At 42.5% G+C, this 72,089-nt stretch overlaps 1 protein-coding gene across 1 annotated transcript; it reads right to left on the bottom strand.

Moving 5' to 3' along the window:
* Nucleotides 1-33,839: 33,839 nt before the first annotated feature.
* On the bottom strand, nt 33,840-64,432 carry SLCO4C1 (solute carrier organic anion transporter family member 4C1; the record flags this gene model as incomplete). Its single annotated transcript, XM_084278225.1, has 13 exons — nt 33,840-34,336; nt 35,429-35,566; nt 37,360-37,424; nt 39,446-39,633; nt 42,149-42,302; nt 46,096-46,291; nt 47,925-48,069; nt 48,349-48,464; nt 49,859-49,980; nt 50,939-51,035; nt 53,382-53,576; nt 58,802-59,065; nt 64,207-64,432. 13 exons carry the CDS (start codon nt 64,430-64,432, stop codon nt 34,212-34,214), a joined length of 2,031 nt encoding a protein of 676 aa, XP_084134351.1. The 3' UTR covers nt 33,840-34,211.
* Between the last annotated feature and the right edge of the window lie 7,657 nt (nt 64,433-72,089).

The following is a 72,089-nucleotide window of genomic DNA, read 5'->3' as shown; positions in this document are numbered from 1 at the left end:
GTGTCTGACCAAAACCGCCCGACATAATCACTGTTTACATGAAAGAAAAAGACAAAACGTCTCAAACATTGTTTGCCACCTTTTTTCTAGATATAGTACCAAATGGTGCACCAATCAATATCCTAAGCTCTTGTCTTTAAGACAATACCTCACAGCATACATTACATGTTTTAAAGACAATACTGGTTTATACAGTCAGCTTTAAAAGGTTGCCCTTTTAAAGGGGATGACAGCAAAATATAGGCCATTGGATAGTAATTTCAGCATCCAGTTAAGTATGCATGTTATATAATAAGAAAATAAACATGAACAAGATGTGAGAAAAGAAGGCTAAGAGGGAATCTTATTAATGTTTATAAATATCTCAAGTGTGGGACACAGGGGGAATTGGCCAGCCTCTTTTCAGTGGTCTGTGGAGACAGGACAAGGGGCAATGGCTGCAAGTCGGAGCACAGGAAGTTCCACACCAACACGTGGAAGAACTTTTTCACAGATCACTGGGACAGGCTGCCCAGGGGGCTTGTGGAGTCTCCATCTCTGGAGATATTCAAGACCCATCTGGACACCTACCTGTGCAACATGTCCTAGGGAACCTGCTTTGGCGGGGGGGGTTGGACCTGATGATCTCTGAAGGTCCCTTCCAACCCCTAGGATTCTGTCATTCTGTGAAACCCCCTTGTAAACAGGAGGCTTTTGTTCAAGACAAAGCATGACATTGGAACCTCTATTTTCTGGGCAATATTCCTGCAGGTTAAAAATAAAGATGAGTGTCACAGAAATTAAATATATTTTGTACTAAGGATTTTGGTAATTTTTGGACATTGCTCTCCTTTATGTCGTTTATATATTGTGGTGCACTGACACAGTACGAATACAAGAAAAAGGCATCTCAGACCTACAAAGGAAAGTTACCAAAAGAGGTCCAAGACTCAAGTGAGAATATTATTTAAACAAATTTAGCTCATGAAAAGCACATTGACAGTGTCAAGCACTGAAATGTCATGACTATTATATTAGTTAAAAATTCATTAAGCTGTGTACCATTAGAGTCAATTCCTTATTCCTTCCAAAACATCTTATGCAATTGCATGTAAGGCATTTCGTGTCTTTTTATTTAATTCCCCACCTTTGACAACAAGGATAGTAGTGCTACTTGACTCACAATATTCTACAAAACCATTATAAAAGTTTTATAAAACCTATTGTGCTAATGGAAGCATAAAACTACCCAAGTGAGAAATACCCATAGATGCATACATAGAGTTATACAGCTTCATGAAAGGAAGAGAAAAATATTAAACATTTAAATGGTCAAGGGAAAAACATGCAATGAAGTCTACAAACATCTTAAGACCTTGAAATCAACAATATTAAATTTATACATTAATTTCGTGTCTTTGATCAAAAAACACGAAAAAAAATAGTGTTGATCTTCACTGATAAGTTTACTCCTAGCAAGAAAAAAAGCTCATATATGGAATTTTTGTTACTGAAGGAAGATGCGTAAGCACAAGATGTATTAAACACAATCTAACCACACTGATTTTTAGAAACACTTGAGATATATTTTACAGATTTTTATGGTGTATACGGTAGATTTGATTTCTCAGACAGAAATGTTACTAACATAATGCAATCTTCCTGACTTACAGTATGCATTTTGGGCCTGGAGAATTTCCTTATACACAGACTTCTGGGCCTGAACTCGGTCTTGTGAATGTCAGTGTGCCTCTGAGCAGGTGCAGAGCCTGCCAGTACAGAGGAGCCTAATGGTAATGATTTGAATCACACCTGCATATGCTGTAGTATAGAGCCTTACTTCAGCCCAAGATGAAACCACATTTGATTATGACAACAGTATGAAATAGGCTTTCAAGCTCCACCAGACACCTGCTGTGCTTGTTGGCGATGCAAAGCACTCATTCATTAACGAATATGTGAAGACTTAAAAATTCAATGCTGACAATCTCAGGATTGCCACTTTTTTTTTTTTTTTAAACCGAAAAAACTCTGCCATTATTTTAATAATTCCAACATGACAACAGACAGCATATTGTCTTAACAAACCAGCATTTGATTTAACTAAAGTGGAAATTTATTCCTGAATGGAACAATTTATCATAATTTTGTCAATATCATCCCAGAGCAGTCACAGTTAACGATGCACGTTAGACCTTGCAGACTATCTGTGGAAACTGCATTGTGGTTACTGTGGCTCTGCTCTCTTACTGGTATCAGTCACCTACTCTCTGTAGTTCTGTCTTGCTCTTTTCAGTGCTGTGAATAGGAAAAAGCAGATCTTGAAATAAATGTAAACACACACGCCCCCCTCCCCCTGCCCCCCGTATTAATCCTGAGGACTGCTCTTTTGATCGTGATGGGAACAGGTCTTTATTAACAGCAGCAACAGTGACACCCAACGGTCACTCACAAATTACACTTGAGACGGTGCTGAGGGAACGTTGAGGTGCGTATTGTTTCTCACTGGAAGTGAATAGCTTGAAGTAGTAGTTCAAAGTGAATTCCACCCGTATGCATTCCTCATCATGAAGTGGACATGAAACAGGGCAAAACTCGAGCCACTAAGTGGTGAGGGAGTCATCAGAGCTTCCCCATAGAGGGGAATATATACCCCCCTTTCCCGCGTATCATAGAGCACTGCGTGATATTTGAGGGCACTGCATCCAAACCATAATACTCTGTAAAACATAGACATTTCAATGTATCATTATAGCTGTGTGAAGTGTGTGTGTGTGTGTGTGTGTGTGTGTATGTGAGAAGCAGGAAGGGTGTTGTTTTGTTTCACTTTTTCTTGACTACTTGCAGGGATCTAATTTCCTGTTACATGCTGTTGCATAAAGTGAACACACAGAAGTATAAAGCACGCCAGCAGTCCTCACTTAGTACCACATAGAAGCTGACACAGAGCCAGTAGAATCAGTTTTGTTATACATGAGAGAACCTCAGTTGCTCTGCTAACCTGCAGATCTTCAGTCCTCAGTCATTATGAAGATATGAAAAGCTATCACCACCTGGCTGGATGAGGGAAAGGCTGTTGACATATTCTACCTGAACCTCAGCAAAGCCTTTGACACAGTCTCCCACGGCATTCTCCTGGAGAAGCTGGCAGCCCATGGCTTGGACAGGTACACTCTTCACTGGGCTAAGAACTGGCTGAATGGCCAGGCCCAGAGAGTGGTGGTGAACAGAGTTAAATCCGACTGGTGACAGATCACAAGTGGTGCTCCCAGGGGTCGGTAGTAGAGCCCATCCTCTTTAATATCTTTATTGATGATTTGCATGAGGGAATTGAGTGCACCCTCACTAAGTCTGCAGACAACACCAAGTTGGGGGGAAGTGTTGATCTGCTGGAGGGTAGGAAGGCCCTCCAGAACAACCTGGACAGGTTGAACAGATGGGGAGAAGCCAGTGGGATGAAGTCCAACACAGCCAAGGGTCAGGTCCTGCACTTTGGTCGTAACAACCCCAGGCAACGCTCCAGACTTGGGGCAGAGTGGCTGGAAAGCTGCAGAGAGGAAAAGGACCGGGGGGTGTTGGTTGACATGCACCTGAACATGAGCCACTGGTGTGTCCAGGTGGCCAAGAAGGCCAATGGCATCCTGGCTTGTATCAGGAATAGCACAGTCAGCAGGACCAGGGAGGAGATCATCCCCTTGTGTTCAGCTCTGGTGAGGCTGCACCTCGAATACTGTGTTCAGTTTTGGACCCCTCACCACAAGACATCGAGGCCCTGGAGGGTGTCCAGAGAAGGGCAATGGAAATGGTGAAGGGGCTAGAACACAAGTCTGATGAGGACTGGCTGAGGTAACTGAGACTGTTTAGCCTGGAGAAGAGGAGGCTTAGGGGAGACCTTACTGCTCTCTACAAGTACCTGAAAGCAGGCTGTGGTGAGCTGAGGGTCAGCCTCTGCTTGCAGGTAAGTAGTGACAGAACAAGAGGGAATGGCTGCAAGTTGAACCAGGGGAGATTCAGGTTAGAAATTAGGAGGAATTTCTTCTCAGAGAGAGTGGTCAGGCACGAGAATGGGTTGCTCAGGGAGGTGGTGGGGTCACTGTCCCTCTAGGTCTTCAAGGAAAGATTGGATGTGGTATCTAGGGACATGGTTTAGTTAGTAAGATAGGTGGTAGGGGGATGGTTGGAGGTCTTGGAGGTCTTTTCCAACCTTAATGATTCTGTGATTCTATGATTCTTCCCTTCCAGAAGTTTATATTGAATGAGGCAGGGAATCTGGTGCATGAATTCAGCCATGCAATCCATTACTTAATCATATGAAGAAGTTATTGTGGTTCTGCTACTGTTTTTGAAGAGCCCTATACCCACAACTGTGACCTGCTAGCCATAACATTTGTAACCTATAGACTTCTACCATGAATGGTGCAATCATTACCTTTTAGATGGCAGTAAGGTCTTTAAAATCCATAAAATGTAATTATTGGTGGTACAGGCTAACTAGTTGTATGTTACTGGGCATGCATTATAGCCAACCGCTGCTAAGCTGTGATATACGCTGATGTTGTAAAGTTTATAAAGGAGTTCAGTAAAGTCATAAGTAGAAGCAGAATAATGAGTCTATACTGAAATAACCTAAATTAACTGTTTGGAGCAAAGCTATCTGTCAGCAGTGCATCTTTCAGTGATGTCTATGAGAGTTGGCTTTATTATTGCATTTCTTTTTTTACTGCCAGGGTATAGGATACAAAATAGTTTACAGAGCCACAATTTCTTTCAGTTATCTGAACTAGCTTCACTGGAGATTATCCTGTGCTTTGAACTAATGCATCGGACTGTTACGATTAGCTGTTTAAAAGCGTATGAGGTGTGTTCATAAATGTCTGGGTTGGCTTATGAAAAAAAATTAAGACCAAGATTCAGTAGTTCTTATTTTAATTAGAAAATCTTTGGATTATTTGAAGTTGAAAAATGAAACATCTACTAACAAAACACTGTTTAGATTCTGCTTAAGCTCTCTTACTTACTTCCCAGAAGATGTTTCAGCAGCAATTAATCTCGAGGGCAGTTCAATGTTTTTAATTTAGGGGTCAGTGTGATCCCTGGGTATTACCGATATGTCTGTTGGGTTTTGAAACACATACATGAGAGTCATTACACATGGATGAAAGATCATCATACCTGTTATCATTTCAGGAGGAAGTATTTCAACATTCACTGCTGGCTGTGAAGCTCAACATTTTTACTTCTTTAAAGAATTCCAGAAGATCCTACTACAAAAAAGAGGAAGATTCAGAAGCTGGTAAGGAAGAGTGTAGGAATTATCTAAATATAAGATAACGGTTCATAGCATTTAATTATTTATTAACATTTTATAATACATGCAAAACAAGCTCCAACCCCCTGCCACAGACAGGGACACCAACCTCCAGGCCTGGATCTACACAAGGTTGCCCAGGGCCCCATCCAACCTGGCCTTGAACACCTCCAGGGACGGGGCATCCACCACCTCTCTGGGCAGCCTGTTCCAGCACCTCACCACTCTCTCTGTAAAAAACTTCCCCCTAATATCTAATCTAAACCTTCCTTCCTTTAGCTTTAATCCATTCCCCCTAGTCCTGACATTGTCTAGCCTTTAAAAAAGTTGAATCCCCTCCTGTCTATAAGCTCCCTTCCTGTACACATATTAGACACCTCTGATATTCATAGTTAAATAAAGCATTGTGATAGGAGTATAAACCCTGTTTCTGGAAAGTTATACACAAACATATAAACTATGTATCATTAACTTTTTAAAAATTAGTTTACTTCTGTGCATTAGTATGATTTCAGCCCATTCAGAGTCAGTTAATCTAAAAAAGTCACTCCCTCAGTAATGTCTGTGAGAAATATTTCAGCACGTACGTTACAGACAAGCCATTCAGTGTGAATAGTCACTCTTCATTGGTTTTGCCTGAACATGATAATTTCATGGTAAGATTTTTCCATATTAGAGATCCAAAGCAAACTGCTTTTCTTCCTACAATAGATAAGCAGTGGCTGCTGCTACTATTGACTGAAGAGTAGAAGTTCAGGCTGCCTTGCACATCTTTTCCTAAATATATGATAGCAAAGACTTAGTTCCAATTATTTAGGAGTGCAAAGGGAATTTTATTTCCACTTTTGAGCTAGTATTCCTGCCATTACATTCATACTTCTAGAGATGTCCATGGGTTACTGATTCTTTCCAGAACAGCAACACAACATGGGGCAATAGACTTTTGTCAAAACTTTGTGTCGTGATTTTGTTTAATTATAATTTAATATATTGTAATTGTTTTAATATATTCTACATCTTTCCATACCACAGAAGTCAGTGGGCAGGGAAACACTGCTCCCTTTGAACTTGCAAGTCAAAAATAAAGTAGTAATAATATCTTCCAAAACTCTGTCCCATAGCTTGTCCTAACCACAGGAACCCTAATATCCTGCTTTATCCAGTGGCTGAAATTCTGTCAATCATCAAGGAAACAGTACATTTGGACAGTAAATATGCCATACCAGCAAGAGCTGCTTTGCAAGATGTATTTATATATTAACACTTATGTTCACATATACACAAACAGAAGGTGCAAGTTGTCAGTCATAAAAAACTGTGCATCAAGTAATGACATTCTGCATCACTAACTTCCCCTAAAATATTATTTATTACTTTCTCATACAACGTATCAACTGTCCTCGATGCACCGTATTCTCAAAAAGTCAGGCCCTCTGAACAAATATGCATTCCAGTGCTGCAGTCATAATCTACTTAACGAAACACAAATGAAAGTAGATAAAAATTACCCTAAGAAAAAAAAAAAGGAAAAAGCTACTTGTATTTTATTAATAATTTTATTCCAAAATCTCAGGAATTCTTCCTTAAAATGTCATTGATAGCAAAACATGCATGTTTGGAGGAAGCTAAAATTTAAATTTCAAAATGCACAGTTCTGTACAAAATGTATCCTTTAAATTAATGCATGAAGTGTAAAAAAGCCAAGCTCCAAGAACATATCCATACATATCTGAACATATTTGAACTTTACACAGTCACATTGCAGAAAATAAAAACCAGTTTACAGCACAACACCGAGTATCACAACCTGAGCTTATATAGAGTACACAACTGGTATCTTTAATGGAAATAGTTCTGGCAATATCATTTTAGTACTTAATTATTAAATTTCATGCTATGCAACAAAATTAAGCACCAACTCTGCTGGATAAACTGTTCTGTATTACTTAGCTAAAGTGGTAGCTAACAATAGAATTGAGTTCAAGCAATATGAAAAGCAATAATTAACTTTATATTCCTTAAAGTACTGCTTATAATACTACTCTCTGCAGTTAATAAAACATACAGTAATCTCTGTCAGTTACATAGCAGTTACTCCAAAAAACCTAAAGTATACGAACAAATTTCACAGGCACAAGACAGTCACTTTTAACAGAAATCCTAGTAGCTACCCATACTCAAATGATCAATTCCTCATCTTCAAATGATTAATTCTTAAAATGATGGAGAAAATGAAACCTAAGTCTGTTTTTACCAAATGTACTTTTAAATTTTTCATTATCTGTGGAGTACAAACATGGGGTTTGATATGAACACATTCAGTAACATTGAAGTGTCTCAAGAGCAGTTAAGCATTATCCCAAATAAGCTTTATTTCCTGCATCTATATAATACACTGCCATGGAGTACTCAGTGAGACTGTTCAGTCCACAAAGGATGTGCAGAAAAAACAACTTTAAAATATCTATAAACGCACACATATCTGAGATTTCTGGTTGATAGCAAGCTAAATATGAGTCAAAAGTGTAAACCCTGGCAGTCAAAATGGCCAACCATGTCCTGGAGTGCCTACTATTAGTGTCCAGATCAGGGAGACCACGATGGTCTCAAAGGCAAGATTTATGGTGAGGTGGCACTTGGTTTGTTCAGCTGAAGAGAGGAGAGGAGAAGGATGAAGGCTGACCTCATCACAGTCTCTACCTTCCTCAAGGTGGGCAGCAGAGGAGGATGTGCTGATGACCCCCAACAGGACATGAGGAAAAGGGATGAAGCCATGTCAAGCGAAGTTCAAATTGGACATTAGGAAAAGGTTCTTCAGTGAGAGTGTAGTTGGTCACTGGAACAGGCTCCCCAGGGAAGTGGTCATGGCACCAAACCTCTCAGAGTTGAAGGAGTGTCTGGATGATAGTCTTAGTCATATACTTCAGTTTTAGGTAGTCCTGCAAGAAACAAGGAGTTGCACTTACTGATCCCTTCCGACTTGAGATATTCTATTATACTATATGGAGCCTAATGTTGAAAATATTTTATATAAATCAGTGACAAAAGAGTCCAGACCTATCAGAACGCTCCATGAGAGTAAAAATCTTCAAGAGATATAACAATAAAAATAACAGACATTAAAAAAAAAGATATTTGGAAGAGAGATGAAATAGCACAACTAGATTGAAGAAAAAGGTATTTAGAGACACATATGAAATAATGAATTTTTAAAAAAAGAGGATGAGCTGAAATATTGAGTTATCTGTCATATCATGAGAAGAAAGCAATGTTCCCTGAAACTGTAAAGTGGTAACTTGAAAATTCATAGCCACAACATAACAGAGGAACCAGTCAGTGAGATTCAAAATAAACTAGGTACTATATACCATTAACAACTTAGGGTGTTTTGACCCTGGCTGGAAGGAAGGAGGGCATTCCTCATACCCTTCCTCTGCTGCACTGTGGGGTCCCACCCATGGGAGACAGTCCTCCATGAACTTCTCCAACATGAGTCCTTTCTCACGGGGCTTCAGCTCTTCACCAGCTGCCCCAGTGTGGGTCACTGCTATGTGGAGCAGTCATAGATCATAGAATGTGTCTCAGTCTCTCAGGCCCAGACTGCTCCAGACTGGGCCTCCACCAAGTCAACCCTCTCCCTTCCCCCAGCAAACCTGCTCCAGTGCGGATTTCTCTCTTTGTCTCTCTCATCTCTGTGCCTCTGTCTCTCTCTGTGAGCTGCAAGTGCTGGCAGAGGCTTGCTCCAACAAGGGTCACAGAATCTTCTGTATGTCTCCACCTGCTGCAGTGTGGGGCCTCTCCACAGGCTGCAGGTGGGGTCCTGCCCTTTTCCATGGGCTGCTGGGGCACCTTTCTGTCCCAGACACGAGGTGCCTCTTCCTCCCGCAACCCACCCTGCCCCCTACCCACCTCTTCTCTTCCCCCCCCTCCCCCCTGCCTTCCCCTCCACGCCCTCCATTTCCCTGGCCTTGGTGCCTGCACAGTTTCTCACATCTCACTCCCTTCTCTGATGGCAAAAAAGCAGCTGCTTGTTTTTTTTTTCTCCTAAATGTGATTCCCAGAGGTGCTGTGACCATCGCTGATGGGCTCGGCCTTGGTCAGCAATGACTCTGCGTGACTGGTGTTTGCTCTGAGGGGACCTGTAGAGAACTTCTGGCTGCTTCTTGCAGAAGCCAACCCTGCAGCCACACCTTCTCCACCAGAACCCAGCCACGCAAAACTATGACACAGCAACAGAAAATACTTTTTAGTATTGACTCCTTCAGTTTTTAAAATTTTGGTGCTGTCTTTGTTGACGGGTTAAGTGGTATCGATTAAAAAGTTAACACCAGGGCAATAACATCACATTGGCAGAACTGTGGCATGGGCCTTGAAAAACAAAGCCTCAAGCACTGCTAGGTTAATAGATAATGTGATGGGCCTTTAGGCCATAAACCGTGGCACGTGGCAAGATTGTAATAAACAAAGTTCCATGCCCCCTGCTGGGGCCAGGCTCCAGAAGAAGCCTTTGCTTTAGATAACACATGCCTGCTGTCTGGAGAGTTTCAGAAGTTGTATTAGCATGATTAGGTTAAGTCACTGGCGTGACAGTAGATGGCTGACCAACCAGATGCAGCCCCGCGAGCGCGTGTGTACGAAAGGACCAATCTGTTTAAAGCACGCTGCCTTCTGAGCATATTTAAAGGAATAACTTTATACCATAAATCGACTTTTGCTTGCATCAAGCTGTGTCCTGTCTCTCTGTCGCGGCACAGAACAAGTTCAGAGAAAAAACCCACATGCATTTGAGAAGATGTGAAGACACATTTGGATTGTAATAGTAAAATTTTTAACAGCAGGCACTTACTAAGAAATACTCTTCTCAGTGGCTAATGATCCAAGATGCAGGTGAGAACCATTAATTCCTCCTAATTAGTCATTAATCCTCCCAATCATTTAATAACTTGAAAAGAGCAAGATTCCAATTGTGATTAAGAATTACTCATTTAGTTCTTTGGATACTAAGTCACCTTCTTCACACCCAAACCTTAAAACACAAGGAATTTAGCTTTTCTGTTTCTGCAATTGAAGTTTAAAGAAAGGATAATCACCATCCACAAAAAATCATCACTAAGATCCCAACATTTGCAGCTCACCAAAATAAACCTCCTGTCTGATATATCCAGGGCAGGTATGATTGCTCCAAAATATCCAATCACGAACTATTAAAAACATTAAAGGGTAGGAAAAAAAATTGCTAGTGGTTAGGTTCAGGTTATTTAGTAAAGAAAAATGGATGTATGCATACAGACTACCTCCCATGGAACAGTAAAACGTGTTTTCTGTAGGAGATTAGGCGAAAAAAAACTCCATTGAATGTCACCACGGCGTTAACATATAATCTTGGAGAGATCATTTACAGCATTATCATTGGTCCAGAGGCTTGAAAGGACTTCTGGAGGTCATCTGGCCCAACTTCCTATTCCAAACTCTAGTTTAAAAGTTATAATGATTTGCTCAGGCCCTTACCCAGTGAATTTTTTAAAACCTTCAATGGTTCACAGCCTCTCCTGAATACCTGTCCAGAGTCATTGCCTCCTCTCATCATAAAGATTTTTTTATTCCTTAGACTGTGCATTTCAGCTGCCCCCTTATAGAAAAACAGAAAACACTTCCACTCACTGTTACTCCTGTTTCAGTAGAAGGTTTTTTAAGCATAAATGAATGTGTGGGGTGGGTGTGATTGCAGTGCTGTGTAACAAACTTGCACTAACTCCATCACATACCATCAGAAGGTCATCCCTTTATCCTTCTTCTCACTCACCCCTCTGTCCCACCACCTTTGTCCCTGGAACAGTCACTTCTTGCAAGGATAAAATTTTGTTTGGGAAATTGTGTCAGACAGGTGACCCCATTAAAACCAGTCATCTGAGAGGCAGGTAAACTTTTAGGGAATGTGACAATTGCATCCTGAGTAACTGCAGAACTCCATCCCTGCCCTACATGTCCTTCAATTCTGGACTGAACCTCCTTGTGCACACAAAGTGCTCTAACCTCATTCATGGTGTCTCTGTACTACTGCAGTATAATAAATATAATTTTGTATAATGTTTTAAAAGTAGCATGCAGATTTACTTTACATAGTACAATGACAGCAGTCCTAAATATTCTCATTACTTCCAGACAGTAATTGGAAGGAGAAAGTAGGCTACATTTCTAAGATTTTGGTCATTCTCTGCACCATAAAGTACAAGTTTCACTTTGATTTTGAACAGGGACAGACCAAAAGTTAGGATAAACCCTGAAGATTTAGGTGACTATGAAAAGAGTTTCTTATCTACTGTCTCCAAACAAATTTGTTTTGTTTGCAGTTCTGACCAAGCCATTCTGAACAAAAGTAACCTTGTCATTTGCACATACATTCTCCTTTTCTGCCTTCTGACATACAGCTGTTCACTTCAGTGTCCAAATCAAGTTTATGTTAGTGTATACTGTTAATGACTTGCAAAGTAACTGAGAAAAAAAGAAACATAATACATTTGCAAAATGTCTTCTATTTATATATGCCAATATAATTCTGACTGTAGACTGTTTATATTAGGAATGAACCATTTGAATTTCAGGTAAGCCAATGGGCATGCTGCATAGGCTGTTAGAAAAACCTTGCTTTGTCTTGCTGAATTCAGTGCATCTGATCTGGAAGTCTCAACAGAAAAGAAATATGGAGCCCCAAGGTGTAATTTTCATAAAATACTTTTCTAAACATGCTTTAGATGGGTTTTTTTAGACATGATGTTGTTTCTCTTTTTATTGCTTGTTTTATTGTATGCCTTATATTTTCTTCTAACTTTGTTTCCAGGAAGGAAGGAAGGAAGGGAAGGAGGGAGGATACCACTTCAGTGTTTGCTGCTCAGAGATTGGAATTACCAGGATTGTAGAGACCTAAAATGCTCTGTGTGTACAGAGCCATGCAATCCTGTTAGCAATGTGCTGAGCCTGAGCTACGAAGTGTTTTCTTTCATCAGAGCTTAGTAACTTGAGTTCAACATCACATTAAAGTCCCATGTCTTTTCGTCAGATCAGGAGTAGAACTAATTTCCAACTGCTTGCAGTGCACCATGACAATGCATTCAATGCAGCCTTTGTTAGAACAATTAGCTGGAAGGTAGGAGATACATAGTACAGCTCCAATTAACACAGAAATATAATTTGTTCAAATACAATTAATGAGACTTACCCAAAAGCATGTCTTCAAGAATCTGGAGAAGCTTGCAAATAGAAACTGGGGTGTCTCTAGACTTTGTCCATTTCTGAGACAGTGATTACTCAAGGATTTCTGGAATCTACAACTTGGACTTCTGTCCCAAACACAACTTTCTTCCTGCAGGTCCCAACTCTGGCTCAGTGTCTTTAGCCTTCTGCAGACATTGCACTCCTCTCAGAGTGAATGTGTGTGGCTGCTCACATACGCTGAACAGCTTTCTGAAATGGGAAAAGGATTTCTGAATTGCACCAACAATTAAAGTCATTATATCAATACAGAAGTGGCTTTCATGTTTTTATTTTTTATTCTAAAGTAAAGCAGAAGTGAATGCATCCATCAATGAGCTTTCCTGTAGATGGGATATGCACAACTGAGATGAAGTTATGGAATGAATTGGACTCATCACTGTGACTCAAGACAAAGAGGGACCTCTATGGCTGCTCCTTGGTGATGCTGACAGATAATATTTCCACAAATGGAGCATGAGATGACTGGTCAAGGTGCACTGAAGAATGAAGGAAAGAATCCCCAACCAAAAAACAGATCTCTTTTCTCTAACTGTCCTATGGTCTGGAAGCACATTATCACCAACTGTAAAATGCAGATACTATGAACTGGTCTGCAGTCAAAGGTAACAATTTACCACTCACAGGATAGCATTTTTCAGATTTGATTGCTTCTTAGTCTGTAAAGAAACCAAACCCAATCTTCTAAGAAGTCTGAATAGGGCTAAGATACTCTGTCAGAATTAGCAGGAAAAATTAAACCAAAGACTCTGAGGCTTATGCTGTAGAAGAGAAAAGGTGTTTTGTGCAGACAGGTAATTCTTAAAATACCAGGTTCTGTCACAGGGTTGAATTGGAAGTGTTAAAAAAAAAAACCATCCTTTTCCCTTTGCAGAAAGAACAATAAGATTTTATGGTTAATGGCATATTGTGCTGCATCAGATGCTGACAGTTAGAATTTTATTTTCATTTTAATTTTCTGCTACCTGTATGCTGATCTCAGCAAATGAATTTTCTGCTTGAAGAAATAAAATCCCATTAGGATCATATTTTTAAGAAAGCAGCAACTGCTCAGACTTGTGCCACATAGTCACTATAGTGTAGTTAATACAATCATTTAGAAGCATATGGGGGGGCTGGGAAGGAGAGAAACTCAGTGCCCCATTTTATTTCTCTTACTTACTCTCCTAATATCCTTTCCAAAAAGAAATTACTCTGAGTGAGTACAACAAGAACAACTTGATGTGGCTCCCTGTGACAACAACAAAGAAATATTTGAAATGCCAAATAGAAGAATCACAAAGGCTTCGCTTTCTAATGCAAGTTGAAGAATCCCATGAGGATGTCTACACTGAAGACCTATTTAGCTAAAGCTGCCTGAAGAAGCATAAAAGCTGAAATGTTGAATAAACTAGTCCATGAAGGAGCGTCTACCTTCAGTGTTTAAAATGGATCTCAGATACCTCTACATTTTATTGCAATTGCATATATATATATATATATATAGTCCCTTTAGGTATCTCATTAAGTGGCATTATTTTTCAGATGGCTGGGGACAGAAAACTTTCAGCAGAGGTTCCCCTAAACACTCTGAAAAGTCTCCATAATGAAACACATGTCTCCTTCTAGCAATGCTCATGTCAAAATACATAATCTGGCCCCCTAATAATGTTCTCTTACCACTTACAAGTGATGTTATGCAGTAAACTAAAAGGACATTATTTTCAGGCAAATATGAATAGAACTAATCAGCACATCTCTTAACAGTTTCTCTTCTTTACATCAGAAAATAATGAATGGTCCCCATTTCTAATTCCATATGGGATGTGTGAGATATTCCTATGTTATAAAACAAATTTTAAAATGGAAATGGAAGGAAAATATTTTTTCTTTGGAAAAGTTAAAAGATAAAACTAGTAACCATCATCTGCTTTATTCTTTTCAGTATGAAAGGACAACATAGTGGATGCAGCAGGCAATCCATGCATACTACTATGGAGTTTGTAGGAATGAAATAACATTCGAAGGAAAATCTAATCAAAGAATACAGTTGCATAAATATGATACTATAGCCCATTCACTAGGTGTATAAAAAGACATGTATAAAACTTGTTCCATGGAGCACACAGAGACTGCATTAGCCCCTGCTGAGCCCAGGTCAGCTGTCTCTGCTGATGATTTAAGCCCCACAGTATCTGCAGAGACTATATATAAACAAAGTACACAAACCAGCAAATGGGAAAAATAACTAGATGTCAGTCTAGTTTAGTTTGTTAATTCTTCAGGAAGATGCAGACTTAATCATTGTGCCCCTACCAACTTTAATCCTGCCAATTATGTACACAAGGGATGTCATGTTGAATTGCTCTGTTTCAGTACCAAATGGCATCTTAAGGCAGTGCACGAAACGCGAAGCTTCCACAAACACTGAAACGGTATAGAAAGATCCAGAAGGCACACACATATGTAGTTATATGTATGTGCAAGATACTATGTAGAATATCCATACTGCACAAGTGTTTTCTAGATTTATGCCTGCAGCAACTTCATCTCTTCCTTCTAAGGCATTGCCTGAAATTGACTTCACGGCAAAATAATCTTCAAAAACAAAGAGTGTATAATAATGTATTCTAGCAGACTAGGAAACACCATCTAGTTGAACATAAAAACACCTAACTGAAATGTGTATTCCCTGTTTATTCTATTATATTTTCATGGGAATATATCTCTTCATCAATTAGCATTCTATTCTTGAACAGCTTCAAGGCCACTAAGACCTTTCATTGAGTAATAATGTGCTAAAACTTACATGCATTCCTGACTCTCTATTATTTTTGTAGCTTTTGTATGTAGCTAACACATGCGTGTTTTACCTACCATGTTCAGAACCGATGTTCTACTAGACCAAATTCTATCGAGTCCACATTGATTTATATCGAATCATAGAATGTCCTGAGGGTGTCGTGTGCTGCAAAACGGAGAGGGGCCGTGGTCACCGCAGCAGCGCGGTGCGGAGCGGGACAATCCCCTCCCTGGTCAGGCTGTCGATGCACTGCGGGATGCAGTGTGCTGCTTATGGGAGGTATCTAACTACTTTTGTTAAAACCCACTTTGCAGTTGTTCCAGCTGAGCAGACCAAGTTAGATACCCAAGTTAGCCACTGGTTTATACAAGTGGTTTATATTAGTAAGGTCCCTAGAGTTGAGTTTTTATTGGGGCCGCTGTGTCTCACCGGTGTGCTACGTGTTACTTCCTGGTGCTGCCTAGGCCAAAACCAAGTATTTCCAAGGAGCTCGAGGTGATGTGTGACTTGTGCTGAAGTCATAGTGAAGCCTTGAAAAGCCGAAAACAAAACTCACTAGCCTTGGTGACTATTAAGCAGGTACCCTTTATTGCAGCGCAATAAAGCAGGGGATCGCTCCTCTGAATGTGTACCCCGATTAAAGCCAAATTTCTCACATTTATACAGATTAACTATACATATTCATTATAATTTCTAAGAAAAGGCAAATTATGCAAATTGTTTCCATTAAGTCATTTACATTAATTCCTCCCAGATAGAGCATGCTCAGTGGCACTCAGGGGGGCTTCTGGTGGTCTTCAGGGATGAAGGCTGAGCGTCTTCCTTTCTCTCAGCACATGCTCTTTATGGTTTTCTCCATAGTTTCTAAAACATATTCCTGTGTTAAAAACACATTCCTGCACAAACTAATTAGTAACCCTTTTTTTGCTGAAAGTAAGACATACTGTGTCTCTTAGTTGGTCATTAGTCTCTGTATTTATGACCTCCCTATCTTCACTTCTTTATCTTCAAGGCTGTTCCACTGTTAGGGTGAAATTCCGTAGCTGCTCTCACAAAACAGGTCAAATGGCTACAGGAATATTCTACTAAAATCTAAAACACTCAAATACTTTCCTAGTCTCAAAACATGCAAATACTGTCTATTCTCAAAACATGCAAATTCTTCTTATATTAAAACTATATTAATTAACTGTCTCTTAAGCTACATCTATATCAATCCACTCAGCATTATTACTTATCATTGAACCATTGCATTTGTTGGTTTGGGTTATTTTTCTTTTTTGGTTGGGTTTTTTGGTTTATGATAGAATAATATGTATGATTCATTTGCTACCCTCACCCTTGACAAACACATTTATGATTCTAAGATGGCTGTTGCTGCCTCAAGGTTACCTAGCATGATGCACAGCTAAAACTATTTCAAAGGCTTGAACCTCCAAAATACTAGTTGTACCATTTAATGGGAACATAGCTGGCTTAGACTATTAAAACCTGATACAGCATTACAGACTTGCAATGCAAATCATTCAAATGGTGAGAAAGAAAGGCTATTCAGGCATCAGCTTAAAGTGACTTGTGAATTAGGACTGTTATTCTTGCATTGTCATTGGGAGTGAAGGATGTGCAGTTTTCAAGAAAAAGAAAAAAACCCCAAACACTACAGTGGCTAGGGCACTTCTCCAGAGTGTGGGATGGCATTCAGGTCAGTCCATTGCTACAGCCTCTAAGTTCTTACTGCTCAGCACAACCTGTAATCCACAAGCCTGTTGGGAGCGCACTGCTTCCGATCTGCTCGTGTGGCCATCAACTGCAGATTTCAAACTGGGGTCACCAGCAAGCAACAGGTCTCCAGAGATTTCCGGAGACTGGTGTCTCCAGTACCTGCAGAAGGGAATTTCCTCTGCAGTCCCATGACCCTTCTCTTTCCTGCAAACATAAAATTGTGCTTCAGGTGGTCCTGATGAATTCTGCTGCCCACCCTCCCTGATGACCAGGGCACTATGCCAGTGCTGAAGCTGCAGGTCTGCCGGTGGAGCAAGAACAGGCTTCCAAAGCCTCCCCTCACCCTGATGACCAGTTGCTTTCACCTTGTCCATATGACAAGAGGGAAGGGCCGCAGGTTGCACCAGGGGAGGTTCAGGTTAGAAATCAGGAGGCATTTCTTCTCAGAGAGAGCGGTCAGGCATTGGAACGGGTTGCCCAGGGAGGGGGTGGAGTCACTGTCCCTCAGGGTGTTCCAGGGAAGGTTGGATGAGGCACTTGGGGACATGGTTTGGTTAGCAGCACAGGCGGTAGGAGGGCGGTTGGACCAGATGCCCTTGGAGGTCTTTACCACCCTTAGGATTCTGTGACGAGTGTGAACACGGTGTCTGTCTGTCCTTGCTGCCTGGCCACGTGCGGCTCTGGAGTGTGCAGATACTCTGCTACGACCCCGGCAGCCCCCTGGCCCCCCGGGGCGGCACAGCGCCCTCGCCAGCCCCCACGGGTGCTTCCCGGCCGCCGCCCGCCCGCCGGCTGCACGGCCCGAGGCGGCAAAAACGGCGCCAGGCGCCGCGGGCGGGCGGTGCCGCAGCGGCCCCTGCGGCTGCGGCGGGGGAGTGCGCGGGCTCCCTCTGCGCGAGCCTCGCGGGCGCGAGAACCGTCGGTTCACAGAACGGACCGTCCGGTGGAAGATTCAAAGACGATTTTGCACCGTGTGAAGTCTGTCAGCATAACAAAGTAAAGTGTGTCTGCTTGTAAAGTGACTGTGAGCCTGATAGCGCATCCTCTGCGGCTGCAGCAGGTTTCCCTGAGGCCCTGGGGCTCCAGGGGCCCGTGGCCGTGCCCCCCAGCAGGCTGGTGCCGTTACAGTGGGGTGCGAGACACATTGGGAGAAGGGGAGAAGGCCACAACCAGAGACGGGGTCAGGAAGAAGACAGAAAACTAGGGTTTATTTCTATTCCTTCCACTGGAAGATGAAGCCCTGCTATGGTCCCTGGGAGCGCGGCCTCTTGTGGGGCTGGGGAGAGGCCTGTGGGAAGGAGGCCCTCCTCTTCCGAGAGCGACAGTGTTTGGGCCCCTTGGGGAACCATTCCCTGCCCAGGGCAGGGGGAGCGGAGGCACTGCGTCTTCGGCCCAGGCCTGAGGGACCTGCTGCGGCCGCAGCCTCTGATGTGCTGGCTTCCTCCTGCTGGGATCTGGCCAAGAGTCTGGAGAAGGCTGCGTGCGGGGTGGGCGTCCTCTGCCGGGCGCTGGTGGGGCTGGCCGCAGGGTTGTTCTCCTCCTCGTCCTCCTCCTCCTGCTCCTCCTCCTCCTCTTCCTCTTCATCTGTAAGGAATTGCAGCAGCCTTCGGGCCTCCTCACTGCAGAGACGTCCGATGGTGTCAATGAGGCCATGGACCAGTATTGCTGCATGTTCCTCCAGCACAGGCTGCAGAATCTGGACCATGACCTCCGCATCAGGCCCACAGACGCAGAGGACATGCAGGATCCTGCTCTGTGCACTCTTTGCCAGCCACCACTGTGCCCCACAGATTGCCTCCAGCTCCTGGTGCAGCCAGGGCAGCACAGGATCCAGAAGACGTCGCCATCTTTGGAAGAGTCCTGCCCAGACCTCGGGCAGGAGACCACCGACAGCCTCTGGCCCTGCAGCCACACGCTCAGCTGGAGACAGCATCGCCTGTGGAATAGGTGGGAGGGAAGCCACAGGGTAAGGAGGACTGTTTTCAGCCAGGTGGCCAGGAGCACTTCCTGAGGGGCTGCTGGCATCTGGCGCCTCTTCTTTGGGAGAGAAGAAAAACACAATCTCATCCTCATCTTCCCGCACTGAAAACGTTATCTCCTCAATTGGTGTTCCACAGCATGGGCACACTGGTGTCTTCCGTGCCCACCGCACCATGCAGCCCAGGACGAACGGGTGGCCACAGGGCATCGCATAGGCAGTGTCATCTTCAGCACTGGAGCAGATGGAGCAGGTCCACTTGCTCTCCGTGGCCATGTCTGTGCTCTCAGGTAGCTCTGGGCTCTCAGGTAGCTCTGGGCTCTCCAGTGGCTCTGGGCTCTCCGGCAGCTCTGGGCTCTCCGGCGGCTCTGGGCTCTCTGGTGGGTTGCGGGGAGCCAAGGATGAGAAAAAGTTCCCCATTGCAGACGCTGGTGCCACCAAAGGGTGTCGGGCACTGCAAAATGGAGAGGGGCCACGGTCACTTGCTGTGCCACCCAGAGCAACGCAGGAAGAGATGCCCAGCCCCCTCAAGAAGGACACCCTCCCGGCTCCCCAAGCCCCGGCTCCCACCCCACAGCCACACCTGGGGAACCTTTCCCCACATGGCTCACCTGCCCTGCTGCAAGCTCACCCCACGGTGCCCGGCTGCCTGAACCAGGCAGGGCCGGGGAAACACAGAAGATTCGGTTCCGGGACAAACACCAAGAGCTGCCGGTGGCAGCCCTCAAAGCACCTCCCAGCACCTCACAGTCACTGTGCTCAGCAGTGAGCCAAACTCGAGACAGTGTGGGTCAGCCTCTGCCAGCACCCAGCTTTCAGCAGTGAGGGAGGTGATGTCACAGTGCTTTGCCTGGTGACGTCAGAGCCCACCGACCAGTTAGAATCAGAGAATCTCCTGAGGTGGGAGGGACCCGTAAGGATCATTGAGTCCAACTCCTGGCTCCACACAGAGCCAGCCACCATCCAGGTGCCTCTTGAACTCAGTCAAGCTTGGGGCTGTGACCCCTTCCCTGGGGAGCCTGTTCCAGTGCCCGACCACCCTGTCAGTAAAGAACCTCCTCCTAACATCCAACCGAAACCTGCCCGGTCTCAGCTTCACGCTGTTCCCTCCAGTTCTATCTCTGGTCACCAAAGAGAGGAGCTGGAGGCCTGCCCCTTCGCTCCCCCTCGTCAGGAAGCCGTAGACCGCCAAGAGGTCTCTACCCCCCAGCCTCCTCTTCTCCAGGCTGAAGGAGCCAAGGGATTTCAGCCTCTCCTCGCATGACTCCCCCTCCAGACCCTTCACCATCCTTGTTGCCCTCCTCTGGACGCTCTCCAATGTTTCCGCGTCCCTCCTGTGCTGAGGCGCCCAAAACTGCACACGGCACTCAAGGCGAGGCCGCAGCAGCACAGTGCAGAGCGCGACAATCCCCTCCCTGTACAGGCTGGCAACGCCCTGCTTGATGCACCCCAGGATAGAGTTGGCCGTCCCGGCTGCCTGGGCACACTGCTGGCTCACGTTTGACTCGCTGTCGCCCGAGACCCCCAAATCCCCCTCAGCATGGCTGGCCTCCAGCGTCTCAGCCCCCAGTCTGTATGTGCAGCCAGGGCTGCCCCTTCCCAGGTGCCAAATCCGGCACCTGCCCTTGTTAAGCTTCATGCGGTTGGGGATTGCCCAGCTCTCTGATGTGCCCAGGTCTTTCTTCAAGGCTTTTCCACCCTCCACAGAGTCAACAGCTCCTCCCAATCGGGTGTCGTCTGCCCTAGGGAACCCTGCCAGTGACTGGCTGCCAGCCAGAGGTAACCCTGTTCACTATCCCAGTCTGGGGAGAAGGGGGAGAAGGCCACAACCAGAGACTGGGTCAGGAAGAAAACAGAAACCTAGGGTTTATTTCTATTCCTTCAGCTACTGGAAGAGGAAGCCCTGCTCTGGTACCTGGGAGCGCGGCCGCTTGTGGGGCTGGGGAGAGGCCTGTGGGAAGGAGCCCCTCCTCTTCCGAGAGCGACAGTGTCTGTGCCCCCTGGGGAACCATTCCGTGCCCAGGGCAGGGGGAGAGGAGGCACTGCGCCCGCAGCCCAGGCCTGAGGAACCGGCAGCCCTACTTACTGCTCAGCACAACCTGTAATCCACAAGCCTGTTGGGAGCGCACTGCTTCCGATCTGCTCGTGTGGCCATCAACTGCAGATTTCAAACTGGGGTCACCAGCAAGCAACAGGTCTCCAGAGATTTCCGGAGACTGGTGTCTCCAGTACCTGCAGAAGGGAATTTCCTCTGCAGTCCCATGACCCTTCTCTTTCCTGCAAACATAAAATTGTGCTTCAGGTGGTCCTGATGAATTCTGCTGCCCACCCTCCCTGATGACCAGGGCACTATGCCAGTGCTGAAGCTGCAGGTCTGCCGGTGGAGCAAGAACAGGCTTCCAAAGCCTCCCCTCACCCTGATGACCAGTTGCTTTCACCTTGTCCATATGACAAGAGGGAAGGGCCGCAGGTTGCACCAGGGGAGGTTCAGGTTAGAAATCAGGAGGCATTTCTTCTCAGAGAGAGCGGTCAGGCATTGGAACGGGTTGCCCAGGGAGGGGGTGGAGTCACTGTCCCTCAGGGTGTTCCAGGGAAGGTTGGACGAGGCACTTGGGGACATGGTTTGGTTAGCAGCACAGGCGGTAGGGGGGCGGTTGGACCAGATGCCCTTGGAGGTCTTTACCACCCTTAGGATTCTGTGACGAGTGTGAACACGGTGTCTGTCTGTCCTTGCTGCCTGGCCACGTGCGGCTCTGGAGTGTGCAGATACTCTGCTACGACCCCGGCAGCCCCCTGGCCCCCCGGGGCGGCACAGCGCCCTCGCCAGCCCCCACGGGTGCTTCCCGGCCGCCGCCCGCCCGCCGGCTGCACGGCCCGAGGCGGCAAAAACGGCGCCAGGCGCCGCGGGCGGGCGGTGCCGCAGCGGCCCCTGCGGCTGCGGCGGGGGAGTGCGCGGGCTCCCTCTGCGCGAGCCTCGCGGGCGCGAGAACCGTCGGTTCACAGAACGGACCGTCCGGTGGAAGATTCAAAGACGATTTTGCACCGTGTGAAGTCTGTCAGCATAACAAAGTAAAGTGTGTCTGCTTGTAAAGTGACTGTGAGCCTGATAGCGCATCCTCTGCGGCTGCAGCAGGATTCCCTGAGGCCCTGGGGCTCCAGGGGCCCGTGGCCGTGCCCCCCAGCAGGCTGGTGCCGTTACAGTGGGGTGCGAGACACATTGGGAGAAGGGGAGAAGGCCACAACCAGAGACGGGGTCAGGAAGAAGACAGAAAACTAGGGTTTATTTCTATTCCTTCCACTGGAAGATGAAGCCCTGCTATGGTCCCTGGGAGCGCGGCCTCTTGTGGGGCTGGGGAGAGGCCTGTGGGAAGGAGGCCCTCCTCTTCCGAGCGCGCCAGCGTCTGGACCCCTTGGGGAACCATTCCCTGCCCAGGGCAGGGGGAGCGGAGGCACTGCGTCTTCGGCCCAGGCCTGAGGGACCTGCTGCGGCCGCAGCCTCTGATGTGCTGGCTTCCTCCTGCTGGGATCTGGCCAAGAGTCTGGAGAAGGCTGCGTGCGGGGAGGGCATCCTCTGCCGGGAGCTGGGGGGGCTGGCTGCAGGGTTGTTCTCCTCCTCGTCCTCCTCCTCCTCGTCCTCGTCCTCGTCCTCGTCCTCGTCCTCGTCCTCGTCCTCGTCGTCCTCGTCCTCGTCCTCATCCTCGTCCTCGTCGTCGTCGTCCTCCTCCTCCTCCTCCTCCTCCTCCTCCTCCTCCTCCTCCTCCTCCTCCTCCTCCTCCTCCTCCTCTTCATCTGTAATGAACTGCAGCAGCCTTTGGGCCTCCTCACCGCAGAGGCGCCCGATGGTGTCAATGAGGCCATGGACCAGCGGTGCTGCATGTTCCTCCAGCACAGGCTGCAGCATCTGGACCATGACCTCCGCACGAGGCCCACAGACGCAGAGGACATGCAGGATGCTGTTCTGCACATACTCTGCCAGCCGCCACCACGCCCCACAGATTGCCTCCAGCTCCTGGTGCAGCCAGGGCAGCACGGAGTCAAGGAGATGACGAAATCTTTGGAAAAGTCCTGCCCAGACTTCGGGCAGGAGGCCACCCACAGCCTCTGGCCCTGCAGCACCCCGCTCAGCTGGAGACAGCGTCCCCTGAGGAAGAGGTGGAAGGGAAGCCACAGGGCGAGGAGGACTGTTTTCGGCCAGGCAACCAGGAGCACTTCCTGAGGGGCTGCTGGCATCTGGCGACTCCTTCTTGGGAGAGAAGACAAACGTGATCTCATTGTCTTCCCGCGCCGAAAATCTTATCTCCTCTACTGGTACTGTGCAGCATGGGCACTCTGGTGCCTTCTGTGCCCACTGCACCATGCAGCCCAGGCAGAACAGGTGGCCACAGGGCATCGCAGAACCAGTGTCATCTTCAGCACTGGAGCAGATGGAGCAGGTCTGCTTATCCTCCGTGGCCACGTCTGGGCTCTCATGTGGCTCTGGGCTCTCATGTGGCTCTGTGCCCGTTGGTGGGTCTGGGCTCTCATGTGGCTCTGGACTTTCCGGTGGGTCTGGGCTCTCTGGTGGGTTGCGGGGAGCCGAGGATGAGAAAATGTTCCCCATTGCAGACACTGGTGCCACCAAAGGGTGTCGGGCACTGCAAAATGGAGAGGGGCCACGGTCACTTGCTGTGCCACGCAGAGCAACGTAGGAAGAGATGCCCAGCCCCCTCAAGAAGGACACCCTCCCGGCTCCCCAAGCCCCGGCTCCCACCCCACGGCCAGCCCTGGGGAACCAACCTTTCCCCACACGGCTCACCTGCCCTGCTGCAAGCTCACCCCACGGTGCCCGGCTGCCTGAACCAGGCAGGGCCGGGGAAACACAGAAGATTCGGTTCCGGGACAAACACCAAGAGCTGCCGGTGGCAGCCCTCAAAGCACCTCCCAGCACCTCACAGTCACTGTGCTCAGCAGTGAGCCAAGCTCGAGACAGTGTGGGTCAGCCTCTGCCGGCGCCCAGCTTTCAGCAGCGAGGGAGATGATGTCACAGTGCTTTGCCTGGTGACGTCAGAGCCCACCGACCAGTTAGAATCAGAGAATCTCCTGAGGTGGAAGGGACCCGTAAGGATCATTGAGGCCAACTCCTGGCTCCACACAGGGCCAGCCACCATCCAGGTGCCTCTTGAACTCAGTCAAGCTTGGGGCTGTGACCCCTTCCCTGGGGAGCCTGTTCCAGTGCCCAACCACCCTGTCAGTAAAGAACCTCCTCCTAACATCCAACCGAAACCTGCCCGGTCTCAGCTTCACGCTGTTCCCTCCAGTTCTATCTCTGGTCACCAAAGAGAGGAGCTGGAGGCCTGCCCCTTCGCTCCCCCTCGTCAGGAAGCCGTAGACCACCAAGAGGTCTCCCCCCAGCCTCCTCTTCTCCAGTCTGAACGAGCCAAGGGATTTCAGCCTCTCCTCGCATGACTCCCCCTCCAGACCCTTCACCATCCTTGTTGCCCTCCTCTGGACGCTCTCCAATGTTTCCGCGTCCCTCCTGTGCTGAGGCGCCCAAAACTGCACACGGCACTCAAGGCGAGGCCGCAGCAGCGCAGTGCAGAGCGCGACAATCCCCTCCCTGTACAGGCTGGCGGCACCCTGCTTGATGCCCCCCAGGATAGAGTTGGCCATCCCGGCTGCCTGGGCACACTGCTGGCTCACGTTTGACTCGCTGTCGCCCGAGACCCCCAAATCCCCCTCAGCATGGCTGGCCTCCAGCGTCTCAGCCCCCAGTCTGTATGTGCAGCCAGGGCTGCCCCTTCCCAGGTGCCAAATCCGGCACCTGCTCTTGTTAAGCTTCATGCGGTTGGGGATTGCCCAGCTCTCTGATGTGCCCAGGTCTTTCTTCAAGGCTTTTCCACCCTCCACAGAGTCAACAGCTCCTCCCAATCGGGTGTCGTCTGCCCTAGGGAACCCTGCCAGTGACTGGCCACCAGCCAGAGGTACCTGTTCACTATCCCACTCTGGGCCTGACCCGTCAGACAATTGCCCGCCCAGCGCATTACGGTTTTCTTTAGTTCCATGCTGGCCATTTTGTCCAGCCAAGGTACGGTGAGACACGGCATCGAAAGCCTTACTGAAAGGCAAAAAAATGACATCAACTGGTTTCCCTTGGTGAACCAGCTGGGTGACCTCGTCGTAAAAGGAAATCAGATTGGATAGAGGGGACCTTCCTCCCCTGACCCCGTGCTGGCTGTGACCAATGACTGTCCTTCAGGTGATTTTTCAGCAACTCCCAACATGACTTTCTCTGTAATTTTACCAGGCACCGGGGCGAGACTGACGGGCCTGTAATTACCAGGGTCTCCTTTCTTACCCTTCTTGAAAATCGGCACAAGGTTTGCCAGCTTCCAGTGAACCGGGACCTCTCCAGATTCTGCAGACCCTCAAAAAAGAATTGAGGGAGGTCTTGCAGTGACATCAGCCAGCTCCCTGAGTACCTTGGGGTGCATCCCGTCAGGGCCCATGAACTTATATGGATCCAGGTGGAGCAGCAAATCACCCACAAGATCGGGGTTCGCTAGGAATGTAGCGTTACCACAGTCATGGTCCCCCAACTCGGGGCACCTGGAGTCCCAGAGCCCATCGACTGTGTTGAACACAGAGGCAAAGGCAGCATGAAACGGCTCTGCTTTGAAGGAACTTAAGACTACCGCAAAGGTCAAGTCTATAGCTTGTCCTAAGTCTTGTAGATGAGCAGCTCTCACAGTTTTGCATAGCTGGTCATTGGAAGATACTGGCTGCTGCAGAAAATGGCTGCTGTAAGAAGCAGCTACATTTCTCCAGGCCCTGAAGACTAAACATTGGCCAATTCTAGGCCAAAGTTGCTTCTGACCAATGCTGAGTCACTTGGCAATGGTCACAGCGCCTCTGGGAATCATATAGAGGAGAAAAAAAAGTGCAAATGCAAGCAGCTGCATTTTGCCACCAGAGAAGGGAGTGAGAAGATGTAACAAGTTGTGCAGACACCAAGGCTGTGTAAGGGGAGGAGGTGCCAGAGAAGAAGGTGCCCCTGCAGCCCCTGGAGAAACCCATGGTTGAGTGGGTGTCCCCCTGCAGCCCATGGAAAAGGCTGAGACCCAACCTGCAGCCTTTGGAGAGGCCCCACGCTGGATGGAGCAGGTGAAGACATAGAGGAAATGCTGTGATCCGTGTTGGAGCAAGCCCCTGCCAGCACTTGCCGCCCTTGGAGAGAGAGAGATACATGGAGATGAGCGAGAGAGAGATTTGCGCCAGAAGAGGTTTGCTGGGGGGAGGCTTGTAACCCTGTGAAGGACTGGGACTGAGAAACATTGTGATTTATTACTGCTTGCCATAGGAGAGATTCTCAGTGGGGCAGCTGGTGAAGAGCTGAAGCCCTGTGGGAAAGGACTCCTGTTGGAGAAGTTTGTGAAGGACTGTCTCCCCTGGGTGGGACATCACAGTGCAGCAGGGGGAGGGTGTGGGATGAACGCCTCCCCCGCCCTCCCGGCCAAGAAGGAAACCAACTTGTGAGGAACTGACCGAAGCCCCCATTTTCCCATTCCCGGCCCCTCCCTGTGCCACAATGCAGGGGGAAGAAGGGAGTGAAATCATGACTAGAGTGATGTCTGCTAAGAAGGGAGGGGTGGGGGTGGGGAGGTAAAGGTGTTTTAAGATCTGGAAAAGGAAAACGTCTCATGAAGAAGTGACCAAGAAACCCATTTCCCCAGTCCCTGCCCCCCACCCTGGTGACACAATGCGGGGGAAGAAGGGAGCAAAATCATGACTAAAGGGAAGTCTGCTAAGAATGGAGGGGTGGGGGGAAGGTGCTTTAAGATCTGGTTGCGTTGTTTTAAGATCTGGTTGCGCTTCTCCTTACCCGCCTCTGGTTTCACTCTATGTGCAGTGTAGTGTCATAAATTAGAGAGTTTTCTTTCCTTCAGTCTGTGTTGAGTCTGTTTTGCCCATGTCACTGATTACAGGATGATCTCTCCCTCTCTTTACCTTGGCTCCTAAGCCTCTCAATATAGATTTTCTCCCCTGTCCAGCTAAAAGGGGAGTGATAGACCGACTTCGGTGGGTGTCTGGCCTCCAGCCAGGCCTAAACCACCACAAGGTTCTTCACTATGACTAAAATGAAATTACAGCAGCAATATAATCTTCTTCATCTCCGGTACTAATTTCCTTCCATATGTCGCACTTTCAGCCCTCAATTTTCTTGTCTCACTTCATGCATCCTGTTATAGCTGGTTTAGTATGTTTATTTGCCAGTATCTCACTGAAACTGCTGCAGTTCTCTTATTGCAGGTGATTGCTTCAGTGTTTTGGAGGCTCCATAATCTGTAGCCTGACAGTTCAAATTCAAAGTACATTCAAAGGAATGGCAACAGATGCCTGAGAAAAGCAAAACACAAAGGTGGACATGTGGATTTGCATTAATTGGCAGGCTTTTCCTAATCTATGAAACCTCTACATCTAGCCAATTAAAACATGACAAGTGACACATTTTGAAAAGATGTCGTGGTAAGAAAGAAGTAAAACTAAAGAGGAACTTGGTGAGGCCTTCCACAGACAGCTGGGAGTAGCTCTGGAACTCATGGGAGACTTCAACCACCCTGATATATACCAGAAAGGCAACACAGCCAGGCATGCGCAGTCCCAAGACTTTCCTGCAGAACACTGATAATAAATTTTTAACAGAGGTGGTGGAGGAGCCCAGTAGGAGAGGGATTCTCATGGCTCCAAGGATTGATTGGTTGAGAATGTGAAGGTTGGGGCCAGCCATGGCTGCAGTAACTGAGATGTTGGAGTTGAGAATTCTACGTGAAAGAAACAGGTCAATTAGCAGAATTATAACCTTGGACTTCATGAGAGATAACTGTGGCCTCTTCAAAGACCAGCTTGGGGAGAATCCAATGGGCTAGGGCCCTAGAATGTAGGTAAGTCCAAGAGACCTGGTCAATATTCAAGCACCACTTGAAGCTCAAGATTGTTGCAGTCTGAACAGTAGGAAATCAAGCAAAGGAAGAAGACAACATCACAGATGGGTCTGGAAAAACTCAAAGGGAAGAAGGAAGTTTACAGATTGTGGAAAAAGGGACTAGAAACTTGGGAGGAGTATAGGGATGTAGTCAGAGAATATAGGAAGGCAACATGGAAGGCAAGGGCCACTTGGAATTAAAATTGGCAAGAGATACCAAGAAGAGCAAGAAGGGCTTTTTCAAGTACATCACCAGCAAAAGGAAGGGTAGGGAAAATGTGGGTCCACTGCTGAATGAGGTGGGGGCCCTGGTGACAGTGAATACAGAGGAGGCAGTTACTGACTGCCATCTTTCCATCAGTCTTTATTGCTAAGACCGGCCCTCTCGATACCCAGACCCTGGACATAGGTGAGAAAGTATGGAGAAAGAAAGCCCTTCCCTTGGTCAAGGACAATAGGGCTATAGAACATTTAGTCAGACTCAGTATCCACAAATCCATGGGCCCTGATGGGATGCACCCATGAGTACTCATTAATCTGGAAGAGTTTTCTGCTACATCACTCTCCGTCATCCGGGTTATGGAGAACAGGAGAGGTGCCTGAGCACTGGAGGAAGTCAACGTCACTCCGATCTTAAGAAGAGCAAAAGGAGGATCCAGGAAACAACTGGCCAATCAGCCTCACCTTCATGCCTGAATAAGTGATGGAACAGCTCATTCTGGGGGTCATCTGTAAGCATGTGGAGGAAAAGATGGTTGTCAGCAGTGGTCAACATGGGTTCTGCAAGGGAAAATCATGCCTGAACTATCTGATAGCCTTCAATGATGGCATGACTGGCTGAGTGGATGAAAGGACAATGGTGGATGTTGTCTACCTTGACTTCAGCAAGGCTTTTGATACTGTCTCCTATAATAACCTGATAAGAAAACTTAGGAAGTGTGGGTTGGATGAGTGGACATGTGGTGGATTGAGAACTGGCTGAATGGCAGAGCCCAGAGGATTGTGATAAGGGGCAGAGATGATGGGAGGCCTAGAGCTAGTGGTATTTCTTGGAGATCAGTACTGGGTCCAGTCTTATTCAACATCCTCATCAGTCACCTGGACAAGGGGACAGACTGCACCATCAACAAATTTGATGATGTTAAAAAGCTGGGAAGTGTGGCCAACACACCAGAAGGTTGAGCTGCCATTCAGCAATGACCTGGACAGCCTAGAGAACTGGACAGAGAGGAATCAAATAAAATTCAACATGGACAAGTGTAGGGCCCTGCACTCAGGCAAGAATAACCCCAAGCACCAGTAGAGGTTAGGGGTTCACCTGCTAGGAAGCAGCTCTTTGGAGATGGACCTGGGAGTCCTGGAGGACAAAAGCAAGCCAAAAATGTGGCCAGTGGTATCCTGAGGTACATTAAAAGCAGCACGGGCAGTAGGTCAAGATAAGTTATTCTCCTGCTCTGCTCTGGTGAGGACACATCTGGAGTACTGTGTCCAGTTCGGGCTTGCCAGTTCAAGAAAGGCAGGAAACTCCTAAAGACATCCAGAGGAGGGCTACAAAGATGATGAGGGGACTGAAGCTTCTCTTCTATGAGGAAAGGCTGAGAGAGTTGGGACTGTTTAGCCCAAGGAAGAGAAGATTAAGAGGGGATCTCATTAGTGCTTTAGTGTCAAGAGGATGGAGCCAGACTCCTTCCCATGTTGGCCAGTGACACTACAAGGGGACTTAAACACAAACTGGAACCCAGAAGTTCCAACTGAACATAAAGAAAAACGTCTTCACTTTGAAGGCGACAGAGCACTGGAACCAGCTGCCCAGAGAGGTTGTAGGGGCTCCCCCTCTGGAGATACTCAAAACCTCGCTGGATGCGTTCTTGCTCTGCGTGATCCTGCTCTGGCAGTGAGGTTGGTGTAGCGGGCTTCAGAGGTCCCTTCCAACCCCTGTCATTCTTTTGATTTTCTACAGCAGACTCACTCTTCTGGGTATATTTATCATGGGAACAGCACACAAACAATATATTCCAGCTCTTTTGCCCCATTTATTACTGAGGTAGAAGATTCATTGCCTTGGTCTCTGTTTTTGTAAAGCTTCTCTAATCTAAAATAGAATTGGGGAATAGAAACACAAGAACCCATTAAAAAACAGAGTTGCATAGAGTGCTGCATAGACACATTATAAAAATAATTTTTAAATGGCATATTCATATATTTTCCAAAAGAATAAAGTCACTGCTGCTACAAAAGCATAACTCAAGCAGAAAAGAAACAGCAGTCACACTTGCATTAACAGAATATTTTTGCAAAAGCTGCACATTTTCTGCTTTGCAGCCTTAAGACCTGTAGTGTTCTGACCAAAAAAAAAGAAAGTTTAAAAAATCTGGCTTGTTTTTCTAGCAGAAACAGAGCCATCTGCTGGAAATAAACAGACAGAAACCATGTCAGATGTTAAGTCATAGCTGTGTGTTCTGCTACTGTTACAGAAGATTACAGAAGTATTTCACGCTCATCCATTCCCAAACTGGAATACTACTCAACCCACAATGCTTTTAAGATTTTCAGACCTGAAAGATGGGTTTTCAGTAATTTTCCTACATTTGTTTATACCTAATCTACCTTTAACATGTTTTAGACTAGGAAGCATTGGAAGGCCCACTCTCGCTACCTCAGCAATGGTCAGCAATTGACCTTCAAATATGCAAAACCAACTATCAAGCTGCAGCAGTCTTAAGGTTGCTAGGTTTCTGTCTGCAATACATGAGCAGACAGACTCGGGTCTAGTCCGCCTGCAACCAACCCGTTTCAGGTCATTTTGCTCAGATATCTCTAATCACATGCAAAGAGACTCTGCAAACGAGGTATTTATACAAAAGACATGGTAGCCACGTGCAAAGTAAAACTCAGGTTTTCTCCTTTCTCAGCATTCATGAAGCAAGTAAAAATGTCCTCTTGTCACTGCAGTAGTGACAAGTGCTCAAGTAGAAAAAATAGCTTAACAGTGGCTCCAACTTCTGCTCCATACAGAGCTTGAGATTACATTAATCATCATCATCATCCTTCCTCTGCAGAACAGAGAAATGCAGTCTTGATTTCAAGATAAAAAAACACATCTGAAATTTAGTCTCAACTATAACAGGTAGTTGCTATCCCTCCCCTGTAAGACTCCTGGAATCCTACTGAGCAAAGGCTCCAATAAAATTCTAGAGATGTTATTTGCCCCAGCCATGCTGGGAAACAGACTTAGGTTAAAGCAGCTTATTTTTCACAGATGAATTGAAACTTTTGCCCAACTGCATTGTTTAGGTGGACAACCTAATTTACAATTGGTTTGTTTCTAAAAATAATAACGCTAATTAAAGCATGCATTTTTCAGAAAGTTTAAAATTATCTTTATTTGGCCAATACTTGAGATCCTTCTTAACCCCCAAATCTGTGGCAGTTAATATAACCTCATGTTGTATTAACGTGAGGCTTGTAATGAGCCTTTGAATTAAGCAGCCCAAGCACTCTAAACAGTAGTTCAGAGAGCACGTGCAAATCATGGAAGGCTCTCAACTGCTCTTTGAAATGTTTTATTACTGTTAGGCTTCCCCGCCTTCAAGGCTCAGATCTCAAAATCTTCTTTCCCTGGCTGAAGAGAGCTTGTCCAGCTTTTCCAGTATGAAAGATACTCCTGCCTTTTAATCTCCATAGCCTTTCACCACACTCCATCCAGTAAGTCTGTAATACTCTTGTTCTGAAGACCCAGAACTGGTCACAGCACTACAGGTGTGTCGTCACCAGTACTGAGTAGAGGGGAAGGCTCACACCTCCCTCACCCTGCTGCAGCCCAGGGAACTATTGTCATTTTTCTCAAAAAGACTGCCTTGTGGTCACAGCTTGTCCACTGTGAACCCAAGGGCCTCCTCTGAAGAGCTGCTTTCCAGCTAGGTGAGCTCCTGCCTGTTACTGGTACGTGGGATTATTTGCCCCTGCGTATGCAGATCTTTGCACTTCCCCTTGTTGACCTTTGCAAGGTTCCTGTTCACTCTTTTCTCCATCTTGTCAAGGTCCCTTTTCATAGCAGCACAAGCCTCTAGTCTGCCAGCCACTCCTTTAGTGCACAATCTATCTCATCGTTCAGGCCATTAGGATTTAAGTGGATTGGCCCCAGTGTTGATCCATGGTGTACAACAAGCATGACTTCACTCAAACTGGACTGTTACTTGATCCCCTGGGCCCAGCCACTGGGCCAGTTCTAAATTCACCCTTCCTACCCAAATACCCAACATACACATGCTCAGCTTGTCTGCTGTGCTTACCTTCATAACACCTCTGATACAACACTGACTGCTCTCCACTATCTACTGCTCTATCTATTAAACATTGCTATGACACACAGTAAATGGGTAAACTTAACCAGTTCTAAGTGTTTAATCTCTCTTCTAATTATGCTGTTCCTCCTAAACAAGTGAGGGTAATCTTTAACAAATCATAGGCTAGATTATAAATTGCAACAGCCTTTAACAGTAACTGTACTTTTACACCATGACACTACTTCCTTGTCCACCCAAGTAACAACTCCAGTGCACAGAAGCATGCCAGCTTCCTGAGAAGCTCCTGTTGCTCTGTCCCACATTTCATAATCCATGGAATCGTACCATGCAGCAGAAACCACAAACTATGATGATGTCACAGCTTAAAACAGAACAGAAACAAATTTACCGGTTTAGCTACCATGCTGCACGTCTTTACTATGATTAAGTGGTTCACTACACACACCTTATAAGAGTTTTAATCTATATTCCCAAACTTTATGGAAAATCAGTGTTTAGGTCTCTAAAGGGAAGTTACCCACCTTGCTGTTCGTCAGGAAGCTACGTTGTCAGGAAGCATTCAACGAAATAGAGCAAACAAATTCAGTTGCATTCCTCCCCTTTCCTCCCCTGCCTCAAAAGCTGAAGTTTTGTACTTTCAGGCATAGTCCACTTTGGTTTATTTCCTAAATAGTTTTCTAAAAAGTTAGAGAGGCTATTTTCTTGAGCTAAATGCATAACCTCTATGTAGTTTAACAGCTGCATTTAAACAATTAGATAGAATACAGCCCACCCCCCCCAATTCTTCGCAGTAGCACTTGTTTGAAAAATCTCAGTAGAGTCAGTGAAATCAGATGAAGAGGACGCACAGTCACGTAACACAGTGACGTGCACAGCCAGTGCAACAGGTAGGAACTTTACATCAACGGATGCACATGTAGGGGTACCTTGCTCATTAAAAATTTCCAGTCAATATTGACTGATATTTCAGAGACAGGCAATAACATGTCATATCTGGCAAGAGTGGCTAATCTGTATAGCCTATCTGCTGTGCTACACAAATATAGTTCTAGCAGTGTGCAGGGTGTATGTCAGCAGGAACAACTAAACACTGTATTTTCCTACTTCTGATGCTTGCATACATACTCTTTGCTAGCTGTCAGCACTGTGCTTCTTGGAGTTGAGAAGCCTGGGACTCAACTAATTGGAAATAACACAGCATACATAGAAGTAACAAGAATAGGCTTTTATTTTCAAGTTTTATAGAAAAGTGTTAACAGTACTTAAAGGAAGAAGGTGGACAGCAGCATTCTGTACATATTTCAGATAGAAACTCAAGCACTTAAACGTTTTGCTGTCACAAACCCAGATATCCTATAGAAACTATACACACTTTTCTACAAATTCTAAGAAATGAACTCAAACTATTAAGATACAATGCAAAAATATTTAAGAATATGTCCATACTTGCACATTCCCAAGTGTATCTACAGTCAAAATCCCCAAGGCACTTGCCCAGATTAAGTGTACTTATAGTAAATTTTAAGACCATATCCCTTTAATATATTAGAGTTACTTTTTTCTCCTACTACAATCTACATTATTGCTTTATAGGCAGGTAGCAGTGGGTCTCTTGGCCCACTTCAACTGTTTTTTTTTTTCTCTCTTTTTTTTGGATCATTTTATCTTGTTTCACTTCAGTTAAGTATTAGACACTTAAAATCTGACACTTCAGTTTGCAGTCTTTCTTGGATATAGACAATGACATTAAAAAGCATGCTTATCAATCTACAGAACACTACAGGTATTTCAAATACTGAAGAACTGAAAGTGATCTTTTGTATCTCAGTAACGGTGTGCCAGAACTTCGGTACAAGTGTTGTCACAACCAAGCAATGCTTTTGAAGAGCCCCCAGCTTGCTCATGCTTCATGTGCATACAGCAGATACCATTTCTGAATCCTTTTGTGGCAGGGTTGCACTTGCTGGTGGAGGCTTATACAAACATATTGCCATGACCACAAAGACGATGGTGATGATTTTGCAAGCAGCACCTGAATACAAAGAACAGAAGAAGACTTGTTGCAGTCACCTTTAGTAGACAAGAGCATTTCAGTCATTTATAAAGTTTCATACTGTAAATTACACTTCAAGACCTGTAAATGGATGCTATGAATTTCAGTGTATTTTGCATAACTGCAAAGGGCAGGTACAGGCTGTCATCCAACTAACTTCAGACCCCACCCCTGCCTGCCAGTTTTGCTTGCAGCAGGTATTTCCATTACTTCAGCTCTGTATTTCTTCACCCCATTCTAACCCAAAGTGCAAGTCTTCCTTTCCCAGTTCTTAATTTCATCAATATTCTCTGCCAAAAACTAAAAGTCCCTACGTAGAAATCTTAAAAACATCATTCCAAATACTCATCACTAGTACACAGTGATCTTTGGCCAGCTTGGGGGTGGTGTGGGAAGCAGAGAGGAAAAAGGGACTATATTTTATCACAAATATGCCTGAGAAATAGTGAAACCCAAAATGGTGATTCCTGATTTTTCAGTTTCAATATTGATGTTATCAGATCAGTTTATCAAAAGTAAGTATCACAGTTGCTAGAAGACAGGACAACAGCAGTTACTACATATGCATGCTTAGCCTGCCTTCCCTCCCCCAAGACATAAATATCTCACACACTTGAAAGTAACAAAGTATTTAAACTGGGAACACCTGACTCTTGTTCAGAGATACTTTCAAGACCTTGATATTGATTTAGGTAAGAGAACTGAAATACGTCAAGAGGAAGAAAGCTTCTCAGACTTTAAGCTGCCAACAGACTGAGCCAGGTAAGACTGAAGTGTGTGCCAAGCCCTTAAAATCCAGTAAATAAAGCATGACACTGAATAAAGACTGAAGAGCAAAATTATTTTGTATTATTGTTATTAACAAATGTTCGAGGTCCCTTAAGAGCCATTTAATGTAGTCTTGCTCTTCCCACTACATTTTGCTTTTTTATTGTTTACAAAAAATTTTTTTAAAGCAGTGCTGCTAAACAGTAGAAGTTTAACATTTATTTAAATCTAATTCTCATCTAGTTGTCAAAATCACTATACCTATTACCTTGTACATATATCTAATATGAAGAAGCCACTTACTTATGCCCATCAGTAGGTATGCCATTCTTTCATTGTCATAAAGCCAACAGGCTCCTTTAATCTTACATTCATTAATATTCCAGAGAGTACAACTGTTGTCTATAGCAACACCAAACAAAATTGGTCCAGGAATAGTACCTAAAAGTCACAGTAAAATTTAGAACATTTGAGTTATTTGGAATAACCTTAACTAGTCTTAATGCATACAGTGAAATGCCAAGCTGATAGGAAAGACAAAATGGGATAGCCACACACTGAACGTAACGTTTTAATCAGTCACAGCAGTCATTATATAGCAAGCATGCCTTTTCCATTGCTCTCAATTAACAGGCATTAAGTGCATTAAGTGTCAGTTTATTCTTTACACAGCTCTCACTTTTTCAAGTAAGAGGTTCATTCAAATACTTGAGCTTCTCAACTTCCCCAGTTTTCACTGGTAAAGAGAAATGCAATTTAGTTTAGGAGGAAAAACGATTAATCACAGAGGATTTCAACTGACAGAAAATACAGCCCTTTCTTCAGGTCAGATAAACTAACTTGTTCAAAATGTAGATAATTAAGGTATTATGTTAAAGTGTTTGATTATACATTTTTTCCACCCCTCAGACGTAGCGAAGCTTCTAGGAAAACATTCATGTGAAATGAATAAAGTTTAAATTCTATGCAAGAAACAACTTACTAGATTTGTGTGATTTCTGTTACAACAGTGCCTTAAAGTACAAAGTTTTTGCATCCAGGTACAGCCAATTTCACGGTGACCTCTCTAGGTACATCACTGCATGTCTACCTAACCTAGCCCAGGCTGATACTGTTCGAGCCAACAAGGAGCTATGTCCTCACGACAGGTCTACAGTCCAGGACCCCTGCTGGATTCCTCAAGTCTAAAGTACAAATATCTTGTTGGTTAATAATGCTGTTAGTGGCTATCTATCTTCTTTAGCCACAGTCAGTCCAAGCAGTGAAAAAAAGCTTTCCTGTCTTCTGCTCCACACTGAATTCAGGAGTAAAGACTGCCACAGATATCTTTCATCTCACTAAAAGTTAAGGTAAGTGTTATGTAAGGGTTTAACACCACCTCCCAGCTAAATTTCTACCTGTGAGGATGTTTACTCGTGTTATGCTTTATTGGTAGAATCACTTAGCTTAATTGGGAGTTTCAATAGGCACAGAAAAGCATATCCCACATTGCTAGGTATTTTATCTCAGGCAGCAGGGAATGGCTGCAGTAGTAAATACTTTTATGTCAGTAACTCAGTAACTGAGCCTTGATTCAGTCTTTGAATTACACATGCCACTTTAAGAGTGTCCAAGACAAACAAGTTAAAATATGCCTGAGAAAATTAAAGTAACTGGTTCAGAGAATACCTGCACTTTGCTCTGTTTTATTTAAGGTGATTCACCTTTGTTACTGAGATCTTGGAGAACTGCTATTTAGAATTCAAGTAGTATATTTTGCATGTAACTCAGTCTACAAATACACGTCTACAAATTCAATAAAGGCTAAAATTAGTCAAAGGAATTGACGAGAGGAGAAAAGGAAAGGCTGCACCTATTCACTTTAAAATACGCTGGCATGCCTAGTAAGAATACAACTGTATAAGACTGTCTTTCTTTTAAATTTTGGAACATGAAGCTTTCTATTGCATCACTTTTTCTTATCTCAACTTTCAGAATAAGACTCCTGGGGAAGTGACAGCAGGTGCCTTTTGCTGAAGGAGTGACAGTTACTTTACCTCGTGCCAACAAGAACAAGAAAGGCTAAAGTGAGCACACCTGCCCTACTTAAAGAATTTGAATCCAGATGGTATCTACCTTACAGCAAGTGTATGCTGTAAGGCAGTGACAAGCTTCTTAATGCATTATTTTTTAAGTCTAGACAAAGCAGAAAATATTAAGACTATGAGGCAAATGTTTCCAGAGGAAAGTCATACCCAGGAGTCGTAGAAACACTGACTGTACTCCAAGAGCAAATGAGCGCTGTTTATCTGGCACACACCTGTAAACAAGATATGCAGTTTAAGACTCAGTAAACACGTTTTAACTGTTCGATGCCTCTGCTCTGTCCCTCAGTGAATATGCTTTGACTTAATATACTCTTTTAACCTTTTACTTACAGATGATTTTAGAAACCTGGTGTGCTGAACAATTAACCAGAGAACTGCAGTAGGTGTTTTGATAAAAGCACAAAGCAACTCCTACAGCCCATAAAGGAATTTTAAACTGAATTAGTTTAACAAAACAGTATAAATAAAGATATCTTATCTGCAGCACCCTGATACACTGTTGAACTTTTTTCCATAGAAGCACCAAGGAATTAAAGACAGCGCTAGTATGCAATCCTGGGCTACCAGCCCTCAAAGCAGCAGTGCATGAATTGAGACTGTTCCAGCACAGCACAGGGTGTTGTATTTCCAATAACCTTTATATATAGTCACATGACCTTACAATTAATCAGTTCTGGTCTATGCTATAGAAATCAATATATTGATTTAACAACTAGTAGAATTCACCTCCTACCCATTTCTTCAGATATTTCTCTAGCAACAAACACTTTATGCTGATGGTGTCTTAAAAACGCTACCATAAAGATTAAATACAACATAAATTCCTTAATTTATAGCAATTTAGTTTAAGCACTGTTTAATAAACTGTATCACTGCAGCACTAGTGTCAGTGCTTAATCAGTACTAAAACCAAAAGTAGTGAAATATTCAGGAGTTATTCCCTCATTGTGGAGTATCTATGAAGGTTAGCCATAGAAAAACATCAACAATTATCAGCAGCTACTGTTAGGATCCTCTGACCCTTAAAGGTAAGCAGAGGAAAGAGAATGAGTTTTGCATTGTGTGATTATTTTTAGCACTAGAAGACCATCACACACATGTGGGTTTACACTGTAAGTTGCAGCAAATAGGCCTGGCTGAAGAGACAGCAGAATAACGCTGGGTTGGGGTTTTTTTTACCTCACATTTAGCTATTTAAATTGTTATTTGCTTATTTAAACTGCTCTACAGTTCTCTTCCATAATAACTGTTTCTCCATTTCAGTTTAAGTGTACAAGGATTCAAAATGCCAAGTGTTATTGCTTAGAATTATCTAAATAATATTGTGTCAACTTAGTTTTGAAGATAATGTAACACTTCACATTATTCTGCCCTCAAGCTAATATGAAGAGCTGTTGATCTCAGATTTACACCAGTGCTGACCATGAGGCTACCACAAAGTGCTGTCTCAGTGTATCTCTCCCCTGACCAACCCCTGGCCTAGGCAGCTGGAAGAAGCTTCTCACCACATCTTCCCATGCGTACAACGTATGTATAGCTGAGTTAGGCATGTTTAGCTCTGGAAGTATCCAAGGCACAAATCAAATTTCAACATAAAGTGACACAACTCTACTTTCAGAATGAGGACCATGTATTACAAAAACCAAACTATCTAGCCTTTATGTCTAGAGTTTTCAGCAATTTGAAAGACTGTCAAACCACCAGACAGCTTCACACATGCTGTCATGTTTTATATTAAGAACAATATGTACAACCTATACATCAAATGAAAGGTAGCATACAGACTACAATTTTCCAGGTCAGAACTCTGAACTAAGACAGTAATCAAATGACTGATTGGCATTTTTGTTCTTTTCCTTCATATAATTTGAAATCCTGACACTACAGATACACAGACTAGTTGAGTATTTTCTTCATCCAAACATATGGCACATTTATTCCTTCTTGCTTTGACTAAAACAAACCAGGAATGCTCCCATAAAATGAGATTTTTGCTCTAAGTAGCTATTCAAATCTATTAATCTTTGCATCTACTAACCAAACAGAACTACAGAGAGAGCAAGGAGTGGTATTACTGTCCTCTGTGTCAAGTACTGCCTGCTTCCTAAGAAGTACTATTCCAGGAAATCTCTTGCACATTGGTTTAAGTCCATATTCCAAAGGAAAAAACAAACAAGTATTTCACTTATTTGAGTTTTCACAAGAATATCAGCTGCTTCTCAGCCCACTGTACCTGAGAATGGCCACAGTTGTTGGAGTAACAGCCATAAATGTAAAAACAACAGCAAAAAAGAAGAAGGTCAGGAATAAAGGTAAAAGCTTGCATTGTGTTGGACACTTCCCAGGGACAGCTTCATAGAGGAAGTCTTCTGAACCATCTTCTCTTTTTGGTTTCCCAACACAGGAACAGTTGTGGTACACCTACAATTAATTGATAAAACAAAAGTTTAGCTCCAAGAATGCCACTGACACTAAAATGGTGTTTGTTAGGTCTGCATCACATTGTATAAAAGAATAAACCCTGATTTCACAGTGTGGGAGAAAGTTTCCTGATAATCATATGACACAGTCAGCAGAACTTGGCTGATCCAGCTCATCTGAGCAAGTTACGGTTTTTGTCATCTAAAAAGCCATTGGCAGTGTCTATTTTGTGTGGAGCAAGTTTTTAGGCACCTTAGAACCAAACAGCATTAGAGGAACAGCCATGGACACCTATCTGTGCAGTATGAGCTAGGGAGCTGCTTTGGCAGGGGGGTTGGACCCGATGATCTCTCGAGGTCCCTTCCAACACCTACAATTCTATAATTCTATATGCAATGCATAGTATTAATGCAAAACCACCAACAGAGTAAGCCTTGAAACATTAGCTGCTGCAATCAAATCTTACTAAACATCAGTGAAGATAACAGCAGTTGCAATTAAGGAAGGGTAAGCTACAGTGTTCAAAATAATTTTAATATCTCTATGTAATATAAACATTTCTGAAATATAATTTTGAAACAGATCAGCTCTTTGAAAAGCTAAACACCATTGAGAGTGTCAAGGGTTGGAGCAAAGGAGGACATGTCCTTTTTCTCTTTTCCCTGTATGAGATTGGTTTAATTTGCAAAGTGTAACTTCTGAGCAAAGGGTAGTTAAAAGCTTAGTTCCCTGACAGAAGAAGGTATCTCAAAAGTCTGACATAATACTGAATTATACTGAAATACACTAATGTAGCTATTACCAGTTTATCAACCAAAACTTCTGATTTTGTACAATTCAAAAGTTATAATCCAAAGAACGGTCTTAACTTCTAAAAACTGTAACTTGAATAGGGTTCATTCTTTAGATTCATATCTATGCACTGCTATTTCTCAAGCCTTATTCTTTAAGCTTTTAGATAGCAAATATCAAGTTACAATAGTAGCAGCAAAAATAGAAAAGGAAACCACATTCTTCTGAGATGTTGGCAAATCCCAGATCACCTATCTTGACAGTCTTGGTTATAAACATGCTGGTTTTCACACTGAGCTCTACTTTACAGTAGAGCTCAACTCTCCTCCTGCCAAGCCTTAAGCAGAGGAGGACAGAAGCAATGTCATACTGCTTTTGTAAGCAGGTGAAGAGACAGTTTCATGCTTCTCATTTAAATCCAACCAAGTTTGTTTTCAAAGAAAATACTCTCAGAGAAGTGTTAACAGTAAGAAGTAGACCGTCTCCTGTATTTTACTTTAGATAATGCCTCTTCTTATTTACCATTGTCCAGAGGCACCCCCAGTTCTTTCTACAGTCCTCCCACATCCCTACTCAAGATTTTGCTGTACTAGTAGAGACAAGCACAGGAAGTCTTTCAGTTCTGGGAAGGCTTGATAATAACCAGACACTTTCATGGCTTACTAGTCCTGCACCAGGGCAACCAACTTTCTGGGATTGGAAACTCAAAGAAGCAGTCTGTAATCCATACAATGAACATATGCTTAACAATCTTGATAAGAGTTGCAGTTAAATGTCAAGACAGTTGCTGACTTCTACCTTCCTGATTATCAGTTTTATTTAAAGTACCTTTAGGTTTAGTATATATTCAGCATTAGGAAATTCACTGGAAGTAACATTTGCAATACAACACTGCACAAATGAGAAACACACTGACTGACCAACACCTACAATGGAAGAAGTCTCAGAGGAGGTTGGAAAGGGTGATGTGCCCATGAAGCCTGTAGAAAACGCAGGCTGTGAGTTACCACAGCTGTTGCAAAGAAAACTGTGCAGAAAAGAAACAGTTTACATCAGTTGAATGGATCAACTAGTGGTGTGTTTCTCCCCAAGATGATTAAAATGGCATGAAGGTCTCCCTAAGTTAGGCAGACCAGCATATGAAGATGGAGGGGACAGCAGTGTGGCTCAGCACAGCATAACAGTATAAAAAGCCAGACAACTAGCAGAAGAATTTCACTAACAGCAATGAGCTGGCTTCAACCCACATGCACCTTCCCAAGAATTATGGAGACCCAGCATCACGATGCTGAGCATGCTAGTGTTAGAGACCAGTAACAGGAATCACACTGGTATTGTGACTGAACTGAGTACTGCAGTTGGTACTCTTCATTAAGCATGGGTTATTAGTGTCATGTTTTTGATATATTTTGTATCACTTCACTAAGTCAGGAAACCTGTGCAACATCAACTGTCATAAAGTAAGTAAATTTGCTGTTAAACATTACAGTACAAGTGGAATATCTGAAAGGACCTGGTCAGAGAGTATTAGACTCCGCTGCACACCAACATTGATCTTACTTAGCCACACGTTTCACCAATTTTCCCCTGTAGGTTAACTACCACTTAGATTCAGAAATACTGCATTTTCTTGTCATATTAAGAGAAGAAAGTTTTCAACCTAGAATGCATCTTGCAGGAGACCAGAACAGGCCGTGTCGGCTATTTTCATATCGTAAGGTACCTTTTCCATGTTGTTAAAAAGTTGTGATGCACATCCTGCAAAACAGGGAGAAAAGTACTGGACTTGATCTCTGCCACACACTGGGTAGTACACAGACTTCAAACATCTGCAGTTGGCATTGCACGGAGCTGTTAAGTTATATAGCGTGCCTGTTCTGAAAGGTAAAAGTGGCTGTTAATAAAGTAATTTAAAACCAGCAGTATCTAAATAAGTAATACAGTATTTATAGGATAATAAATCTCAAAATATTCAATGCAGGTGATTTATACATTTAATTGTGTAAAATTAAGCTATGTTTCTAGTAGTTATAACTCTAGAGGGAATTCTTATTTATTTTGTACCTTGTTACTTTTGTGCTATTATTACTTCCATAGATTATTCCTCCAATTTCCACTCACAAAACAGATGATGAAATTCTGTGTCCCAACCCAATTCTGATCTCCTCTCCCACACAGTTATACACTTGAATTTGTTCAATTTACAGGCTAAAAAAAATAGCATTAAAAGCAGTGTTTGGTGTTCTTTATTCTGTTGAGCAAAGTTGTTTTTTTTTTTTTTCTGGTTTGCACTCAAGTCTCTACATTTTACTACCTTTAACACTGCTATGCAGACATGTAGATTGTTCCAGCACCAAGATGACTGCATGTGCTAAATGCAGAGTGCCATGACATACAAGCAAAGTCTTATCACACCCCAAAAGACCTTAAAAATTTTTAACCAGCCATTTAGGGATTAACTACTGGAGATTTAATTTAGTTCTTTCTTATTATAACCACAAAACAAAGAGTCTCAGAGACTTGTGTGAATGAACAGAGCTACAGAAATGGTCACTGAACCTTCAAGTTCTCTCTCTTTTCTTTCAAGGTTCCTTCAAGTTTTCAAAAAAATACTTGGCTAAAGAACTTGGTAAAAATAATTCTCTGAAGGGTTTACCAGATGAAGTAAACCACATTAGTTCTGTTTACAGACTAATTTAATAATAAGCAGAGTTACTACAAAAACCATACTTGGTTCATTAATGTATGAACTCAAGTAATCTGTACTCATACGGTTCTCATACTGAACTTACAAAAGCCTTCTCCACCCCCTCACCTCCAGGCTATTTTTCAACAGACAAAGAATGCTTGCCATAAGGAATTTCTTCATGCTCCCCAGAAAAATGAATCTGCATCAATTCCTAAGTGAATGTTCAGGGCACTCATGAGTTATGCTTTCAAAAGAATTTGTTCAATGGCATAAGCAGGAGTCAGACACTTAGCTATTCTTCCACAAGCTTATGAGTTTGCTATAGTTATTATCTATTTTCATTGTTTATTTTTTCATGGAAAGCAGTTTCAGAACTCGTACTATACTAGTGCCACTAACTATTTTGGTGCAGGTCACACGTCCAGCAAACTACAGTCCAACATGTAACACTGAATTAGATAAAATGGAAACATCTTTTATAATTGGTACTGAGTGGGGATACTTATTTCAGGACTGGTAAACTCCAAGTTGCTGTAGGTAGGAGGTCTTCAGCGACAGTTAAACTACATAACTCTGGAAGTTCCACATAACCATTTTACACAAATTAACTGCATTTAACATGGGACAAAAATGCTGTTGACATTTTGTCAACTGCTCATTATGTAGTATAGAAATACTGTTTTCTTTACAGCTTCTTCAGTATTTAATGGCTATATATATATTTTGCTCAACATGTAACAATAAGCATCCTAGTTTTCACATTCTTAAACGTGCAAAGTAATCACACAGCTAGCATTATTTCAGACACTGAAACAGTGCCATATTTTAAGCACCAAATGTCAGCACTGTCCTTTGACTGTATGCCAATTGATACAGCAAGCTGTAAAAAGGGAAGGAGAATGAATGGTAACTTGGGCTTTAGGGATAATTTTTTTTTTTTTGGTCACCAATGCATGAATTTGGTTTATTCATTTTGCATGCCTTTTGGAAAAGGAAATACAAATGAGTGGTTAAAGTATCACAGGATTAATTTTCAATTATTCAAGAACTGGAAGCCTGACTGCCTCTGAGCCCTCTCCAGGTCTGTCCCATTAACATAAGGTTAACTATTTAACTGTTTTCACAGTTACCTAAATGAGACATCTGAAATATATATATGATTAGTCTTTAATGTCACTCTTGGAATTTTGGGGGAAAATTCTGTAATATTTTTCAGTTATGCTTATGTCAATGATTCCCTTAATCTAGAAAATTAGTAGTGTTCATGGCCTGTGAACCTAGTTGCCTCCATGAGTACAATATGATCTTCCTGCATTTACCTATTTGTTATACAGTCATTTCAAGCCAGTCAAAAGTACCCAGTGAAGAAACTAAATAAGCCTAACTGAGAAGATACTTATAGTACTTTCTTGGAAGTATTGCCCATTTGCACGTGCATTAGAGGCTACAAGACTAAGCTCCCCCCAACCAGTCTTCTGCATTTTCGTGGTACACTTCATAATACACTTGAGAAGTGCAGACACTCTTTTCCCCATCCTGTTTAGGTTGAAACACCTTTTAATGCATTGGAACACAGCTCACAAATTCTGCTTTTCCATGAGACAGTCGTACCTAGCCGTCTTCTAAAATGAGGGACTGGGGAAAACAACAAAAATGTATCAGTAAGTTATTTGCCCACATGCACAGCACTCTGCTCATACTTGTAATTTTTTTGAATGGCAGCTGGCAATCCCTAGCTACCAGCCTACTAAAGTTATTTAGCACAACAGCATCTGGCTCTTTGGCAGATCCATAACAGCTGGAGGTGCCTCTGGCTCTGTCGACTCATGACAGAGTAACCAATCACTTGAGAGCAGTTTTGGCACAGCTAACTGCTTGCCTCTTGCTTTTAAACATTGCTCATGCTACAGAAATGTGTCCTATTAAAAAATTACAATAAGTAGAACACTAATCTCATAGTCTATTCCTAAATAAGGCATGATTGGGCATTTTATACAAGAGAGTGCTTATACTGATCCCATACATTTAATGCTGAAGTTTTAAAAGTGAACCTAGAAATCCATTCTCTAAAGAATGCTTATCCTTGTAGATTAGAAACAAGTATTGCTGTATTTTTACTGTCACTTTTCTGACTTTTTTCCTCACTGCCATACTGGTTTCTAGAGTAGGCTTTCTTCACAGCAATGGGAAGAACATTGATCCTCAAATTTTTATTAAAATGATCACAACTACCCAAAAAGAAGTGATAATACAATGTTCATACATAATGAAAATACAATCTGTTTAGACAATGGAAATTACATATTGTTTAGAGAAGTCTCTGGTGTGTTAGCAAAAACCACTTTGAATTACATTTCAGTTAACCATGTTACTCTACCTATTTTATTCTTCGGCTATGTTTGAGCCATGCTCTCTTTGCATTAAATTTCTGCATGTATCAGCTATTTTACAAGGAAAGGAAAGAAAGACTCCTACATAAATAGAGGATAGATGTGCAAGAACCTGATGCTACAATTTTTTGGTTTTGTAGGGAAAAATTTGCGATCAGTTTAAGTCACAGTGCACCTCAGCGCACTCTCATGAAATTGCAGCTTACCACAAACTCCTAGGAACAAAAGCCCAGATTGTAAAGAGCCAGTTAATGAAAGACACGCTACTTCCACAGCTACACAAAACTAGCTGTAGGCAATACCATGGTTGCTACACCTAGAATTGTTACAGAAGCTGTTTTTTTTTGTTGTTGTTGTTGTTTTGTGGAGTAGGTCCAGAATTCTCAGAACATAACTGCAGGCAATGTATCATTACATTTTCTTAACAATCTATTACATAAATATTTCAAGACTACAGTTTTAGAGTTCCATAAAACATTTCAGTTTCCTAGATCAAGGTAAAATGACTTTTTAAAGGCTTTGTATTCTGCAATGTAGCTTATTATTTTAAAAGTTAACACCAAACCCAAGAGCGCATTAAAATATATTTACCCATTATATGTTTCAGAGACACCTGCGAAAGGTTCATTCCCACATTTAGCAAATAAAAACACTGTGTTTAATAGCAGGGCCACTGAACAAGTGCCTATCATGAACTTGATTATGCTTTTGCAATCCATTTTGCACTTGGAAACCAAGATGCCACTTATGACTTGGCCTAGTGCTGCTGCTGGAATTAATACAAGCCCTAGAGAAAAACAAGACACCAGCAATTACACAAAAATGAAAGATATAATTAGTGAAGCAGTTTAGAGTGCAATTATAAGAAAAAGTCACAATAGTTATCTGAAACTTAAGATGCAGTCCACATGATGTCATTTTCAACCATGCTACTAGAATCTGCAGGAATCTTTAGCAATATATTCTACCATTACATTATCTTTAGCTTTTCCAGAAGTTCAACTTGATACTGTCATTTATAGTTCTCCAGAACCCAAGTTCAACACAGCAAAACTAGATTGAAGTACTACATACTGGGCAGGAATCTGACTACCACTTCAGGTGCCAGATGTATAACTGAGTATTCTTACATGGCTAATCTATAGTACAACACAGAACTCGCTGTAACTTGCACTGACTCAAGACAGCTAATCTTAAAGACTGGCAGAACTGCACAGGCCAAAGACACCCATAATCAAAGGTAGCTTGAAAAGTTAGCGTGGTATTTGGTAACACTTAAGCTGGCTACCTCAACATTACTTCAGGGACAGCAAGCTTTCAACATTAATAAAGGCATTTCCTTAAAGCTGTACGTTGGATTAATGCTGTCAGTGTTTTCAGCTAAAAATAAATTCAGACAAGGTCTACAGGCAAGAAATGAACATTCACTTTTCTGCTTTGCTACTGATTACTGTTTAACAACAGAGCACATATTCCAGTGTATTTCTATGTAACTTAAAATATATTTTGCTTTGAAGCAATGATGTCTGAGTAGCAGTAGTACTGCATAGTATTATCCAGGGGGAGTAAGTAATTTAGACAGCATCTCCCAAATATATTTCTGCTGGAGGAGGACTTCAACTAGTATGTGCTTACATTGCAGTACCATACAGTTGAAGTAATTTAGCAAGATGTGTTCCAGAAATAGTCTGCCATAGGCCAACAGATGCTTGCAGTACCTGCCTTGGTCTGGTTGCTGTTCTTCAGAAGTAATTGTATCAGCATTAAACACATCAATCTGCCTAGCACAGCTCTCCCACCGGGTTTTGCTATTTGTTTCTCCAGTAGCCAGCTTTTCCTTGCATTCACCTAGCCTACTTATTAAATCTGTTAGGAATAAGTGACAGTAGGTTGACTATAGAAGCAGCAACATGGTAATTTCATAATTTAGCCTGGTTAGTCATTTTATTATAAGCTTTATCACCATAGTGTTATGGTGGAACTAAAGGAGGGAAAGGCCAAGTCAGGCCCTTACTTGTGGTAAGCACTGTTTTTTTTCCAGCTGCCCTTCATCTTGCTTCCTTTAGTAGACACTAAGGCTTAATGTCCTTCAGCTGATCTTAAATGAGGAAAATTAAAGTGTTTTCTACTGAGAACAAGGAAGTACTCAGTTTCAGCAGGACACAAAATTGTCATTCTGCTTGGAATACAAGTATCAAGTCTGAGCTTACAGACAAGTAGCTTTGCACCTGTGATAGACTAATTAAATACCAGGATTTTCAGGCAAAAATAATATAAAAATAATGCTGTGCAAACTGCATCTCATGTAAGTATACTCAAATACCTCAGATAAGCATAAGATACCTACATAAGCTTCCAACTATAGTGTTAAATATATTGCACTGAACATCTCATTAAAATTTAAAAATAGAAGTCATTACCTCCAAGAGTTGCTGAAAAACTTGGTGTTTTTCCAAACTGATTTTCTATAAACTTTGGTAGAAATGTGGCAAAGCCAGTGGCAACTAAAGCTTCTGAAGAACTGGCTATTATTAGGCTCATAAGCACTGGATTCTTCAACAGTATCTGTTGAAGGGAAATTAGCATGACAGGAAGTTATTTCACTGTAGTACCACGTAAACTAGAGGTCAGTATATTTTAGAAGTAGCTATCCATGTCAATGTTCATTAATGGGCTTTTCTTGCTTTAATGATCTTAAACATCAAGAAATTGAATATGCATTACATTACCAGTAGCACTAGAGACTTCCCTACAGCAACACAATAAAGAAGCAACTGGTTTATTTGGGAAAAGTAATTTCAATTCTCAGAATATACCCGTTTTAGCAAATTCAGATTTCCTTACCAGGAGAGCCACCGGGAAGTCTTTAAAGCTTTCTCCAATATTCCTGGTCTCAACAAATACCTCACTTCCATCATCATGAGTTTCAGAGATTTTTTCAGCCTGTATTTTTGCTGTTCCTACAAATGGGTGTATTGTGACAAAGAAAACACTGAATGCCTGTTCTCTTAAAGTCAGAAAAAGCATCAAAATAAGCGTTTCATTTTTGTAGGAAAACTAGTTTTATTGGTGCATGTACCAATAGAAAAACATGTAATGGCTTTGAACTGAAAGAGGATAGACTCAGATTGGATATCAGGAAAAAATTTCTTCCCTTTGAGGACGGTGAGGCTTGCCCAAACAATTTGCAGATGCTCCCTCCCTGGAGGTTTTCAAGACAAGGTTGGATGTGGCTCTGGGAAATGTGGTCTAGTGGAGGATGTCCCTGCCCATGGCCAGGGGGAGGGGTTGGAACTAGATCATATTTGATATTCCTTCCAACCCAACCCATTCTATGATTCTATAATAAGTTCAATAATGTATTACTGCAGAAAGAATGTGGCTGAAAGCATAATGTTGCCACTGGCAGGTCCTGGCTGTAAAAGGAGTTCATGGGTAAGAAGGCTCTGCAGAGGGCTTTGGACACGCTGGGTCTGTAGGCCAAGGCCAACAGCACGAAGTTTAACAAAGCCAAGTGCCAGATCCTGCACTTGGGGCACAACAACCCCATGCAATGCTACAGGCCAGGGGAAGAGTGGCTGGAAAGATGCCTGGCAGAAAGAGACCTGGGTGTGTTGGTCAACAGCCAGCTCAATATGAGCCAGCAGTGTGACCAGGCAGCCAGTGGCATCCTGGCTTGTATCAGGCAGGATGCGTGTGGCCAGCAGGAAGAGGTAGTAGGATCGGGCCCCTGTAGACAGCACTGGTGAGGCTGCACCTTGAACACTCAGTTCAGCTTTGAGTCCCTTGCGACAAGACAGGCACTGAGGTGCTGGAGCCTGCCCACAGAAGAGCAACTAAGCTAGTGAAGGGTTTGGAGCACAGATCTTCTGAGTGGCTGAGCAAACTGGGGATTTCTAGACCAGGGAAAAGGAGGCTGAGGGGAGAACTTACTGTTCTCTACAGCTACTACTCTGATCCATTCTTTCATATTCCATCCAAAATAAGACCACAGAGTCGAATACAACAAAGCATGACTTAAGTCAATGGGACTTCCTTATGATTCTTGGTGGTTAACATAGCAGCTTTAAATCGTCTTGGGTACTTAGCTGCAAGCATCTTCCAAATTTGGCCATCAGTTTCCATGCTTTACCCATTTCTAGTACTACTGTACAACACTACATACACAAGATCTAGCCCACTTGCCTTATTTTAAAGGCTGCATATTGGAAACAAGGTATTTACCAGATTTATCCAGTGACAGTTAACTGAGAAAAAGAATCAAAGAGGAATCAATCAATCAGTCCAGCAGTCTATAACCCACAATTATAAACAAACATCTCTTTCAAAGTAGCCCATTATTGTTAAACATTACCTGGTAGGTGCTTTGGAAAGCATGAAAGAGGTATTACAAGAAGCCATACTGCAAAAAAGCATGCAAGAAATGCTATCCACCATGCTCCAAGCCAACGTGGGTCATCTTGATCTATCTTAGAACTGGAAAAATAATTTGGAAGAAGCAGATTTACCATTCATTAATTCAAATCAGCAATATCAGATCTCACCAACCTGGATTTTTTTTAATACTGATTTAACAAAATACCTTGATTATTTTAATTTCCTTGTTTCCTACATGCATTAAATAGATTGTTTACATGTTTAAAGCACATTCATAGATTCTATTGTAATAATACTGCATTCTATCAAATATAGCTTTCAGCTCATTAGTCAAATTTGTTCTGATTTAATAGCCACTATCTGGCCCAATTTCAAGATCCTGCAGCATTATGAAAATACTGAAAAAGCAGGTTTTTAGAAAGAATCTTCACAACCAATGATTTATGTGAAAGCCAATGCAAAAGTTCAGAATGACACTGCATTCATCCAAAGTCCCTAAATCACAGGGAATAGAAATGTAAATGAAGTTTTTGGTTTGCAAAGTAGCACAATTTATAGCATTATATTTTCTAGTATATTTTCTAATAGTCTACTATTACTCAACTATAGATTTTCTAGCAAGTTCTTCCCCATGAGATAAGTAGCAGTATCCTACCCCATATAACCCACTGCAAGAAAACTTTGTAAAAATAAATAAATGAATAATTCAATAGTTGCAGTCTAACCCACTAGTCAAAAGACAGGAACTAGTCAAAAGACAGAGCATTCTCTATTAAGTCAGCTTCAAAACAGCTAATACCCAAGAAGCTAGAAATAAGTATTTGCACTACAGAGAAACTTTTGCACACAATGGAGTAACAACTCACTGTGGGAAGTAACTCCGTGGCTAGAAGCTCTCGTGAATGCAACTTGTTACCAAGGTGAAGAAGGTCTTGAAAATGCAGTGTTTTCCAAACAGAAACACCCCTCAATTTTTCCTCCTCACAGAGAAAAAAGCTTAAGATTTTAATAAAAATTACTAGGAAAACAGAAAGCAAAAGACTAAGTTGTATCTTGCCTTTCTGGGATCTGGATATCAATATAAATATTGAGTAGCTGTCCTCCTAAGACATAGCCAACAGCAGGACCCAGTAGTGACATGGCATAGCCAATTCCTAGAAGAGAACATACATGAAGTTCACCATACATTTAAAAACTTTCTTCAAAAAAATCCTGACTCAACTTCAGACCATGCCAGGTTTGTAATTTAACCTGTTCTTTCATGGTCATTTGACTGTAACACATACAAGACACTTTTTGTACCTTTCATTTAATGAGAAAAATCTGCAACTCAGAGGTTCAGCAAAAGACACTTCACTACTTCACTGACAGAATCTTTATGCATTATTAGATTGCCTATTACATATCTTGTGCCTACTACAATGACAAGCTAGCTTGTGAAAAATTTTCCAAGTGAGGTTATTAGCATCAGTTGTTAATAGTATATCACCACAATCTTTAAGAACCTACATAGTTATACTTTTGAGTCTGCAGTTGTTTTAGATCTGCCAAGATAAGAAGCCAAGGTTTCATTAAAATTTTTGACTGTAGCAATAGCTGGCATTTGAGTTCATTGAGAAGTCAATCATATTCATTTTCATTGAATGATGGAATTGTCTTGGTTGGAAGTGACCCTTTAGATCAAGTCCAACCATCACCTGAACCCGCCAACCACCACTAAACCATGTCCCTCAGCATCACAACTTACCACCTTTTAAATACCCTCAGGCATGAAGACTCCACCACCTCCCTGGACAGCCCATTCCAATACCTGACAGCCCTCTCTGTGAAGAAGCTGGTCCTAATAGCCAATCTAAACCTCCCCTGGTGTGAACGCCATTTCCTCTTGTCCCATCACTTGTCACTGGGCAGAAAAGGTCAGCCCCTGCCTCTCTACAACCTCCTTTCAGGCAGTTGCAGAGAGCAATTAGAGCTCCCCTCAACCTCCTCTCATTTATCAACATGAGCCTTAGAATACAAACCCAAGACTCTGAAAAGCTCCCACCAGTTCTTAAAAACTCAAAAGCAAACAAAAGCCCACACAAGCCCCAAAGCTGCAGCTGTAACCACATCCTACTAAAAAAGAATTCTTAAGTCTACCAATATTTTTGGCCTTAGATTTTCTCAATGTCACAGTAGTTTCCCTGACATACCAGCAGGTTTCTGTGGCACTTCATCACTGATGGCAGGAGCACTGTCTCTGCAATAAAGGCTTGCAACTAGTAACAACTAGATCTGTCTATGTAATTGGTACGACATGCATCCTTACTACTGATAGTCTATGCTTTTTCCCAGGTTGAAGAATTTGGTCCTCCCATTTGTTTCCGAAGTGCCTGGATCCCGATTTCTTGTTTCCCTCTCTTTAACCCACAAGAAATAATGATACAGGGGTGGGTGGGGATGGCTGGAAGGGACATAAGAGGACACTCAAGTACCAGCAAGTCAAAGTAAATATTGACATATCCCAGGTTTTGCTGTGTTTTGGAAATAATGACATGCTCATAGAACCTCTCAGAGTTAAGCCCACATTCATCCTACAGAATTTGAAAACTAGCTTCAAACAGTTCTCATGAAAACACACCCTCTTTCACAAGAGAAAAACAACCACCTTATGGGTTGCAAGCTTACAGTCTAAGATGTTAGCAGCTATTTATCAACACTTGCAGAGAAATTTAAGGGGTTTTTTTTTGCTGTCTTGCACAACCCTACCTGCATTAGGCAAACCAATGCAATAAATTTTAAATCCTCAATACATTGCATAAAAGCAAGAAAAACAATTAAGTTTCACTACAGCTACCTGTCTACTCACTCACCTTCTAAATCCAGAGAGTGCTGACTGCATAGATTAAAAGCCACTGCTAAGAATTAGTACTACTTAGCTTTCAAACAGCCCCACAGCAAGACAAACACATTCTCCATCTTTCTAGACAATCCCTTCACTTTCAGTTAAGAAAAGATACTCCAGTATTTCCTTCTGAAATGCCAAATCTGTATGTGACTAGAGAACTACACCAATGTCATGATGCTCAGGAGTGTCCCTGCACTAAGGGGACAGCCTACTGTTAGACAGCAAATAAAACTGTTAGAGGATACAGTGAGCTGTGGCTACTGACCTGATATACAGTAGTTTTCAGTATCTGTGACAGTAAAAAGAAAATTTTCCCTAACACTTACTCTGTTGCTAACAGGCTGGCTACAACAACTGCCTAATCACTTCCAGTTACTGACATGAAAAAACAGGCAAGAGAGGTGCACAAAGCAGCCTTATGCCCTGCAAAGTAAACACTGAAGAGACATGACACAGACATATCTAACTTTCACAGTAACCAACATTATATTTTATAAATATAAGTAAACAATTACAATATTGATTTAATTAGTGGAATTCATAAAAGCATTTCCAAGGCATTGCAGTCTATGATCTAATCAGACAACATGTTATAAACATTTTTAAAAGTTACCTATATAAAGGGAAGACTTGTGTCTTGGAACACTATCATCAATAAATGCTGTCCCCAAAGTATATAACGGAGTTCCTCCAACTCCCAGCAGCAGCTGTCCCAGGATAAATACATACAGATAGTTGGAAAGTGAAGACTTCGTGCTGGCATGACAAGTGAAGTTTGCAGAGCTTGCTCCTGAAACTTGACATGTGTCTGAAAGACAGAGACAGCAAGAATTAAAATTCTGTTATCCAGCTCACAGTCCAGCTGAAGAAAAAGCTGTACTTCAAGCTAAGCTACATAGAAAAGTGCTGTTAGTCCCAGGCTCCCAATTTAAGCAACCTAATACATCCTATATGACAATGCCCTACATTCTATGATATCACGTCCCCCAAAAGAAATAATACAATGGTTTGTTCTTGTTTCCCTACCAGGAAGGAAAGATGTATGAAATTAAAATGTTGAAAGCATTAATGAACAGGAGTATGCAAAAAACCCTGTCAAATCCAACAAGTTAAGGAATACTTGCAGGAAACAGACACTTAATTTTGTTCTCGTATGAGTCTGAGAAGCAGCAACAACTTCCACTTTTAAGTGACAGATCAGTCTGAACAATCTGATGAAAGCTGGACTGCTGAAGAGGAAAGCACAGACTTGCAAGCAGAGTTGATCCTCTCTTCTCAAACACTATTTTGAGAAGTGATTCCACTAAAAAAACCCAAGAAAACAAACCACAACCAAAAAACCAAACCACACCACTATGTCTCAGAGCACACACTGCCAAATCTCCAGAATGTTAACGTAAAGTCTTCATACTTGTCCAGACACACATAAAGGGAAGCAGGGGTAGAACAGCCTAAGGTTGTGTCTGCTCCTCTAATGTTTGGCGCTATAAGAAGTGAAGTGAACATGGCAAATATGTTTTCTCCTGTTCTTTATGCTATCATTCCACTTGTAGTAGCAGACAGTCCCAAATGACAAAACTCAAGACACAAGACTGAGCCTGGTTCTTCCTGGCCCCCCCCCCCCAGAAGAACATACAACCATAACAGGATAAAGCCATCAGTTTGGTGGAAACAAGCCATGCAGAGCAAATACATGAAAACACCCTTCAGACCAGGTGAGTAGACTAATGAATTATCAATACTTTACTACATCATTAGTACAGAGATGTTAAATCTGAAAAGTGTAGTTTGAGATCTAGAAATAGATTAACAAAATAAATTCATTACATATGGTAATGGTAATAAATCTCACGGACTGTGGTTCTTCATGAATCCTCATAACCCCGACCCCAGCGTCTCAGCTCATGTCAACGCCTTTGCCATTGTGTAACTACTTGACTACAACCTCTCTCCCTCAGTTTTCTAGCTCTCCAGTTATATGCCCTAGGAAATTTATCCTGGTATCAAGGTAAGAAGCTTATCACACTAATTTGTTTTCAGAAGCACATAATCAGGTCTAACCACAAAATTAAGAGAGCCATCAATATGCACTTGAATACAATTATAATACTTTTATTTGCATTAGCAAATATATATAATAGCATATATATTATATATTAGCATATATCTCTCTATACATACACGTATATGGGGTCAGGCAGTACAGATGTACCATGAGTGGCATCATAGATCATAGTTCAAATTCCAAGAAACATTTTAAAAGCAAAGACAATTTACCCCAAAGTGATCAGATTAATTTAAACCAGCATAACTCTAAATGCCATCAAACAACAGTTTACCTTGGCCATTCCTGTCATGGATTTGCACCAGTACCAGGCTTAAGCAGACTGGTAAACTGACACAGGTTAAATCCAACCTGAACTAGATCCACCAGCCTGTTTACTGTTGTCATAAGAATGATGGCTACAGAAGGCACTAGATTTTAGATGTTCAAGAAAGTCTAAGGGAAATAAGCTAAGTTCTGGGAGAAAATTAAGATGGGTGGCTGACCATTTTTAATTATGTTTTTCCTCAGTAAACTTCTCTTCTACAAGCCAGTGGGTTAGACTTGTATTTTAAATAGCAGCACTGCCATTAAAGGCAACACCATCTAACAGAGTTAGTCATAAACCCTCTCACATGCTTTAATCCAATACATTTGCGTGAATCCAAGTTATGTAAAGGACAAATACTCCCAAATATTTAATGCAACATAATAGCCAAGAAGGCAGAATCTTTACTGGGAAAGTCACTCAAAGCTTCAATGAACTTGCTGAATGAAGACCAAGTTCTTAGTTTCTAAATGCAGTTTTTACAGTATTATAGAACATCTAAATGGTCTAGAGGAATAGAACAGAGTAGAGAATATCAGCATTATCAGTTATTCAACTGATCAGCAAAACCAAAAGAAAATCAACTGATCGTGCGAGACAAAACAGTCAAATTAGAGGCCGGTATCACATATTCTGTCACCATTAGTACTCAACTGCCACAGCCCTCTTCAATTTTTAATCATCCTTGGCATGTTTTGGGAAGGACGATAAATTAATGCCCTTCTGAGAAGATTCACTAACTCTCAGTCACTAAATGACTTATCTACCACCTGAGTTTCCAGTAGAACAGAGAACTGAAGAAAGGTGCTTGAGTTATTCTGCCTCTTCTCAAATCACATCACCCACATTTCATCTCAAATGGTTAAGACATGTCATTAATGAAGATTTCTTTTTCCACAGACATCATTTGATTATCCTCTTACTGAAGAGACTCATGAAAAAACTCAGGTTGGTAGAGGTACTAGGTAGTCATTTAGTCCGACTTGCTAATCCAAACAGTGTAAAAACCGAATGCAAACCACGTTGCTCAAGACTTCACTCAGAAGTCTGTGAAAACCCCACAGGTAAGACTGTGGTCATTCTAGGTAACCTGTTCCAACCTGACTATTTTTTAAAATCGTTATCTTCCTTGTTTCAAATTAAGAACTCCATTTCACATTTGCTGTGACAGGAAACCTTCACAGATTTAAAGAACTTTCAATAAGATCTGAGATGGAAATTGTAAAATCCATTGCTTGTAACATCTGGAGTTTACAGTCCTCTGTGCTGTCTGTGGGTAATCAAATACAGAATGGTTTAATTAGAGAAGCCACTAGATGGAGCTCCTGCCTACAAGTGTCAGACCCGCTGAGACACTGAAGGCCCCATATAACCTAGGAAAGTTAGCAGAACATTTAGCTTACAAATTTGAATCTGAAGCCTTTCTGGAGACCGACGAGACATCTTTGCTAAGGCTATTTTTAATTCTTTTTTATTAAAGGTAGACCATCGGTTAGCTAGTCTTTCAATATATTTCTAAAGAACGTTTTTATGATAAATGTTCCCAGTTGAATAGTTTTAGAGTGGGTTATCTACAAACTTAGAATAAATTAATATCTCAAGGTAAGCCAGTAAGTTCCAGTAAGTCTGTAAGCCATATAATGGGGGCTAAATACATTTGGTATCCCAGACTAGACCTATTACTTGACATGGCAACTATATTAAATAGCACTCTGAACTATACTTTGAAGTTGTCTTGCAGGTGAAACTCAGTGTAACTACATATAAACATATGACCATAAATACGTAACCAAATAGGAACTGTTCAAAAATAAATCAGATGCTAGATTGCAGCAAAGACTTTACTCTCAATATATTAAAGTCTCCAATAAACAACACATCCATACAAATAAGCAACAAAGATTTTTTCATGGTGTGGTGCTATTAAAGCCTGCAGCAAAATGTATAGTTAAGATGCTACAACATCAGTCCTAGCCAAACAGACATCCTATAAAATCATGCTGTGGTTAATGTAACTGTTAAATCTGCAGGTGCTGTGCAATGGCATCCTTTACATTGAGTCTGCACTGTGACAGACATTTCCTGCACTCAGTAGTCAATTTTATTTTTTTTAGTGTTTTGTTTAAATCAGCAAGTCCTTAAATCTGCTCATCACAGTATAGGTAGGTGCAATACAGCATTCAAAACAGCATGAATTGAGTTGGCTTATTCTGCCTTAGAGAAGAAAGTTCATATGGCATTTAAAGTTTTCCCTATAGCTTTTTTATTTCAAAAGAACAAGAGCCCTAACAAGGTATCAATACCTACAGCTTTTTTAATGGTGGATGAAGTGGTAGATTATGAAACTGGAAAAGATTCTTTGAAGTTCTGACCAAAGTTTACAGGACTGGGAAAGAGAGAAGTTGCAATAGCAGGTCATCTCCTCTCAATCTGTCAGTAACTTGTTTCAATTAAAAAAACCCTACAACCAGGTAAGAACTTTCTTTATATTAAATTCAGCTTCCCTTCCATACTGGTGAGGGAGGGAGGGTAATAACCAAAACCGAAGTGGTAGAGAAATAGGACTGTCAAAGGTAGAAGAAAGCACACTGTTGCCCTTCTAAGGGGTAACAAGCAATATGTGACCACAGCCTCCAAGTGCTGAACAGTCTTTTCTTTTGGCCTTGTTAAGGTAAAATTCCAATTAAATAAGAGTCTGTTGCAAAACTTACTATATGGGGAACAACAGTTAAATAAATTTGGTAAGCTAATGGTCCATGTCTGGACAGCTCATGGAAGTATGTGGTGTGATTAACAATTATCTAAAATCCTAATTTGAGAATCAACAACCAGAAGACTGAGAAACTTCTATCAGATTGCTTAATAGCTACTGATTTTTTCAGTGATCACTCTAACATTCTTAGTCACCAATGGCATAAATCTGATTAAACACTGCAATAACAATTAAGACAATCCTGAAAGATTAAGTCATCTTGCTTTAAAGATATCTGCATATTACTTTACTAGTTACAGGTGTGCCACAATTTAAATTGAGATGTGAGTAGCTGGCATTATACACACTGCACTGGAAATCTTGTTTTATGAGACGAGAGATGTAGGGTCCAAGAGCTGACTACTCCCACAATTTCAGTACTGTTTAGTTCCGTGTAGTTCCACACTGCTTGTTCCCTCTATTTCAAGGAAATCCACAAGTTTTAATCAACATTGTAGAACTCTGAAACTTGTTAATTAATTAACAGTCCAAAACCCAAAAGAACTACAACATGTAGTCACCTTTCAACCAGAAGATGGTATGTCTTGCAGCTTTTCCTTAACATTTACCCTACATCATGGACTTAACTTGCATTGCTATACACTAAGATATGCCAGATCATTTTTTCCTCAAAGTGAATTTTAATTACATTCATTAACACAAGTCAGAAAAAAGCATTTTATTTGTATTACTTATAAGCCAGAAATGATACTGACACACAGATCTCGTCAGAAATGTCATTGTACAGACATCTCTTGATCCTACAATTTTCACAGAATCATATTAGTTTCAGTGTTAATTATCTCTATCAAAGTCCTAAGACTTTTGGTACGAAGTTCCAAAATAAGAGTTGCAACAAGTTACTGCAGAGAATTTAAAGCAATTTTCAAAACATAAGGATATGCTTACCTTCAAGTTTAGCTCCATAGTGATATTTTCCACTACTGAAGTGTGGTAAGGAAAACACAAGGGAACCCAATCCTAGCATAAAGGCTGAGAAAGCAAGCCATCGCGGTTTGTGTCCTCTTTCTCCAAAGAAAGATACAAACAGTGACAGTATACAAAAAGCAATGTCATAGCTTGCAGAGATTAAGCCAGCAAGGGAACTGTTCAACTCATAACGTTTCTCAATTGTTGAGATGCTAATGTTAATCAGGCCATTTACCACCATGCCTAAAAAAAAAAAAAATAAATATAATTAGTCAAAGATTCTGACAGAGTTGCAAAGGCCAATTTACCATTGTGTGATGGAATGGCTAAAAAAATCAATGTATTTACAAAGCTATATTTTAAGGTATTTAGCTTTAAAATCCAGTGCCAACTCATGTCAGCCAGACTGCACAGGACCTACTCAGTTTTGTTCTCTCCTGTATGTTAACCTCAAGCATTAAGCCAGCAAAACACCATTCCTCAAACACTGGAAACATATTAAGGTTCTAGATTCTGTTTGAAATGGATTTCAAACACAATGCATCACAGTGCCATAAAATACTTCACAAATTTAAAGGAAATAGTCAAAGTTATGGCTTGCATTAGAATACAAACAACCAAAGTACATTCAGGACACAGCTTTCAAATTACAATTGTCAAACAAACATAATTTCCTCCCTGCCATCACAAAGGGAAGATACAGGAAGGCTTTTCAAAAGACATCCTTCCCTAAAATATAAAAGTGTAAAGCTATTTAAAAATACTTTGCTGCTGTTTGAGCAACTGAGGCAATTTACTTTAACAGAGAAAAAAAACCCCACATTCGCTCTCTAGATCTTGAAGTTCCCTTCAGTATCAGGCAACCTGAAGAAGAGTCCTCACACAAGCTGCCTTACTTAGGCACAGGTGAACTCAAAAACATTACCCAAAATCAGAAGGAAGCAGCTATTGTTAACTGTATATTGCTTATACATGTGTCCATTTTTACTTAAGTGTTGCTTGTAGATAAAAAACTTAAATCCCCCATCCTGCCCCACATTCTTTTTGTATGTGAAACCAAGTAGCTAAAGTGTCTCAAAACAGTATTCTGTGACAAGTCAAATGAATGGCTGGTCTTCACAACAGTGTCACACAGCTTCTCAGCAGTCTACTGTGCCCATAATAAAATATATGCCATGGAAAAAAAAAAGTTAGGAAGCCTTGAAATCACATTTGCAAGTAAGATCAGGAGTTCTATAAACTCACAGGTGCCAAATGAGCACCTTTCATGACACAGGCCCTACAGTCATCCTTCTTTCTGAAACTCAAACACCATTCTTGACTGTCATTCCCGAAGGACACATGTCTAGGAACAGCAATGGATTTCAGTTAGTCTTCAACAACACTGTCCAGAAGGGCAACTACACTGGCTGAACTTCAACAGTTCACCCTATAGTGTTCTCCATATAAAAAAGTCACTCCAATCCTGCAATCAACCAGCTCTTTTCTTATCAGTGCAATCCTCTCCATATCAAAACACTTCAGCATTCTATAAGGAGGTAGCTGTTGGCACAACCTTAATTTTCTAATATCCTAGCACAGCCTCTTTATTAAGGATGACAATTTCACCTGCCAGCCTGACCACCACACTTAAATTCATATGGGATTAACAGAAGCATTCAGATGTTACTCCACTGCCATTTAGACATTTGGTGGCTTTCTTCTTAAAGAGCACTGACCAAGGAAGGATCCTGGCATGAACAAATGGACTAAGTTTCCCCAACTGACAGCATTTCAAACATTTACTAAGGCCTTAAAACACTCACGAGGTAGATGTGCTATGTGGCAAACTAAATTCAGAATTAGAACACATTGTCTTTTATCTATACTTTAAGTTGCCACCTTTAATTTACATAGTGAGAGCCGTAACACCTTGCAGTTAATTTTATGGACATCAGGCTTCATCTGTAAAACTGTAGATGTGATGAATGGCAGTACAACTTCTCCAATGGCATCATCTAGGGATTAATCACTAAAGACTCTTGAGGAATGATGGAACCTGTCTTACACTAACTTGATGTGAAAAAAACCCAAATCCTACAAGGACATCTCAATACTTAAACACTAGTCTTTACTAGAAATAGAATAAATAGCACTAAATTTCTAAATACTAGAAATTATTTAGCTATTCACACCCAAAGCATCATTGTCCTACCACATGTGTTAGAAGTTTAGGTACAATGTGTACTGATCCACAAAATCTAGCTTAATCATAAACCAATTTTATTTGCACAAATGAAAAACAAGAGTGTTTTTCTTCATCCACTAAAAAAAGAGCACCATCTACAATGGTTCTAAGTACAGTGGCTTTAAATCAGTAGTTGCCAGACATCCAATTAAAAAAAAAATTAGTAAGCTCTTCCAGTAACAAGTCTATTCAGGGTATAAAATATTATTGCTCTCCAAAGTTTTCAGACAGATTAGACTGGACCAATCTTGAACAGTGGTTCTGTTGTTTAATAGAACTGACATTAGGAATAAGCAGTCCTTGTACTCAAAATAGTGAGATAACTTTACCTTGTTTGCTACTACAGCTATGCCTATCTGGTTATTGTATTACAAGATACAATCAGACATTTATGCAATTGTAAGTGCCGTACAGAAAGCAGGTATTAGTCACATAACAATGTTCTCCGTAAAGAAGCATTTTCTATTCTGGAAATACAGGTTTCACATATGTGAAACAGAAACAGCCAGAAATTAAGAGTTAAAGTTCACCTGGCCTTTTCTGAGAAGCTGAAATACAGCAGGTCAGGTGCTAATGATAGCCTCCTTTTTGGGGCAGCTGGAGAACAACCTAGTAAATACATGCCTTCAGTTAGAGACACACAGAAAAATCTACACCAGTATACCAGGTAATGTGCAGCAGGCAACTAGCTACTATGTTCGCTCATTGTGTAAAAAGCCTGGTATAGCAACTTACACAAGTGTATTAAGGATTACTTCATTACTCTTCAGCACATTAGGAAACATACTTCCCTAGAAGTACATTATCAAGATTTACAGCTGTATTTTCTGTTTCTCAGTGATAGTTTCTGTAATTTGCAGGGTAAATTAAATAATTAGACCCACTGCTTGAGTACAGTAGTAGCTCACATAAATTCAAAAGGGCAGTTGTGTGCTTTGTGTGCTTTAATCTAAACTCCGAAGCTGCAAGATGCGATTATATTTGCAAAGCTTCACATGCAGCACTGAATTTCTTGTCTGAAAATGATTCTTGTTTTTTCTGCTCCTCAAAGAGTTGCAATTTGAACCTTCAGGGCCTGATTTCCTTCCTACAACCTAGACAAAGGAAAGGTACTTGTTCAGAAAAATCCTGAATGCCACATATCATCATTAAGAAAGCTCATATATCAATGCCTATATGAGCTTTCAGAACAAGCATCAGAAGTTTCTTTACATGTGGACCCTAAATCTGAACTAGATGAGGTAGGTACCTCTCTGAGGTTTGGCACACGTCTACAGTTAGATAACAGAACTAAGACCTGGATAAGTGGCATAATCAACACCCACTGCATCCTAAGGGGACAGATACTCTTATGATACAGGACCTTTTTATGATTGGAAAACCTATCCACACTACAAATAAGAGATAACATTTAAATGTAACTGAAGTAATTATTCAGCTGCACAGACCAGATTAGCACAGCAAACAGCATTTGCCGTAGCAAATTCAGAAGTGCTGGAAATAATCAAGGTGCTTTGTTAATGTAATACAATCTGAAACTTTTCAGTGTCATGCTTCAGGGTATTTTTGCTTGCCTGGCCATTTTCTTAAGGTACAAAATAATACATGCATGTAAAATTCTTCTACTACTCAGCTGCTAGTGGCACCTGGTATGCAAGAAAGTCTTCTGCTCTTCCCTTTCTTTTCACTATGTCAGAGAAAATGTATTTGATCTAAGACAGCAGAACAACTTCAGCAGTGATCATATCCTGGTCCTACCCAGCTGCCTTTCACGCAGGAAACAATAGGCTCTGCCCAAAACTCTCAAGATACCCATTTGCTTAGACAAGAAGTATACTAAGAGCAGACTGGATTCTAACCACGTTGAAATCAGAAATATTTCATGCAAACACATACTGAGAGACCCTGGTTCTTGTAAGGATTTTTCAAGCTATACAAGTAACAGTCAGACCCTTCCAGGTTTTAAGCATAACCTCCTGCCCAGTTCTCTTCCAATCAGCCAGTTGGAGCCCCAGCTGGGCCCCACATAACCACCTTCAATATGGTTCCAGGCAGGAATGTAGCCATTCATACCCCACATGACTTCAGAATAGGCTGTCTGCTCTTCTAGCACTTCATCTGTACTTCTACAGCACTCCCCAAACCTCTACAGCAGTTTCATTCTTTATAAGCAACAAGGAAGAGCCTTAAAGCCTCACAGTTTTTCATGAAACAGTGCTCTTTTCTAGCTAGTCTAACAACATTGAAAGTCTCCAAACATTAATTCTGTACCTCCATTTGACAGAAATATCTAAGCTTTGCAATCCCCAAGTTTGTACACTTGGTACACTAATGCTTCCCCTATCCCCAGTCATTACTACTACTATCTAAGCCTAAGGCTCTACCAAATCCTGTTAGAGAAAAGTAAAAACATGGACAAGAATATCTGAATAAGAGAAAGTAAGAGTAAGCTACACTTCAGGTTCCCCCTACGGTTAAGTTAAACTGTTAGTTAACTGTCAGGAAAGACAACTGCACGGGGCCCCACAGAACAAAGACAGATATTTTTTAAGCCATCTGAATTGCCTGAAGTCTTACATGGCTATGCCAAGGTACTTTTTTAATTGGCAGGCAGGTGACAAAATACATGCCAGGACACAGCATGTATTGGTATCACCACTATCAGTACTGCCTATTGGTCTGCATTTTATGCCCTGGCTCTCATATCTTAACCTGTGAGGCACATATGGACGACTACTTCTCTGTGAGCAACAGTGGCACAGTATACAGAAGAGCATGAAACACACAGCTAATGGCACCATGCCTCAGTAAGGGCCAAAAACGTAGGTGGAAAAGGACTAACAGAGTGAAGTACAGACAGCACTACTGTATGAGCAACTTCCCTATTTAGGGCACCAGGGTGAAGCCACCACTATTGTCACTCTACAGCAACTGCACCAGACTCAGGCTGCTGGAGGAACCCTACCTCCCCTCATCCACCACCCCAAGAGCTACACCCCACTACTCCTTCCCTGCCTTTCCCAGACCAGGCTCCCACCTGACTATCCCACAGCTCCAGGACAGAGAGCAAGATGTGCGCAGGGCAAGGGAAGGCCTGTCTGGGCCGGGTTCCACTGGAAAAGCAGAGAGAAAGCCAGCAGTGCTAGGGTCGGGTTACCTTGGAAGACAGCCAGGAGGCTGAAGGCAGCCAGGTAGCCCTCGGGATTGTTGCAGACCTGAAGAACCTTAGGGGTACATCGGCCCCACCCGCAGGGACCTTCCTCAGCCTCAGACGACGGGACGCTGGCACCTGCACCACCACGGGCAGGACTCACCTGCCGCTGGCGGCCGAGATCAGGGCTGGGCGGCTCAAAGACTGGGTTCTCGATGCCACCACGTTCCATGACGGCAAGAAGCCACTGCCCGACCCCAGCTGTAAGAGACACCTGGCTGCAGCGTCCCCCTAAATACCACGAGGGCGGGACGGCCCGGCGGGGGCAGGTGGCGGTGCTTTCCTCCTCCTCCCGAGGAGGGCGGCCCGCTCCGGCCCCGCCCCGCCCCGGCGGCAGGGGGCCGCTCCCGCCGCCGGGGTGGTGTTGCCCCTCATCCCCCGTCGTCGAAGGCGCTGGCGCCGCCGCCAGCGTTAATTCCGTGCCCTGCCTCTGCGGGGTCCCCTTGGCCGTTCGGTGAAACGGCCTCCAACCACGCCAAGCCGCGGCCCGGGTGCCGGACTCTGCCTTGAAGGGAAGATCCCTCGCACTGGGGGCCACGTTAACGGCAGCGATTCACGCCACCGGCGGGCGGATCAGCCCTGGGTGGGGTGAGGGCCGGGTTGCGGTTTGTATCGGGTTCGCGCGTTCGTGTCGAGTTCTGCTTTGCGCTTCCAGTAACGACGGACGGCAGCATGCCAGGGTGCCCGCCGCCCGCGCCGCAGGGCTGCGCGCCTCAGGTCTACCCGCGGCAGGGCTGCGCGCTTCAGGTCTACGCGCGGCAGGGCTGCGCGCCTCAGGTCTACCCGCGGCACGGCTGCGCGCCTCAGGTCTACCCGCGGCAGGGCTGCGCGCCGCAGGTACGGGCAGCGGCGCGGGGGAGGCCGGCGGCTGCAAACGGCAGACGCCCATCGGCGGCGGCAGCATAGAGCCGGCACATCGGTTTTACATAGCAACGTCGGCTCTGAGCAGAATAATACTAAAACCAAACCCTGAAACCCAGGCCTCGATGATGTTCCTTATGAGAAACAGAGACTTCAGAATGTTGCCTCGTTAAGCGCTGGAACGCGTGAGAGGGAGGTTCTCCTACCCATGGTACTTCCCCACTTTAGGCAAGCGAGCTGGCACGTGACGCGCTTGGGTGTGGAAACACACCTCCAAAAAAACCCACAAAAAACAACCCAACAACCAGAACCTGGACGTGTGCAAATGCCATCGTTTGGAAATACTGTTCCCCTGCTGCACCGCAAAGTTTCCATCTGCAAGACCTTCCAGTTACTGAACAAGTCACTAAGTTGCAGGCATCAACCATGAGAGTTTGTCAAGTGCACAAGGAAGTAACACCTTTGTTTGCGAATAGTTACTCATCTGCACAAGAACAATTGGGAAGGAGTCCAGGGATCAACTAACTATCACCGCTGGTGTTAATTTCTGGGTAGTATGGATTTGTCCTGAAGAGTCCTTCCCTGTTCAAGAGCCCAACACATTTTGGAGATAAATGGAATAAGACTGAAACCTGACACTTCAGCAGTCGCTTTGGTTTTACTGTGAAAGCCAGGTCATCCTCTTGAATGCTCAGTCACCCTCTCTATCCCCAGTTTCACACACTTTAGAGAGAAGTACCTATTTTCAAGTATCCATTAGCAGCACAGACACTATGTAGCGATGACCTTCTGCAAAAAAACCCCAACTGAACCAAAACAAAACAGAGGGTAGAGAAGAGAATATGTGTCTATGTTGTTTGAGTAGATAAATTGAAATGGGAAAATGGTCCTTCTGCTGCTGCAGCTTGCATGCGGAGAAGTGGTGACTGGAGCTGGTGGGCTATGGTTTTCCCTAGCAGCTGGGCCTTCCCCACCTTCCACCTTGGCCATCTTGGGGTCCCTCCCAGGCACTGCTCCAGCCCCACAGCCAGTAGTGTCCTTCCTGCACCCGCAGGAGCACAGATAGCTGCTCCTCAGTGAAGCTTTTCTAGTCATTGACAGCCCCGAAACCCTGAAATTGACTTCATCCTGTTTCAAGCTATGGTCTGGAACAGGTTTTTCTCAGCTGGTTATTAAGATATATCCCAGTTAACAGCCTCTTGACACGCGTAAAGATGTGCCTAAACCAACTGGCACACTAACCTGTGTCAGGAATAACATGATAGCAAAGAATTATTTTCCCTGTGTTTTTTTCACCTCTTAATGTGGCTTTTTTTTTCTTTGCCCTAATTAAAATGAAGTAGGATAGTGATTTGAGGTAATATTCTGGTCTTCGCTGGAGTGTCTGTATGCTAGAGTAGTGACAATAATTCAAAAAATTGCTAAATGACTGCTAATGAGACAGTAAAAATTTCCTGGGTCTTCTGGGTCAGCTAAGTTTGTTGTTATCTTTATTTAGCTGTCACCCTCCCAGATGATGGTTTTATCATCACAGGAAGGTGGCAGAAGGGAAGGGAAAAAGAGAAGTGAGTGGAGCTTGCTATGATAAAACAGTGTGTTCAGCTGAAACCAACGACATTTTTGAGAAAATTGGGGAGGGTAGCATTGCAGTGTCCCATCCAGGCCTTGTCTAGGAATTCAGTAGGGAACTTGGATAATCCAGAGAATTAGAAGTGCAGAGGGAGAGAGAGAGAGGGAATCAAATACAACATATTTTTGCACTGGTTATGTTGCCTGAGTCATGCTGTTGTCCCTCAACAAGCAATTTACAGAAAAATGCAGTAGATCCAACTGGCTTTTGTAAACTGCTTTAATATGAGACATTACTTAAAGCTATTAAAGAAATTTAAATTCCTGACATTCAAGGTTGGATACACAACCTACCTGAAAATGGCAAAACACAACTGGTTTCTAGCAAAGTATCTAGAGTGCTTAGATAAAAATGGTCACAGACTGCAAGATGAATCATCTCTTTGAGATAGCTAGAGGTTACTCACGGAGAAGGCAAATGTTACCTATAATTTCTTTGTGTATTGGTATTAGACGCTAGATTTGTTCTACAAGCTGCCATCCACCGTATTGTGTGCCACTTGTATCCTCAACTTTCCAGACATCACTTCTAAAGGGGAGAAGGATTACTAGTGAAGTTTATTTTCCAGCAGAGAATTGAAACAACAGGCTTGTTCAGTCTAGCAAAGTGAAGTGATCCATTAAAAAATAAGCAACAGTAAGGACAAAGGCCAACAGAAAAAAATTAGAACAGATAAGCAGGCTGACTGTAATTAATTTTCTCTTAGATGTTAGAAAGCTTTTAATTTTCAGTGCAGGGGAGTTTGGAAACAAATTTCTAAAACTGTAGATGGAGCTTGATCAAATTATGGCTAGGATAAGGACATGAAAAATAATTAACTAGAAGGTCTTTTTCTAATCCAGAGTTCCTGTGAGTTGGGAATAGGAAACTATTTTAGGAAAAAGATGATTGTTCATAACCTAGAATAAAATCCATACTCAAATGCCTTGCAGAGAGGCAAACAAGTATTTTAAAGAAAAAAAATGGTAAATTTGTGTAAGGATTATAAAATGTATCTGATTTACAACCTCACAGATTGTATTTGATCAACACAGCTTCTGCAGTCTCGCAAATCATAGGAGTTCTCCTGTTGGATGGTATCATGGTGTGTCATATTTTTGATCAAATATAAACCCACCATAGGAATCCTATGTAAGAGCTGTGGATTTTTTGTAAGAAATAGAGTTGCATTTCAAAAAATTTGAGAATTGCCATTCTCTGAATTGTGAAAGTGATTGAGTTTTTGCTGTCAGGTACGTCAGATTTTTTTCAACCATCTCAAAGCCATTCCCTTTCATTTAAACACCAAGCAATGCACAGACCCACTCTCCCACCTTGTGAAAGATTGTCTCCCAGAGACATGGCACAACATTCTGTCAGCACAGTACTCCTTTTGGATCTACTGGGTATAAAGTAAGATGCAAAGTAGATTACCTGGGATCCTCACAACACAATTTAAATCAGCTTTTTAATGTTTGGTGAGTATTTAGGATCTGAGATTCTTCCACAACTTTATTTCTGATGCTTTGGCACTCTGAATAAAATCCTTGTTCTCTGTGGATTGTTCTATTGCTGCTGTGGTAGCTCTTTCCACATCGGTTTCTGATATCTGGCATAGGTCAGAATTCATTCAAAGGAAGCTGTGAAAAAAGTGCTACCTTTCTTAAGAATCTTCTTCTAAGTCTGATGTTGGGGTTTGGGTTTGGGTTTTTTTTGCTGTGTGTTTGTTTTGTTTGAGGGTTTTTTCAGTGAAGAAAAGCCTCAGGTCCTTAATTTTTATCTACTTCATGGTATCTAAAGATGCCATTAACACCTTTACAAAGTATGTTTTCCTGTTTTTAAGAGAAGTGTGGAGTGGGATACATTAGCATGAAGAGAGAGTCATAATAGAGTAGAAATTAGCCTTCTTGTCTTGCAGAAGCAGGAATTTAATACACTGGTTATCTTTTCTCTTGACTATCCACATTGTTTCATATTTCTAGCAAAATCTTAATTTCATTTAAGTCTTGATGATGTGTTTGTTTTGGAAACAATGTAAAAAATCACAATTTTGATTGCTTGTGGGTAGTTTTCTAGTTATTTATACAAAAATGGTCTGGTTTTGTTTCTTTTTGAACAGGCTTGTTCTTTCAAAAGTGAGCAAAGCAAGCCTACAGATGTGTACTCTTCTGCTCAAGGTATTTCTAAATTATATTGAGCCTCAAGGCAGTCACGTGCTTCTGCCAACACAGCCTTAAACTGTGCTGGTTTGGAGTCTTCTATCTATGTTAATTAAGGTAATGGAACTCTTAATCTGCCCTCTGTCTAATTCTGCCACCGGTGTAGGCCCAATGAAGCAACATAACTTTTCCCCTGTTTTGGAAATACAGTGAATTCAATTTTCTTGAATTATCTTTACTAAGACATTAGTAATGGCTCTCCTATTCTTACTTTTGTGCCATTTTCATCCAACCAATTTGTCTTGCAGTGAAATAGTTAAGTATGCAGGTTTATTTACTTGGTGAGTGATAGTAAGGGGGTTAACCGGATAACCTACAGTCAATTCCTGTAGTTATTCCCATGATTTGTTAAAGTGTCTAGTGAATATGTCTCAGTGTGAAAACTCAAGTCATCTCTTGTTTTTATCTCAATGCCATAATCTTCTATATCTAAGCAAACATTTCCTGTTTTATGTAAACCTAATGTTCTTTGACCTGCAAACATACTCAGAACCAACGTGACTAATCCCTTACCGCAGCCTAATAAGTAGATGAATAGGGAAGAAAGAATTATTTCTTTTTTTTTAGAGACACTATTCTCAGCATCTTCTAGAACTGGGCAGCCATTTCTGTTTTCTTTCTGCTGGTTCCCAATTTGAACAAAACCAAATGAAATTTGATCTGCTTCATTAGTTTGTTTCATCAGCAAATACATGGCTTCCAGTGGCAGGCAGTTAGTAACGATTTATGATGTAAATCCTGCATATACAGAGCTGGCATAGGTAAATACGCAAAATTTTCCTTTTAAATGCTATGCTTACCATGATGGCAATTAGGATTTTTTTAAGCATTGAATTTAGTCTATTTGCAGCATTCGTATAGCAGGTGAAACCATATAACCCCTCTGTGTGCATTCTGTTTCACTGGATTCATCCTCAGATCCCTGTTAATCAGCACTGTTGAAGCCACATCTGGAATGGTGTCTCCAGTTCTCGCAAGAACAAGAGAGAAATGGAGCTAATGGCGAGTCCAGCAAAGGACCAGTACAATGATGAAGGAATTGGAGCACCTCTCCTGTGAGGAAAGGCTGAGAGAGCCTGTTCAGCCAGGAGATCGGAGTTGGGAGGGCAGCGGGTAGAGGAGGGGAGTGTGTGTTCGGGGTGGGGAGAAATTCAACAATACCTATAAATACTTAGAATCATAAAATCATAGAATGGTCTGGGTTGGAAGGGACCCCAAGGATCATAGAGTTTCAACCCCCCTGCCACAGGCAGGGACACCAACCTCCAGGCCTGGATCTACACAAGGTTGCCCAGGGCCCCATCCAACCTGGCCTTGAACACCTCCAGGGACGGTGCATCCACCACCTCTCCAGGCAGCCTGTTCCAGCACCTCACCACTCCCTCTGTAAAAAACTTCCCCCTAATATCCAATTTAAGCCTTCCTTCCTTTAGTTTTAATCCATTCTCCCTTGTCCTGCCATTGTCTACCCTTTTAAAAAGTTGATTCCTCTCCTGTTTGTGTGTTCCCTTCAGGTACAGGGAGGCTGCAATGAGGTCCCCCCACAGCCTTCTCTCCTCCAGGCTGAACAAGCCCAGCTCCCTCAGCCTCTCTTCGTAGGGGAGGTGCTCCAGCCCTCTAATCATCTTTGTGGCCTCCTCTGAACCCTCTCCGACAGTTATACATCTTTCTTTTATTGTGGGCCCCAGACCTGGACACAGTACTCCAGATGGGGCCTCCCGAGGGCAGAGTAGAGAGGGACAATCACCTCCCTGTCCCTGCTGGTCACCCCTCTTACTTGAAGGGAGGGTGAGGACACTGAGAACACAGAGTGTGAACACTGCTATGAATGTGCGTCTAGAAAATGATATTAAGTCTATTTGTGCCTTTAAAGAAATCCCTGCAAAAAATGTGTATTGAAAGGAACTTGATAGTATGTTAGACACCACTGCAAAAGAAGCCAAATCAATATTAAAACTGTACAGTCTGCATAGTTAAAATTTTAAAAAAACAGGTGATAAAATCATGTGATTGTTAGATTTGGGCAGTTTTATTGCAATACTTCATCTATCCTGTCTTAAAAACTGACAGAAGAGACACTTTAATCTTCTCAGGAAACTGAAGTTTTTCTGATAAAAGGATGGCTTCATTTTTTAGAAAATATGTTGTGTTTTAAGGGATGGATGAATTGCTACAGCAGTCACAGAATCACAGAATCACAAGGTTGGAAGAGACCTTTGAAGACCATCGAGTCCAACCATTCCCATCCTATGCTAAACCATATCCCTCATCTACCCTTTTTTTGAACATATCCAGGGATGGTGACTCAACCACCTCCCTGGGCAGCCTGTTCCAGGCCCTGACAACTCTTTCAGTAAAAAATGTTTTTCTAATATCCAATTTTTTTCTAATATCCAGTCTTTGCAATTCAAGGTATCAAGATGTTATGGGTTTTGAGGCAGTTTGGCAAATCATAGTTAAACAGTGCATGAACAAATAGATATTTCTGTCTAGATATTGGATGTACTTTCAGATAAATAATAAATCTTGAATCTGTTGCTTTGATTTTCAGAAACGTCTTAATGTCAAATATTTCAAACTGTTCCAGCATTTTCAGTAACTTTTTACCATTATGTGTAATAAAGCTGAAATTACACAATTCTGATCCATGTTTTTATTCATGCAGCATAAACTTGCCCGGGGTTTTTCAAGGATTTTCCCTCTTTCAAAATATATAAAACTTCTGTTTGTTCAGGAGACTTAAGTCTGACCTCATTCACTGACTGGCCAAAAATAACGTTTCTGTGAATGATTCTTGGATAGGTTCTTTTTTTAAATGATGTGCTTAGTCATTGAAATTATATATGTGAAATATGAAAGTTGGAAAGTATTAATATGCATTAGAAATGGACAATCTGTGCATTAAAATTAAGTTGATGTTAAGTTGAATTAAGCTTTGAAAAACTGCCCTGCACAGACAAAACTAAGTTTCTCTTACCCTAGAAAAACAACAAAATATATTAACCTGAAAAAAGAAAGACAAAAATTGATAGCTAGAATTGAAAAAAATCCCAAGAAATGAAAACTCAGCATCAATTGCACTGGATTTTAAAATATTTTTAGCTACAAAATAACCAATTTTCCTGCTCAGCAGTCCACTA

The sequence above is a fragment of the Gallinula chloropus genome (assembly GCF_964237585.1).
Source record: "Gallinula chloropus genome assembly, chromosome: Z".
In the NCBI taxonomy this organism is placed as follows: Eukaryota; Metazoa; Chordata; class Aves; order Gruiformes; family Rallidae; genus Gallinula; species Gallinula chloropus.
The sequence above is the reverse complement of the archived record's forward strand: the minus strand, read 5'-3'. Positions and strand labels throughout refer to the sequence as shown.